Consider the following 72089-nt stretch of genomic DNA (forward strand, 5'->3'; position numbering starts at 1 on the left):
ATCAAGTCCCCTCTCATTCTTCTATGCTCCAAAGAGAAAAGTCCCAGCTCTGCTAACCTTGCTTCATATGACTTGTTCTCCAAACCAGGCAACATCCTGGTAAATCTCCTCTGCACCCTCTCCATAGCTTCCACGTCCTTCCTATAATGAGGTGACCAGAACTGAATACTCTTAAGTGTGGTCTCACCAGAGATTTGTAGAGTTGCAACATGACCTCTCTACTCTTGAACTCAATCCCCCTGTTAATGAAGCCTAGCATCCCATAGATCTTCTTAACTACCCTATCAACCTCTGCAGCGACCTTGAGGGATGTATGGATTTGAACCCCAAGGTACCTTTGTTCATCCACACTCTTAAGTAACTGACCATTAATCCTGTACTCAGCCTTCTGGTTTGTCCTTCCAAAATGCATCACCTCACACTTATCCAGATTGAACTCCATCTGCCATTTTTCTGCCCAACTCTGCAGCCTGTCTATATCCTCTTGTAACCTTCGACAACCTACAGCTCCATCCACAACTCCTCCAATCTTTGTGTCATCTGCAAACTTACTCACCCATCCTTCCGCCTCTACATCCAGGTCATTTATAAAAATCAGAAATAGCAGGGGTCCCAGGACAGATCCCTGCGGCACCCCACTAGTCACCGACCTCCAGGCAGAATACTTTCCTTCCACAACTACCCTGTTTTCTTCCTTTAAGCCAATTTTTTATTCAAACAGCCAAGGTTCCACTTATCCCGTGCCTCATGACTTCTGGATGAGTCTCTCATGAGGGACCTTGTCAAATGCCTTGCTAAAGTCCATGTAGACCACATCCACTGCCCTACCCTCATCAATTTCTTTTGTTACCTCTTCAAAAAGCTCAATCAGGCTCGTGAGGCACGATCTTCCCTTCACAAAGCTATGTTGACTATCAATGAGTAGACCGTACTTCTCCAAATGCTCGTAGACCCTATCCTTAAGAATACTTTCCATTAGTTTGCAGACCACTGATGTAAGACTCACCGGTCTATAGTTCCCAGGTTTCTCCATATTACCTTTTTCAAACAAGGGAACTTTATTTGCCATTCACTAGTCCTCCAGCACTTCCCCTGCAGCCAAAGAGGATTCAAAGATCATAGCTAATGCTCCAGCGATCTCTTCTCTCAATTCCAACAACCTGGAGTGTATCATATCCGGCCCTGGGGATTTATCAATCTTGATGTTTTTCAGAAGATCCAGCACTACTTCTTCCGTAATCTCCACATTGTCCAGCACACAGGCCTGCTCTATTTCGACCTCACCCTGATCAAGATCCTTTTCACTTGTGAATACTAAAGCAAAGCATTCATTTAGGACCTCCCCAACCTCTTCCGCCTCCAGGCACGTTGCCTTCTTTATCCTTTAGTGGTCCCACCTTCGTTCTCGTCATCATGTGCTCCTTCATACCCTTTCTGAAGTCAGCTGTTTTGTCATAGTGACATTGAGTGCAAGATTGCTGCTGTGGCACCATTCCACTAGTTGGCATAACTCACTCCTGTACACCCTCACGTCACCACCTGAGATTCTACCAACAATGGTTGTATCATCAGCAAATTTATAGATGGTATTTGAGCTCTGCCTAGCCACACAGTCATTGGGTAGACAGAGTAGCACAGTGGGCTGAGCACACACCCCTGAGGTGCACCAGTGTTGATCATCAGTGAAGAGGAGATATTATTTGAAGAAATAGCAAGCAGGATAGACAAAGGAGAATCGGTAGATGTTGTGTACTTGGATTTTAAGAAGGCCTTTGACAAAGTGCCACTCGTGAGCCCATGGTATTACAGGAAAGATATTAGCGTGGATAGAGCATTGGCTGCTGATGTCTAGAGGTCTGTGTTGGGACTGTTCTTTTTACATCATATGTCCATGATTTGGATGAAGGAATTGATGGCTTTGTGGCCAGTACGAAGATAGATGGAGGGGCTGATCGTTTTGAGGCTACATGCTTGAGCAATTTTAGGTCATTTACATTTAGCAATGGCTTTGGCCACCGGTCTTCTGTTCCTGGATAATGTATTGTGGATTTAATTTGGATCAATGTATTCCTAAAAGCCATGAATCCTGGTCCACAGACGCTGCTGGCATCTGTGGGATGGATGTGAATCAGAAGGTGTGAAGTTTGTAAGTAGCTTCAAAGGAAAGCATTGTCTATACTTTGTAGATATGGAATTGTCCTTTGTGTTTTGCAAATGACTATCGAGCCCCACATTCGGCCAGGAGACCTTTCCACTGAAAGCTGCTCTGTATTTACTACCAGTAACACTCTGGTGATTTCATTCATGCAACATTTGGTGTCAGAAGTGGGATACCTTCGTGACCCATCGTGTGGCCAGTGATCCGGGAAGTCTAAGTGGGTGGGTATTTTCTAAAATAGCACTTACACTTGTTTCTGCTCAGGTCAGTGGACGGGAACACAAGGTATCACAAATGCAGAGAGCTGAACTGGTAGATATAAAAGTGGTATGCATGTGTGTTTATGCAAGTGAGGAAACTGCATGTTAATTTGCTGGGATGGATTACCGACACTTCGGGACACCAGAGTGGGGGACCGTATATTTGTTCGGGGAGCTGTATATTAGCATATATGTTTTGCAAGTGTGATGCAAAAGAATACAACAGGCATCATGAGTTCAGGTGCTCAAAAGTGGCAGATTGTGGAGTACGTACTTCGTGGTTTTAAGTATGTGTTGTTTAACTGGTACCCGTCTTTTATATTTTGTGTATAACCATATAACAGTTACAGCACAGAAACAGGCCATCTCAGTCCTTCCAATTTTCTATCCATGTCAGTATCCTACCCCCAATACCATGTGCTCTAATTTTGCCCACTAATCTCCTTTGTGGGACCTTATCAAAGGCTTTCTGAAAGTCCAGGTACACTACATCCACTGGCTCTGCCTTGTCCATTTTCATAGTTACATTCTCAAAAAATTCCATAAGATTATTCAAGCATGATTTCTCCTTCGTAAATCCATGCTGACTCGGACCGATCCTGTTACTGCTATCCAAATGTGCCGCTATTTCATCCTTTATAATTGTCTCCAGCATCTTCCCCACCACTGATGTCAGTCTAACTAGTCTATAATTCCCTGTTTTCTCTCTCCCTCCTTTCTTAAAAAGTGGGATAACATTAGCTACCCTCCAATCTGCAGGAACTGATCCTGAATCTATAGAACATTGGAAAATGATTACCAATGTGTCCACAATTTCTAGAGCCACCTCCTTAAGTACCCTGGGATGCAGACCATCAGGCCCTGGGGATTTTTCAGCCTTCAGTCCCATCAGTCTACCCAACACCATTTTCTGCCTAATGTGAATTTCCTTCAGTTCTTCCGTTACCCTAGGTCCTCTGGCCACTATTACATCTGGGAGATTGTCTGTGTCTTCCCTAGTGAAGACAGATCCAAAGTACCTTTTCAACTCATCTGCCATTTCCTTGTTCAACATAATAAATTCACCCGTTTCTGCCTTCAAGGGCCCAACTTTGGTCTTAACTAATTTTTTTCTCTTCACATACCTAAAGACAGAGGCTGACAGATTCTTGACTATTCAGGGCATGAAGAGATTCTGGAAGAAGACAGGAGATTGGGGCTGAGAAGGAAAATGGATCAGCCATGATGAAATGGTGGAGCAGACTCTATGGGCCAAATGCTCCTATATTTTACGGTCTTATAGATTGCTTGGCCCCTGCCGGAGACTGTTACCATGGAGGATATTCAGGAGTTCTTATTTGACACTTGGCGCTGACAATATAAGGCCCGACTAGCCACTGACCGATGAACAGACCTGTCCGGGGTTGTGTGATCTGTCTACACCATCCTTAAAAAGATGGCGAGGGATTCAGAAGTGACACTGTTTCAGGAAGTTCCTGAAAGCCCGGTTAGGGGTGCATAGACACAGGGTAAGGAGGCCTGCTCCCGCTAGCCTGGGTGCTGGCAGGAAGGAGACAGTAGAGAGCCTTACTCCAGGCCCCCTCATCTCTCGGTCCTCAGGGAATGGAGGTATGCAGTGAGGAAACTCACTATTCCAGGAGTCAAATCCACTGAGTTCCTGGATTGGCATGGGAGGGTCTGCATGAGTCACCTCAACTCCAGTTCGAGCGAGGTGGTGGTACCATTGGCTCCATACACCCAGCCGGAGATGCGGAAGGTACACGAGCTCGAGCCAGGACACCTACCTACTGCTCCTCACCGTGTGCTTGGGTGCAGTACCATTACACTTTATTGATGTGTATCCACCAGTTCGGCCCAATGCCAGCATACTTGCTTTGTAAGATAGCTGTGCTGTTGGGCTCTATGACAGAGGTGAGTGGATTGTCCTCAGGAGTTATTTCAATTGTCGCTTGAGAAGAGATCACTCTGGCCCTCAGAGCAGCTGTTTGGATCTTTTGACCCAGGTCACACATCCCCCACGTGCCCGCGGTTCTCTGACCACAGCCTGCTGTGGGTGGAGTTAACCTACTGCCTACGCAGGTGAGGCCCACGTACTGGCATTTCAACAACCAGTTGCTGAAGCATGCCGATTCTGATTCTCGTTGCCAGTAGCAGATGGCTGCCTCTCTGACTGGAGGGAGTGTCGCAGGGATCGGCTGGGTCCGCTTGTCATCTATATCAACGATCTGGTTGATAATGCGTTTAACTGGGTCAGCAAATTTGCGGATGACACCACGAAGACTGGAAGGCTGTCATAGCTTGTATCGGGATCTAGACCCTGGGAAAATGGCAGGTGGAATTTACTGCAGACAATTGTGAGCTGTCGCACTTTGGTAGGACTGGTCAGGGGAAGTCTTACACGGTGAATGGTTGGGCACCGAGGGATCTGGGAATACAGGTCCACAATTCGTTGAGATGGCGGCACAGGTCATAAAGCTTTAGGTCCATTGGGTTTCATAAATCAAAGTATTGAATACAGGAGATGGGATGTAATGTTAAATTGCTATAAGACGTTGGCTAGGCCTAATTTGGAGTACTGTGTGCAGTTGTGGTCACCTACTTACAGACAGACAGACATACTTTATTGATCCCGAGGGAATTTGGATAAATTTGGGTGTCCTGGCTTGAGGAAAGATGAAAAAAAAGGTGGAAGGAGTACAGAGAAAATTTACAAGGATGTTGCTGGGACTGGGAGACCCGAGTTAGAAGGAAAGTTTGAATAGGTTTGGACTTTATTCTTTGGAACGTAGAAGACTGAAAGGAGATCTGTTAGAGGCTTACGAAATTATGAGGGGTATAGGTAGGGTAAATACAAGCAGGCTTTTTCCACTGAGGCTGGATAGAACCAGAGGTCATGGGTAAAGGTGAACGATGGAGAGTTTAACGGGAACAGGAGTGTGGAATGAGCTGCCAGCACAAGTGATCCATGCGAGCTCGATTTCAAAGTAAGTGTGGATAGATACATGGATAGTAGGGGTATGGAGGGCGATGGTCCGGGTGTTGGTGATGGGAGTAGGCAGTTTAAATGGTTTTGGCATGGACTAGATGGACCGATGACTAAAGTGTTTAACAGGGTGAAACATAACAACCTTTTCTCAGGACTCTGCGTGCATTCGGAATTGGATCTCATTTTGTTGCCTGTGTCTATCTGTTGTACACTGCAGCAGAGTGCTTAATAAAGGTTAAATGGATCATTGACGGGGCCCTTTTGTTTCAGGAGGAGCTGCCTGATGTCGGGGCAACTGTACTCTGTCTGCATAGAGCCCTTCCTGTGCTTTCTTCGGAAGCAGATGACAGCACTGGTTTTGCACAAGCCGGAGATGAAAGTAGTCCTTTCGGCTTATGATCACCGACCCCAGTGACCTGCAGAGGACGTGAGACTCTCTGCGGCTCTCCTCTCAACTGGGGAAAGTGCTCTGGTCTTTTAGTGGGTCAGTGGGAGATGGACTCCCTGACGGAAGAGCTAAGGAATGCACCTCCTCTGTCTGGGTGTCGACCTAAGCTCCACTGCGGAGAATTGGCCGACGAACTGGTGGGACTTAGAGACGAAGGCCTTACCCTGGCTGGGACGCTGGTCAGGTCTACTCCGTCCAATCTCCTACCTGGGCAGGGTGTTGGTCAACAACCAACTGTAGCCTCCATTCTTTGCTACCAATTGTCACTTTAGTTCCCCCCATTGTATTTGCCCCTAGGACTAAACGAAGTTGAAGGACTTCTTCTGGGGCAACAGGAGGCATTGGGTCCGATCGCGGCGGGCGGTCAGTGGCTGGTTTGTGTGCATACCAGCTGGCGGCTCTCCGCCTCAGGACCCTTCAGAGATACATATATACGGAACACCGTCAGAGGCGGCATGTACTGACCGCACAATTTCTTCGGCAGGGTTCGCGGCTCCCGGAGGTGAGCATCTGCCGGAGCTGCCAGGTTTTTTACCAGGAGCAACAGCAGGTCTCCTCTGGTCGGGGTGTTCTTGCGCCCGCAGGGAGCAGCAGCGTGTTGTTTCCCATCCCGCCACGGTTGTGGAATAGCTCCGGCTACACCGACCTCTGATCTGCCGGTGACGCTCGTGGAATCCAAACCCCGAGATCTCCTTTGGGAGCCGCCTCGCGAAAATACCCAGTTCAGCTGTTGCGAAGTGAGACAGCCCTGCACCATCTGGGAAACGCAGGCGGCCCGGCCCGGCCCAGGTAACGTCACACAGGAGGGGCATTCATCGGGAAGTGCTCAGCGGACAGGCACAGGCCGCTGGGTCACGGTGAGTGCGACGGTCAGTACCACTGCCCTGGAACGGCCACTCCATGCTCCGAGCGCCACTCTGGGCAGGCAGCCCGGCCCGGGTAACGTCACACAGGAGGGGCATTCATCGGGAAGTGCTCAGCGGACAGGCACAGGCCGCTGGGTCACGGTCAGTACCACTGCCCTGGAACGGCCACTCCATGCTCCGAGCGCCACTCTGGGCAGCGGGTTCCGAGATTCAGCCACGCATGTGAAAAGTTCCACCACACAGCAGTTTTGAATTACCCCACGCCACCCCATCTTGTAACCACGCCCTCTCCTTTCAGCCTCATTACCCCCCCCCCCCAGTCCTTCGTTATCTTCTCTCGATCACAGGGTCACCACTTTCCCAAAATTACAAGACTTGTTTTTGACATCTCGCTTTCCCCTTTGTACTTTCAAACTGTTGAGGAAACCACGTGCAAAAACCATTCGGACGTTCTGAGCCTGACTCCTACTCCACCCCAGCTGGGTGGCCCTTCGTTTGCCAGAAATCCCACTTTAGGCAAAACCACATTGAACATTGCTAATTTTATTCTCCAGGCTGCATGTTAACACCCCCCCCCACCCCCCACCACGAGACCGGGAGCTGTCCCATCTCTCCCACAACCTGCACTCCACAAGGCCGCAGCCCAACTCTCCGTCACCACCTACAGGGAATGGAGATATGGGAGCACTCTCGCTGAACGCTAGTAGGCTAGAGGGACTGAATGGCCTGGCCTGCCACTGAGAGTGCCCTGGTACAGAACCTGAGGCACACAGCTGGCACAGAATGGGGCCTCATCTCTGGCTGTCGGACCTATGAAGGGAGAATATTTCAAAGGGATCACAGTGACTTGCCCACTCCATACCAGGTCGGGACGCTGGGCCATGGACTTAGCAAACCCAACCACCCTGGGGCATTGAGGGGGGTAGATGTCTCCCAAAGGGCCAGCAGTAGCCACTGAGGTCTGGATTCTGTCAATTCCCAGTCACAGTGGGAGCCTGCCACTGGTTATTCCACTCTCCCTCCCAGCACATGCAGATTCTTTCTACCACCGCCCTAACCCCCGCCTCAGTCTGTGTGTACAAAGATTCGGTCCACTGTCTGGTTCACACACTGAACGAGTCTCTCCTGCAGACAGGGCTGGCTCCTTTAATTTATCACTAAGGCTGCCCGTTGTTGGAATTCTGGGAGCCAACAACAGTGGCTGTGAGGGGCAGGGAACCCAGTGAGGAGGGGATGTGTGGACAGCCAGGGGTGTACAGTGTCCAGTGACCCAGGACCTCGCTCATCAGCTCTGGCGGTCTCTGTACACCCGGCTGGCCCACTCCGGGGCCCGGCTGCATTATCGGTTCTTTCGCCTCCCGCTGGAAGCCCGGCTGTCAGCTGCTCTCTGGTCTGGCACTGCTGCCGCGTGCCCGGTTGCTCGCAAGTGCTCGAACAGCTTGTTTCGGGATGAAAACGGGCAGTTACAGATCACACAGTTCAGTGGGTCCTGCAGATACACCAAACACACCAGGGATTAAAAGCTACACCCCACAGAGAGAATTCCCCCTCCTAACCCCCAAAGCCCAGTGAACACACAGGGCTCCACACCTCCCCAACACTCAATGTGACCGTACTCCCAGTTTCCCATCACCCTCAACTGCACCCCCTGCCCGTCTCTTAAATACCCTCCTGGTGACCACAACCCATTGGAGAGAAGTTCCTATATACATCAGTCAGACATGGTAGCCGCCCTTTGTTCTTAGTTTAACACACTCTGGATGCAGACAACCTGCCCATATCCTAAGCAGCTCTGCACCGACCTGCAGTTGGTGCACAGGAACAGAGACCTCTCTCCAATCTCATCCACCTTGAGATTCCTCCTGAGACCTGACCTCACTTCCCCACTCCAAGCTCCACATGCAGGGTTTTCTGTCCCACAAGGTCCTCATCACAACACACCTCCTCCTCCAGGTCACTGGGTCAGAACTCAGGGTCAATAATTGAACTCTGGGGTACTGCAGGAGATGTCTCCTCCCAGATCGAAGCCCTATTATTTTGTGACAATTGATCCTAAGCTCAGTTCCCTGCACATCACACACTGCTATTGGGACCACCTGTCAAATAGAGTTAGAAAACAGCACAGAAAGAGGCCCTTTGGCCAATCTAGCCAATGCCAAACTATTAATCTGCCTAGTCCCATTGACCTGCTCCTGGACCATACCCTCCATAACCTCCTATCCACGGACCTATTTCCATTTCTCTTAAACTTGGAAATTGAACCCACATCCACCACTTCCCATGCCTCGTGCAAATCTAAACACATGACCATCTACTCCGTCAGTGTCGGGGAACTTGCGGCAGAGGATTTACCTTCCAGGTAACTACTTTGATGGTTTGATTGCATTAATCTCTCCCAGTGGTCATTTTGTCCTGGCCTGGGCCGGCAGCAGGACCATTTTGTCCCAGACGTGCTGATCATTTTGTCCCAGACGGGAACGCCAATGGCTTTTAACATCTCACCCTCACAGCCCATGTGTGTCTGTGCTGTGCTATGCTGACGTCTCCCTCCCTTAGACCATAAACCATAGGAGCAGACTAAGGCCATTCGGCCCATCAAGTCTGCTCTGTCATTCCATCATGACTGATCCCAGATCCCAGTCAACCCCATACACCTGCCTTTTGCCGTATCTTTCTGACCCTGACTGATCAGAAAACTATCAACTTCTGCCTTAAATACACCTTAAAAACGGACTTGGCCTCCACCGCAGTCTGAGGCAGAGCATTCCATAGATTTACTACTCTCTGGGTAAAAAGAAATTCCTCCTTACCTCTGTTCTAAAGGGTCACCCCTCAATTTTGAGGCTGTGTCCTCTAGTTCTGGATACCCCCACCATAGGAAACATCCACCCTATCTCGTCCTTTCAACATTCAGTAGGTTTCAATGAGATCCCCCCGCCCCCCCACATAGTTGTAAATTCCAGTGAGTACAGGCTCAAAGCTGCCAAACGCTCCTCATAATTTAACCCTTTTATTCCTGGAATAATTTTCCTCTGGACTCTCTCCAATGACAACATATCCTTCCAGAGATATGGGGCCCAGAACTGTTGACAATACTCCAAGAGTGGCCTGCCTACTGTCTTTAAAACCTCAGCATTATCTCCGTGCTTTTATATTCTATTCCCCTTGAAATAAATATGGCAACACTGCATTTGCCTTCTTTATCACAAACTCGACCTGTAAATCAACCTTCTGGGAGCCTTGCATGAGGACTCCCAAGTCCCTCTGAACCTCTGATGTTTGAACCTTCTCCCCATTTTGATAATAGTCCCCACTAATCAGAATCAGAATCCTTTACTATCGCCGAGTATGAGGACACACACAGGGAATTTGATGCCGGTTTCCCTGAGCTCTCTCTGTACAGAATGAAAAGCAAACAAAAACAATAGTGCAAATAATCATAAACTATATACAATGAGGTCCACCTCATTGAACGTACAGGTGGACTTGATTTATAATAGACTAAAATTCAAGTGTTCATAAGACTGATGGCATACGGAAAGAAACTGTTCTTGTACCTATTTGTCCTGGCATACAGTGATCTAAAGCGCCTACCAGAAGGAAGGAGTTGGAACAGGTGATGTCCAGGGTGTGATGGGTCTACAATAATGCTGCTTGTTCGCTTCCTGACTCTAGATGCATACAAGTCTTGGATCGAGGGCAGCTTCACACCAATAATCCTTGCCGCAGCCCTGACGGTTCTTTGGAGTCTATCCTTTCACAAAAATGCAGTACCATACACTTGCCAACACTGTATTCCATCTGCCACTCTTTTGCCCATTCTTCCAATTTGTCTAAGTCCTGCTGTATTCACATTGTTTCCTCAACATTACCTACCCCTCCACCTATCTTCATATCATCCACAAACTTTGCCACAAAGACATCAATTCCATTATTTAAATCACTGACAAACAATGTGAGAAGTAGTGCTCCCAATACTGATCCACCGTGCTGACTTTGACTCACTTACTCATCAGTCTCCAAGTACCTTGAAACCTCATCCTGAATAATCAACTCCAACACTTTCCCAACCCCTGGGGTTTGGCTAACTGGCCTATCATTTCCTTTCATTTGCCTTTCTCTCTTAAGAGTGCAGTGACATTTGCAATCTTCCACACCCTCTCTCAGGACTCTGGGATGTAGTCCACGTAGCCCAGGTGACTTATCCACCTTAAGACCTTTCAGTTTGCCTAACACCTTTTCCTTTTTTAAATAGCAATGGCACTCACTCCTGCTCCCTGACACTCACAGACCTCTGGCACACTGTTGGTGTCTTCTACAGTGAAGACAGATGCAAAGTATTTAAGTATATCTGCCATTTCTTTGTCCCCCATTACTACCTCACCAGCATCATTGTCCAGTGGTCCAGTATCAACACTCACCTCCCTTTCACTGTGTATACCCTAGGTTCCTTTAAAATCCCCTCTCCCCGATATCCCCCCGCCTCTTAATTTCTTACAGGCCTTTGACCAGCAGTTAATCAACGATTCCTTTCCTGTGGCACAGAGACACCACTTTCCGTTACAGAAACCAGGACAGATGGCACCAAACTCTCTGCACTCAACACTCACACTCTAACATTAGGGGTCTGACCCACATTTCAGCACCATGTTTTCTCCTCCCCCACCCCACTCACCGACTCCTGTCGCCTCCCCGAATGCTTCTGTTGTTTTCCTTTTTTTCCTTTGGTTTTGGGGACCCTGAAAATTGGGAGAGTCACTGACAGCCCATTTATCCCCGGAACCCACCACCACAGCAGCCCGCCCATCCTGGAACCCCCATACACGCCCCAGGATTCCCCTGTGGTCTGCCCATCCTGGAACCCCCACACACGCCCCAGGATTCCCCTTCCCCCAGATTCCCCCGTGGTCTGCCCATCCTGGAACCCCCATACACGCCCCAGGATTCCCCTTCCCCCAGATTCCCCCGTGGTCTGCCCATCCTGGAACCCCCACACACGCCCCAGGATTCCCCTTCCCCCAGATTCCCCCGTGGTCTGCCCATCCTGGAACCCCCACACACGCCCCAGGATTCCCCTTCCCCCAGATTCCCCCGTGGTCTGCCCATCCTGGAACCCCCACACACGCCCCAGGATTCCCCTTCCCCCAGATTCCCCCGTGGTCTGCCCATCCTGGAACCCCCACACACGCCCCAGGATTCCCCTTCCCCCAGATTCCCCCGTGGTCTGCCCATCCTGGAACCCCCACACACGCCCCAGGATTCCCCTTCCCCCAGATTCCCCCGTGGTCTGCCCATCCTGGAACCCCCACACACGCCCCAGGATTCCCCTTCCCCCAGATTCCCCCGTGGTCTGCCCATCCTGGAACCCCCACACACGCCCCAGGATTCCCCTTCCCCCAGATTCCCCCGTGGTCTGCCCATCCTGGAACCCCCACACACGCCCCAGGATTCCCCTTCCCCCAGATTCCCCCGTGGTCTGCCCATCCTGGAACCCCCACACACGCCCCAGGATTCCCCTTCCCCCAGATTCCCCCGTGGTCTGCCCATCCTGGAACCCCCACACACGCCCCAGGATTCCCCTTCCCCCAGATTCCCCCGTGGTCTGCCCATCCTGGAACCCCCACACACGCCCCAGGATTCCCCTTCCCCCAGATTCCCCCGTGGTCTGCCCATCCTGGAACCCCCACACACGCCCCAGGATTCCCCTTCCCCCAGATTCCCCCGTGGTCTGCCCATCCTGGAACCCCCACACACGCCCCAGGATTCCCCTTCCCCCATGGTCTGCCCATCCTGGACCACCACTGCCCTCCAAGAACTGCTTGTCCTGGACCCTCACCTATCTGCCCACCCCAGACCCCCTCCCTCTGCAGACTGCTTGTCCTGGACCCTCACCTACCTATCCATCCCACCGAAAACTGTGCCCCAGCCCAGATCTCCCCATCCCATCATCCCTGAGCCTTCCCCACAACTCCCTTCACCCCTGACTCTCCAGTGAGGCCACTCTCTGAGCCTACTGCCCCTCCTAGCCCAGAACCCCTCCCCCACCACAACTACAGGGGGAGATGTGAGATGTGAGAGCTGAGGTACCTGGGGGCCGGTTCTGGTGCTGCTGGGCTCGGTGTCCGGACCCTCTCTTGCTGACCCGTGTCCTCTGCCTCTTTGGACACCCCACCTTCTGCCCCCTCCCGCTCCGCGGTGTGTGAGATGCCAGCTGTGGGCCAATTATCTTCACCGCTGTCCTGACACCTCTCGTGCTCTCCACCGCTGTTCTGACACCTCTCGTGCTCTTCACCGCTCTCAGCCTCCGACTCAGACCGGCTGCCTGACACACTGGGCGTCCTGAAGTCAGTGGGATCCAACACCTGGAGAGGAGACGATGTCCGCTCACACAACTGTCGATGAACACCTCCCCCGCCCCCTGCCGTCCTGTAAGTAAAGCCTCAACACATTCTGCAGTTGTTATGCTGGTTTTAAGAATTCCCTTGCTAGTCAGTCAGTGAGAGGTGTCCATGGAGAGGCAGCACCTCTAGCGAGTGTCCATACTGGGGCAGCTCACTCACCTTTGGGCTCCACTGGACACTCAGCTCTCTCCTGTGGCCCCAAGTAGCTGTTTGCATCTGACAGCAGCCACAGGCGGGCTAATCCAGGTGAGGGTGGCTGGCAGCCTCCTATCCTGGTGAGATAGGGACATGCCTGCCCTAGTGTGCAAGTCAGCTCTGGTGGACGAGATCCATCGACCAGGAAGGCGGAAGTGCAACGCTCCGGGGAGAGCGAAGGGCACAGAAGATGTCGTGCTCATCGACAGCAACCACAGAGTTGTGGACTCTGTCCTTACATGTTTACTGTCCAGCATGTATGCGAACCCCACCCCATACGTGTACACTGCCCTTGACCCAGCATGTATGCGAACCCCACCCCATATGTGCACTGTCCAGCATGTATGCGAACCCCACCCCATACGTGTACACTGTCCAGCATGTATGCGAACCCCACCCCATACGTGTACACTGCCCTTGACCCAGCATGTATGCGAACCCCACCCCATACGTGTACACTGCCCTTGACCCAGCATGTATGCGAACCCCACCCCATATGTGCACATGGCCCTTGACCCAGCATGTATGCGAACCCCACGCCATATGTGCACACTGTCCAGCATGTACGCGAACCCCACCCCATATGTGCACACTGCCCTTGACCCAGCATGTATGCAAACCCCACCCTGTGCACCGACAGCAACACCTCTCCACGTGCACACAGACACCTCAGCCCAGCCCCAAGCCGCAGACCCTGACGTTCATCCCTCACCTTCTGCTGTTTTTTCCTCTTGTGCTTCTTGGAAGGTCTAAAGAAAATAGCGAGACATGAGGTGAGTGTTGGAGTGGGGGGGCTCAGCCACACCACCTACAGACCTCCCCCGACACTCCCACACACCACAGCAACAGCCCCTTTGCTCTACCAGACTTGTTAAACTTTAACTAATCCATTCTGCCAACAAAGCGCCCATATCCCTTGCACGTTTATAAAGCGTCTACCACCACCCCAGGCCGGGCAGTGCATTCCAGGCACCCATCACTTGTCCCTCACCTCTCCTTTAAAACGACCCCGTCATGCGTCTGGTATGAGACACGTCAACCCTGGGAAACAGAGACTATCATTGCCTCTCATAATCTTCCATGAGATCTCCCTTCAGCCTCCGCCACTCCAGACAAAACAACCCAAGTTTATCCAGCGTCTCATGACAGCACAAGCCCTCTAATCCAGGCAGCATCCTGGTAAAACTCTCTGCCCCCTTTCCAAAGCCACAATACCCTACAGCAGGGTGACCAGAAACTCCAGATGTGGCCAAACCAGAGTTTTATAAAGTTGCAACATTATCTCTCGACTTTTGAGCTCAACGCCTCGACTAATAAAAGTGAGTATTCCATAAGCCTTCTTAACCACCTTATCCACCTGTGCAGCCACTTTCAAGGAGCCAAAAACATGGACCCCAAAATTCCTCTACTCGTCAACACTGTTAGGGATCTTGCATTTAGTGTACTGTCTCCTTGCATTTGCCCTACTGAGGTGCAACACCTCACATTTATCTGGGTTAAACTCCACCTGTCATTTCTCAGCCCATATCCGTAAATAATCTCTATCCCGTTGTATTTTTTGCCAACCTTCTTCACTATCCACAATGCCACTAATCACCTGCAAATTTACAAATCCAAGATCAGAGAGGTGGAGAGGCTCAACAACTGTTATTATTTTGGAGGACCTGTCTAAAGCTTTTGGCAAACTTCTATAGATGTGAGGTGGGGAGTATATTGACGGGCTGCATCACAGCCTGGTGGGGAACAGAAAATCCCACAAAAGGTGAAGACTAATGCTCTGTCCATCACGGTAAAGCCCTCCCCCCCCCATCGAGCACATCTGCACGAAAGCAACGTCCATCATTAGGGATCCCTACTGCCCAGGACATGCTCTCTTCTCATTGCTGCCATCAGGAAGAAGGAACAGGAGCCTCAGGACTAACAGCACCAGGTTCAGGAACAGTTATTACCCCTCAGCCATCAGTCTTTTGAACCAAAGGAGGTAACTTCATTTAATTTCATTTGCCTCATCATTGAAATGTTCCCACAACCTATGAGTCACTTTCAAGGACTCATGTTCTCAATATTTCTTTATTATTATGATTTCTTTCTTTTTGTATTTGCACAGCGGCCGAAAGTCCATTTGGTGCAGTCTTCCATTGATTGTCTTATGGTTATTATTCTATGGGTTTATTAAGTTTGCCTGCAGGGCTGTATATGGTGATGTTATATATATACCGTAGATTCCGGACTACAGAGCGCACCTGATTAAAAGCCGCTGGCTCTAATTTTAGAAATAAAATCAATTTTTTAATTGTAAAGGCCGCACCGGATTTTAGGCCGCACCGCTACTTTTAAATATACATACGTATCGGTAACACAAATTACGTTGCATATACTTTTTTACTGAACAGCACGAACAACATTCCAATATCTCCTAGCGACTGGTAAAAATATATATACTGCAGCCTACCAGGAAAAGTTATTGATCGCCTTTAACTTAAAAGCAGCGTTTTCGCTCGGGTCTGATGAGCTCGCGTAACGCGATCGGGTCTAATCGGGTCTGATGTGCTCGGGTCTGACGCGCTCGGGTCTGACGAGCTCGGGTCTGACGCGCTCGGGTCTGACGCGCTCGGGTCTGATGAGCTCGCGTAACGCGATCGGGTCTAATCGGGTCTGACGCGCTCGCGTAATGCCCCCACCTTCCCGTATATATCCCACAAGACGCGGCGAAACCGGGTGTGACGTCATAGCACCCCGGGATGTAGTACAGAAAACAAATATAGTTAAAACACTTCTAACTTTAACTAAGAAATGAATTACTAAGCGAAAATATTATAAACTAAGTAACTGCCATAAAGGCAGCACAATGCTTTTCTTCGAGTGTTTTCCATGTTGATGAGGGTGAGTACAAATGACTGATTTACAATAATTTAATTGTGAAAGTGCGCTTGATTTATCGTACAATTTCATTGGACCTCTGTGAACTACTCATCAATTTAATTGGTCTACTGTTACGAGGCAAAATGTTTACGAGGCGGCATGAAAAAAAACCATGTATTAGCCGCTCTGGATTAAAGGCCGCAGAGTTCAAAGCTGTTCAAAATGTGGGAAAAAAGTAGCGGCTTATAATCCGGAATCTACGGTATATATATATATATATATAGAGAGAGAGAGAGAGTTATATATAGTTTATTATCTAAGTATATATATATATATATATATATATATATATATATATACATACACACATAGATAATAAACTCACTTTGAACCATGTCTGCATCCAAGTCATTTATATAAATCACAGACAGCCGCAGTCCCAGTACAGATCCCTACGGAACACCACTAATCACAGGCCCCCAGCGAGAACAAGTCTCTTTGACCAAAAACCCAGCTTCTACGGGCAAGCCAGTTCTGAATCCAAATTGGCCATTTCAACATCGATCCCAAATATCTTAATCTTCTGGATGATGTCATCATGAGAGAGCTTGGCAAAGGTTTTCCTAAACTTCATCTAGACATGGTCCACAGCCTGCGTCCGGAGGGTTAGGAGGGTTTGGAGGGTTTGGAGGGTTAGGAGGGTTTGGAGGGTTAGGAGGGTTAGGAGGGATCTACATGCATCTGGAAAGGCAGAGGTTGAGTTGGGGTACTAAGGCCTTTGATAAGTCGGCTGGGAGAGTTAACTGGATACATGGTCGGCTTGATGGTGGCTGACAGTGGAAAGCTGTTTCTCAGACAGGAGTCCTGAGACTCCTGGTGTGCCTTAGATCAGTACTGGCCCAGGGTTGCTTGTCATCTACCGTAGATGTCGGATTATAAGCCGCTACTTTTTTCCCATATCTTTCTGTGTAAATTTCTCATATTACAACGTGGGACACCTGCGGCCGAAAATCTGGTGCAAGTACAAGTACAAAATTGATTTTCTTTCTAAAATTAGAGCCAGCGGCTTTTAATCAGGTGCGCTCTGTAGTGCGAAATCTACGGTACATCAGTGATTTGGACAAGCTGAATGAAGATGCTCATCAAAAATTACAGCAGGATCTTGACCATCTGAGTAAGTGAGTCAAGGAATGGCAACAAAGGTTTAATTCAGACAAGTGAGAGTTACATTTTGGAAAGTCCCATCAAGGTAGGGCTTTCACAGTGAGCAGTCAGGCTCCAGGGAGTGCTGGAGAACAGACGGATTCTGGAGTACGAGTATTTACATGATTTCTTGAAAGTAGAATTACGGGCAGACAGGATAGTGAAGAAGCTGTTTATCACACTAGCCTTCATCAGTCAGGGCACGGAGTATAAAAGTTGGGAGATTACGATGCAGTTGTAGAGTTTTTGTCATTCTGCAAAAGGGAAGATGTTATTAAACTGGAAAGAGCACATTAAAGTTTTACAAGGAGTTCACCAGGACTTGAGGGACGGGGTTTTCACGGAAAGGTTGAACAAGTTAGGGCTTTATTCCTCTGACCACAGGAGACTGAGATCTTATAGAGGTGTTTATAATCATTAGGGGCATGGATAGGATGAGTGTACTCAGTATTTTTCACAAGGTTAAGGAATCAAGAACTGGAGTGCACAGGTTTAAAATGAGAAGAAGATTGAGTGGAACACTTGTGGAATGAACTACCAGAGTAATTGGCCGAGGCAGGTACAACAGCTTTGAAAAGGCACTTGGACAGGAAAGGCTTGGAGGGGTACGGGATATATGTGGACAAATTGGACCAACTTGGACAGCATGAACCAGATTAGCTGAAGGATCTGTATGACTCTGAGACTTGACCTGGCCAACACAAAGCCACGTTGACTCTCCTTAAGGCCATGTTTTTTTCCCCCAAATGTTTGTAAACAACTTGCCCAGCTTAAAGTTAATCTCTCCCACATGATGCATAATGATTTTTATATAGTGGGGGAGTTTAGGACCAGTGGGTACAGCATCAGAATGCAAGAATGCCCCTTTTGTATAGAGCTGAAGGTGAACAACCTTAGCCAGAGGATGGTGAAGCTGTAGAATCCACTGTCACAGGCCTAATCATAGGCTGATAATTCATTAACAAAGTTATCAAAGGTTACGGGGGCAAGACAGGAGAGATGGATTAGAACCATAGAACACTACAGCACAGAAAACAGGCCATTCAGCCCCTCTAGTCTGTGCCAAAACTTTATTCCACGTCCCATTGACCTACACCCAGTCCATAACTCTCCAGATCTCTCCCATCCATGTATCTATCCAATCAATTCTTAAAAAACTTAAGTGAGCCCACATTTACCACATCAGATGGCAGCTCGTTCCACACTCCCACCACTCTGAATGAAGAAGCTCCCCCTAAATCTTTCCCCTTTCACCCTAAAGCCATGTCCTCTCGTATTTATCTCTCCTAGTCTGTGGAAAGAGCCTACTTGCATTTACTATATTCTTCATAATTTTGTAAACCTCTATCAAATCTCCCCTCATTCTTCTACACTCCAAGGAATGAAGTCCTAACCTATTCAATCTTTCCCTGTAATTCAACTCAACTCCTGAAGACCCAGCAACATCCTAGTAAATCTTCTCTGCACTCTTTCAATCTTACTGATATCCTTCCTATAGTTAGGTGACCAGAACTGCACACAATACTCCAAATTTGGCCTCACCAATGTCTTATACAACCTCACCATAACATCCCAACTCCTATACTCAATACTTTGATTTATGAATGCCAGGATGCCAAAAGCCTTCTTTACAACCCTGTCTACCTGTGACGCCACTTTCAGGGAATTATGTACCTGAACTCCCAGATCCCTTTGCTCCTCCGCACTCCTCAGTGCCCTGCCATTTACTGTGAATGTCCTACCTTGATTTATCCTTCCAAAATGCAACACCTCACACTTGTCTGCATTAAATTCCATCTGCCATTTTCTGGTTTTTCCAGTTGGTCCAGATCCCTCTGCAAGCTTTGAAAGCCTTCCTCGCTACCGACAACGCCTCCAATCATAGTGTCATCCGCAAACTTGCTGATCCAATTTACCACATTATCAGCTAGATCATTGATATAGACAACAAACAACAATGGACCCAGCACAGATCCCTGAGGCACACCACTAGTCACAGGTCTGCAGTCTGAGAAGCAATCATCCACTACCACTCTGCCTTCTCCCACACAGCCAATTTCGAATCCAGTTTACAACCTCTCCATGGATACCTAGTGTCTGAGAGGGATAATAAATCAGGCAGGGTGGAATGGCACAGACTTGAAGGGCTGAATGGCCTAACGATCCTTCTATGTCTTATGGTCTTATCTCAAAGTTCAAAGTCCATTTATTACCAAAGTATGTATGCCATATACAGCATTCAGATTTGTCTCCCAAAGACAGCCACAGAACATAACGAGTTGTGGTTGCTGTCCTCTCACTGAAATATCAGTAACCTGGCCAGTCTCTTACATAACACAAGGTTCTGTATAGCTCCTATTATTGTTTGACAAGGATACACCCTATCCTTGTTACATGCGTTTTCACAGTTATGCGAGGAACCTATTTCTACCAACGTCTCCTTATATGCGTCCAAAACTCACTGATATGTGAGGAGCACTGCTTTCCTGCCAATACAAGTCAGGTGCGCGCACCTCAATCTCACTGTAGGGATGAGAAGCACCGTTTTCCCACCAATACAAGTCAGGTGCGCGCACCTCAATCTCACTGTAGGGATGAGAAGCACCGTTTTCCCACCAATACAAGTCAGGTGCACACGCCTCAATCTCACTGTAGGGATGAGAAGCACTGCTTTCCCACCAATACAAGTCAGGTGCGCGCACCTCAATCTCACTGTAGGGATGAGAAGCACCGTTTTCCCACCAATACAAGTCAGGTGCGTGCACCTCAATCTCACTGTAGGGATGAGAAGCACTGCTTTCCCACCAATACAAGTCAGGTGCGCGCGCCTCACCATCCCATTCCCGCCAGTCTCACATTGGTTTTGGCAAGGTGTAGATGTGCGATCTTGCGCTCTTAAACTTTTGTTGGCTTTACCTACGGTGCAGTGATTTTGTGCCTGAAATATTTAACTATGCCTCCTAAACATCTGATGTCATGTCCTGGGCTATCAGCCGAGCGGCAGAGAACTGCTTTAACACTTGAAAAAAAGGTGGAAATTATAAACAGTGTGGCATCAGGTGAAGGTAACACAGCTCTGGGATGCTACTGCTGGGAACAGAATCTTGCCTTTAAAGTTTTTTTGTTGCTTGACAATGCGCCAGCCCATCTAAACATTTGGACAGCATTCATCCTAACATGACAGTACGTTTCCTGTCGCCTAACACAACATCGCTGATTCAACCACTCAACCAAGGTGTGATCCACATTCAAGGCGTTTTTTTTTTAACGGTGAACTATCTCTCAGATGCTGCAAGCAACAGACGATTTTGAAAATCCCGGGAGTTTACCAACGGTGAGGGAATGGTGGAAGTCGGAACACTTGGCACAAATGGCGATGGACACGGACCCAAGTTTAGAACGGAGTCAGCATTTCAGTCGTTCCCTGCCATCAATCCTTCTTCCCTACAAGCAAATTTATGCTGAAAAACAAAATGCTGCCAAGCAAACAACCCTCACCACTTTCTTCAAACCAGTGTCAAATCCTGCTGCCGGCAGTTCTAAGAGTTCTGTGAGTCTTCTTTCACCCCTTGCTGTGCTTGATGTGATCCCGACACCCACTCATCTCCCGGAGCGAACACACCTGCCACTGTTGGTGAGTACTGTACACCCTACTACATTAACATTCTATGATTTATTACATTGAATATTACCTTAAATTGATAAAATATAATATGAATGGTGCCTTGTGGTACTGCTTTTGTGTCGTATTGGTATGAAAATGTGAATAAACTACAGATAAAACATACTTAGGAAGCTCTCTAGAACGCACCCCTATTTTCTCCATTTAAGTAATTATTCACATTATGCGTCGACTATGAGGAATGTATTCCCCGCATATAACAAGGATAGGATGTATTGATTTAAGAAAGCCTCCTGGATGCGTGTAACAAATTCTGTCCCATCTAAATCTCTTGCACCAATTAGATCCTGATCAAAGGTCTCAGCCAGAAATGTTGACCATTTATTCCTAAACACAGAAAAGTACAGCACAGAAGCAGGCCATTCTGCCCATCTAGTCAATGCCAAAACTATTTAAACTGCCTCCTTCGATTGATCTGCACTGGGACCATGGCCCTCCATGCCCCTACTATACATGCACCTATTCAAACTTCTCCTAAACATTGAAATTGACCTCACAAGCACCACTTGTGCTGGCAGCTCGTTCCACACTCTCACAACCCTCTGAGTGAAGAGGTTTTCCCTCATCTTATAGAAACATAGAAAACCTACAGCACAATACAGTCCCTTCGGCCCACAAAGCTGTGCCGAACATGTCCTTACCTTAGAACTACCTAGGTTTTAACCATAGCCCTCTATTTTTCTAAGCTCCATGTAGCCATCCAGGAGTCTCTTAAAAGACCCTATCGTTTCCGCCTCCACCACCGGCAGCCCATTTCATGTACTCACCACTCTCTGTGTAAAAAATTTATCCCTGACATCTCCTCTGTTCTTACTTCCAAGCACCATAAAACTATGCTCTTTTGTGCTAGCCATTTCAGCCCTGGGGAAAAGCCTCTGACTATCCACACAATCAATGCCTGTCATTATCTTGTACACCTCTATCAGGTCACCTCTCATCCTCTGTCACTCCAAGGAGAAAAGGCTGAGTTCACTCAATCTATTCTCATAAGGCATGCTCCCCAATCCAGGCAACATCCTTGTAAATCCCCTCTGCACCCTTTCTATGGTTTCCACATCCTTCCTGTAGTGAGGCAAACAGAATTGAGCACAGTACTTCCAAGTGAGGTCTGACTAGGATCCTATAGAGCTGCTCTCAGCTCTTAAACTCAATCCCACGATTGATGAAGGCCAATACATTGTATGCTTTCTTAACCACAGAGTCAACCTGCGCAGCAGCTTTGAATGTCCTATGGACTCAGACCCCAAGATCCCTCTGATGCTCCACACTGCCAAGAGTCTTACCATTAATACTATATTCTGCCAACATATTTGACCTACCAAAATGAACCACTTCACGCTTATCTGGGTTGAACTCCACCTGCCACTTCTCAGCCCAGTTTTGTATCCTATCAATGTCCCATTGTAACCTCTGACAACCCTCCACACATTCCACAACACCCCCAACCTTTGTGTCATCAACAAATTTTACTAACCCATCCCTCCACTTCCCCATCCAGGTCATTTATAAAAATCACAAAGAGTAGGGGTCCCAGAACAGATCCCTGAGGCACCCCACTGGTCACCGGCCTCCATGCAGAATATGACCCGTCTAGAAACACTCTTTGCCTTCTGTGGGCAAGGCAGTTCTGGATCCACAAAGCAATGTCCCCTTGGATCCCATGCCTCCTTACTTTCTCAATAAGCCTTGCATAGGGTACCTTATCAAATGTCTTGCTGAAATCCATATACACTACATCTACTACTCTTCTTTCATCAATATGTTTAGTCACATTCTCAAAAAATTCAATCAGACTCGTAAGGAACAACCTGCCTTTCACAAAGCCATGCTGAATATTCCTAATCATATTATACCTCTCCAAATGTTCATAAATCCTGCCTCTCAGCATCTTCTCCATCAACTTACCAACCACTGAGGTAAGACTCACTGGTCTATAATTTCCTGTGCTATCTCTACTCCTATTCTTGAATAAGGGAACAACATCTGCAACCCTCCAATCCTCCAGAACCTCTCCCATCCTCATTGATGATGCAAACATCATCACCAGAGGCTCAGCAATCTCCTCCCTCGCCTCCCACAGTAGCCTGGGATACATCCCGTCCGGTCCCGGTGACTTATCCAACTTGTTGCTTTCCAAAAGCTCCAGCACATCCTCTTCATAATGTCTACGTGCTCAAGCTTTTCAGTCCACTGTAAGTCACTCCTACAATCACCAAGATCCTTTTCTGTAGTGAATACTGAAGTAAAGTATTCATTAAGTACCCTATTTCCTATTCTGGAGTATTAACTATTTCCTCCAGTTCCATACACACTTACCCACTGTCACACTTGATAGGTCCTATTCTTTCATGTCTTATCCTCTTGCTCTTCACATACTTGTTGAATGCCTTGGGGTTTTCCTTAATCCTGTCCACCAAGGCCTTCCTATGGCCCCTTTTGGCTCTCCTAATTTCATTCTTAAACTCCTTCCTGCTAGCCTTATAATCTTCTAGATTCTTATCATTACCTAGTTCCCGTTAAACTTTTCACTTTTCACCCTTAACCTAAGACCTTTACTTCTAGTCCCACCCAACCTCAGTGGAAAGAGCCTGCTTGCATTTACCCTATCTGTACCCTCATAATTTTATATACCTCTATCAAATCTCCTCTCAATCTTCTACGTTCTAAAGAATACAATTCCAACCTTTTCAAACTTTCCTTATAACTCAGGTCCTCCAGACCCGGCAAAATCCTACTCTTTCAACCTTGTTTACATCTTTCCTGTAGGTCGGTGACCAAAACTGCACACAATTCTCCTAATTAGGCCTCACCAATGTCTTATACAACTTCAACATAACATCCCATCTCCTATATTCAATACTTTGATTTATGAAGGCCAATATGCCAAAAGCTGTCTTTATGACCCTGCTCTACTTTGAATGAATTCTGGACCTGTATTCCCAGGTCCCTGTGTTCCAGCACACCCCTCAGTGCCCCACCGTTCACTGTGTAAGACCCTACCCTGGCTGCTCCTACCGAAGTGCAACACCTCGCACTTGTCTGCATTGAATTCCAGCTGCCATTTCTCAGCCCATTTTCTGGCAGATGCAGCAAGCCATGACAGCCTTCCTCATTGTCATCTATACCCCTAATCTTAGTGTCCTCTGCAAATCTACATTGTCATCTAGATCATTGATACAGATGACACCTAACGGAGGTCCCAGCATTGAACCCTGTGGCACACCACTAGTCAGTGGCCTCCAGTCAGAGGCAACCATCTACTACCACTCTCTGGCTTCTCCCACGAGGCCAATGTCTAATCCAATTTACTACCTCATCCTGAATGCCAAGCGACCGAACCTTCTTGACCAGCCTCCCATGTGGGACCTTGTCAAATGCCTTCCTAAAGTTCATGTAAAGTTCTGTTCATTCCCCTAACAAATCCCCCATCACCACTGCATGCCTCTTCTTCCCCCTTCCCTTCTGAGTCACAGTGCCAGGGACCCGACCACTGTGACTTTTCTCCATTAGGTCATCCCCAACACTATCCAAAGTGATGTACCTGTTGTTGACGGGCTGGCCACGGGTACTCTGTTCTGGCTCCTTAACCCTTTCCCCTTCCTGACTGTCACCCAGTTTCCTGTGCCCTGCATCTTGGGTGTAACTCCCTCTCTATATGTCCTATCTATCAGCCCTACAGCTTCCCAAATAATCCAGAGTTCATCCATTTCCAGCTCTAACTACTTAATGTGGTTTGTTAGAAGTTGCAGCTGGATGCACTTCTCACAGTTGTAGTCAGTAGGGACACTGGAGGTCTCCCTGCCTCCCCACTTCCTGCAAGAGGAGCATTCAACTACCCTGCTGGCAATCTCTGCTGTCCCAGCTGAGCAGTTATAAAGAAGGAAAAAGAACTTAACCTAGAGCTTGTCTTTGCTTTTTCTGACCGAACACAAGAAACATCTCTTCGCTGAAGCCTCAAGATCACCACTCAGATGATGGCTGCTGCGTTTGTCTTCCTTTAATTTGCTCTTACAAATCAATTCCAAACGCTGGTCTCTGGTCGAACCTCTATTATGCTGCCCCGGCCCATTGCTTCCTTTTTCTACTTGGGTAGTGGGCCCGAGTGAAATCCCCTCCTCTCAAACTTCCGATGTCCGGACTGGTCACTGGCCAGAGCTCAATCTCCTCCAGCATTTTGTACAGGTCAGCACATAGGAGGCGTGAGTCAAAATCGAAGTAGTTGTCACCCAAAACAAGACATTTTGCACCTTTCCCTAACCTGTCTGCATATCTGTCCCTTAGTGTGTTGGTGGCTGCTATGGGTTCTGTGGTATAATTCTGAGAGAATGATTGCATCTTTCATATTTTTGATTCTCTCTGCATAGAATGAGTGAGTGAGCCTCAATTGTGTCCCGAATGCAGGTGTGATATTGACTCTGAGTAGAATAACTCCCCCCACCTTTCATCAAAATGCAAGAACACTAAGCATCCAGCTCCTTTCCCCTTTCTGTACTGGCCACAGCTTCCTCGTTCCATGTTCATTCACCCCCCCCCCCCCCCATAAACTCCCAGTATTAAAATAGACAAGACTGCAACTCCTCATTCCCATCTTGCTCCTGTTTGTCATTCATACAGCCCAGTCCAACCCGTCCACGCAGCAAGCCGGTCCCATCTGCCCGGGGTTGCCGATAGCTCAGTACACCCCTTGGATCCATGAACATCGAGGTGGCTTTACATGTTGCTGATCAGCCCGTCTCACCCACCAACTCTGGCAGCTCATTTCTGTGAAGAAGCGACCCCTCATGTCCCTTTTAAATCTCTTGTCTGAACTTAAACCCAAGCTCTCTTGCTTTTAGTACAACTCTGGGGAAAAAAAGACTACTTTCACCTTGTCCATGTCCCTCGTGAGCTACTCCACCTCCATCAGTCCCAGGACATTAAGTGCTAGCCTAAGACCAAGAGCAGGCTGATCAGGCTCCCATTTCTCTGCAAAATTAGTTTTTGGAGCGGCACCAGCCAATCTCCCGCACAGGATACCATTTCCCCTCGAAGTGCAGCCTCTCCCTCCCACACAGGATACCATTTCCCCTCAAAGTGCAGCCTCTCCCTCCCACACAGGATACCATTTCCCCTCGAAGTGCAGCCTCTCCCTCCCGCACAGGATACCATTTCTCCTCGAAGTACAGCCTCTCCCTCCCGCACAGGATACCAATTTCCCCTCATAGGGCAGCCTCTCCCTCCCGCACAGGAGCCTCCTCCACCCCCCCCACCCCTCCATGCTGCCATGTTCCAGAAGCCGTACCTTGGCTGCTCTGCGGGCGGCTCCTGGCTTTCCTGAGCTGCTCGGAGCCGCAGTTCCTCAGCCTGTAGCTGCTGTCTCAGCAGGGCCACCATCTCCCTGTGCTTCTTGGACTTTTCGTGGTTCCTCATGCTGCAAGATCACAGTCAGCGACTCCCTGATCCAAACCCATCCTCCATTACAGTCCTTTCCGTAGCACCCTCCAACCCCCTCAGCCGGATGCAGTGTACAGCGAGGCCCCGTGTTGGTGAACAGGCAACAGGATGGCTGTATGTTCGACAGGGTTTAGAAATGATTTACCAGGATGCTGGCAGGACTGGGGCTGGCGTTACAAGGAGAGAACGGACAGGCTGGGACTGTTTTCCCTGGGGCGAAGGAGGCTGTGGGGTGACCTTTCAGCGGTTTATAAAATATTGAAGTTAAGGTGGATGGTCATAGAGCTGGAGAGTGTCTAAATTTACTTTATTTTATTTAGATACAGTGCTGAACCAGCTTTCCGGTCAAACAAACACCACCAGCCAGCCAGCCACTGCTCTGACCCCAGTCTAATCACAACGACCCATTAACCCACTAACCCACAGTGAAACCGGAACACCCAGGGAAAACCTATTGCACATGGGAAGGATGCATAAACTGGCATAAGCCGGGATTGAACTACGACGCTACGAGCTGTGATAACACCGCTACGATTCTGTGGCGCCACAAACCTAGTGAACCAGGACTGAACAGGGGCCTGAGCAGTGACCTAATCCAAACAGAGGCTGGAGGGTGAACGCAGTGAACTGCCAGAGGAAGTGGCAGTGGGGGTACAACTGGAACGCTTGAAAGAGGCACGGGGACAGGAGGGGGCCGGGGCGCCTCACAGAGCGACGGGGACAGGAGGGGGGCCGGGGCCCCTGGCAGAGGGACGGGGACAGGAGGGGGGCCGGAGCCCCTGGCAGAGGGACGAGGCTTGGTTGGGTGATGCTGAAGATTGTCTGGCAGGAACACCTGACAACCCTGGGGAACCGGTGTGGGGACCACAGTGGAGAGAGTTGCTCTGGGCTTTGTTCAGACAGGGTGTTAGACAGGCTCCTCTGGCAATGCCAGGAGGCAGTGGAAGAGGACCCTCACTGTTCCCCCGGTACAGGGGCAATTCAGAACAAAGGTGGGGGTGTGACCCTGGCAATTCCTAGTGAAGAGGGGATGGGAGAGGTAAACGATTGCTGGTTGGGAGGAGGGTTCCCTAGCTTATTCCCCCACTATGGGTGAAGACACACTTACGCCTTTGCAGTCTGGAAGGTTCGTTCACAAGCCGGGCAGAATAGACCCTCGTCCTCAGCATCGTCCGTCCCTGGCCCTCCATCACCGTCTGTAACAAGCCACAGTGTAGAGATCAGGCAGAGGGGTAGGGAGATCGGGGGGTTGGGTAGACACAGCGACCGTACACAGTCAGTGCAATCAGGGTGGGCAGAGCAGTTCTTGATGTTGCAGGTGAGGACCCCGGTCCTCTGCGATGAGCAATTCGGTCCATCGTCACCACGTTCACCCACACACGAGCAGGTTCGGAGCCCAGTCCTCCTCCTCCAGGGCCACAGGCGGAGCATGGTGAGAGGTATAACTAGCCGCTCTTTCCCCCCAGGGTGGGAGAGAACTGACCCGTCCTCAGCACAAGGGGTCGGGGAAGGGAGAGACCTGGATGGGGCAGCAGCGATGGCCGAACAGCTCCCTACCTTCCTCAGGGCCCTCCTGCTCGTCGTCAGATCTGTCACCGAACTCCTTCTGGTACTGCTCCTCCATCTGTTGCAGCTCTCTCTCCAGATCCGACAGCGTCACCCAGTGCTGCTCCTCGTACTGCTCAGCCAGTCTGCAGACACACAGTGTCAGGGCGGGGGGTCCACTCTCACACACAAGACACTCAGACCACAGATGACCCCAGGCACCCCCCGTTCAGTAAAGCCCCCTCAGGAGGTTAGATCTCACAGACCGGGTGATATACTGACACAGACCGAATGTGGTACTGGATAGAAAGCAAAGGCTGGACTCCAGACCCAAGTTCATCGATATTCAACTGTACAGACATACCACCAAACAAAATGTCGTTCCTCTGGACCAAGGTGCACAACACTGTACATCATACGTACACACACACACACAAATAAAATATATTGTAGGACACTGACATTTAGCTTAAGGTCCACATACAAGTTAAAATATAAACAGAATAACATGACTGACATGATGAGACCTGGGTGGTGTCAGGGAGTTCAGTAACCTTACGACTTGGGGGAAGAAGCTTTCTCTGGCTAACAGCCCTTGTTCTAACACTACACACAGTCCGAAGGGTCCGAGCACCTTCAGCCATGCCGACGGAAACAGGGCAGGTGGGAGAGAACGCAGTGGGAGTGATAGGATACAGGAAAGTGCAAGGTCGTTGCTTGGCACACAGCAGTGCTGGAAAGTTTCTGAACCCTGGAGAATTTCCTCTATTTCTGCACAAGTATGACCTAAATGTTTTTAGGTACTTCTCTGTTCATCTGCGAAGAAAAAGCATTTCAGGATGTATCTTCTATACATTTCTCTGACATTAAATGTACCTACTGAAACGTGGTCAGATCTACACACAAGTCTTAAAACTAAATAAAGAGAACCCAATTAAATAATAACACAAACATTATACTTGTTCCTTTACTTATTGAGAAAATGATCCAATATTACGTGTATTTGTTGGAAAAGGTATGTGAACCTCTGGAGTAATGCCTTCTACAAAAGCTATTTAAGAGTCAGTGCTCCAATCAATGAGATGATGAGATTGGAGGTGTGTGGGTTGTGGAGGTGTGTGGGTTGGTTGTGGAGGTGTGTGGGTTGGTTGTGGAGGTGTGTGGGTTGGTTGTGGAGGTGCGTGGGTTGTGGAGGTGCGTGGGTTGTGGAGGTGCGTGGGTTGTGGAGGTGCGTGGGTTGTGGAGGTGTGTGGGTTGTGGAGGTGTGTGGGTTGTGGAGGTGTGTGGGTTGTGGAGGTGCCCTGCCCTATATAAAAAAAAAACAGTCAGGTTACTGACAGAGCTTGCCCTTCTCAAGAAAGATCTGCTTACATGCACCATGCCTTGATCAAAAACCTTAGGACCTTAGAAGGGGGTAGAAGGGTGGTTTGGCAAGTTTGCAGATGACACACAGGTTGGTGGTGTTGCTGATAGTGTACAGGATTGTCGAAGATTGCAGAGAGACATTGATAGAATGCAGAAGTGGGCTGAGAAGTGGCAAATGGAGTTCAACCCGGAGAAGTGTGAGGTGGTACACTTTGGAAGGACAAACTCCAAGGCAGAGTACAAAGTAAATGGCAGGATACTTGGTAGTGTAGAGGAGCAGAGGGATCTGGAGGTACATGTCCACAAATCCCTGAAAGTTGCCTCACAGGTAGATAGGGTAGTTAAGAAAGCTTATGGGGTGTTAGCTTTCATAAGTCGAGGGTAGAGGTTAAGAGACGCAATGCAATGATGCAGCTCTATAAAACTCTAGTTAGGCCACACTTGGGAGTACTGTGTCCAGTTCTGGTTGCCTCACTATAGGAAGGATGTGGAAGCATTGAAAAGGGTACAGAGGAGATTTACCAGGATGCTGCCTGGTTTAGAGAGTATGGATTATGATCAGAGATTAAGGGAGCTAGGGCTTTACTCTTTGGAGAGAAGGAGGATGAGAGGACTCTCCTACTGGCCTGCTAAGGACGGGGGGAGAATGGGGTGATTGGGACAGAGGGACGGGGCCTCTCCTACCTGGCCTGCTGAGGGGGGGGAATGGGGTGATTGGGACAGAGGGACGGGGCCTCTCCTACCTGGCCTGCTGAGGGGGGTGGGGGGAATGAGGTGATTGGGACAGAGGGACGGGGCCTCTCCTACCTGGCCTGCTGAGGGGGGGTGGGGGGAATGGGGTGATTGGGACAGAGGGACGGGGCCTCTCCTACCTGGCCCGCTGAGGAGGGTGGGGGGAATGGGGTGATTGGGACAGAGGGACGGGGCCTCTCCTACCTGGCCTGCTGAGGGGGGGTGGGGGGAATGGGGTGATTGGGACAGAGGGACGGGGCCTCTCCTACCTGGCCTGCTGAGGGGGGGGAATGGGGTGATTGGGACAGAGGGACGGGGCCTCTCCTACCTGGCCTGCTGAGGGGGTGGGGGGGAATGGGGTGATTGGGACAGAGGGACGGGGCCTCTCCTACCTGGCCTGATGAGGGGGGGAAATGGGGTGATTGGGACAGAGGGACGGGGCCTCTCCTACCTGGCCTGCTGAGGGGGGTGGGGGGAATGGGGTGATTGGGACAGTGGGACGGGGCCTCTCCTACCTGGCCTGCTGAGGGGGGGGGGAATGGGGTGATTGGGACAGAGGGACGGGGCCTCTCCTACCTGGCCTGCTGAGGGGGGTGGGGGGAATGGGGTGATTGGGACAGAGGGACGGGGCCTCTCCTACCTGGCCTGCTGAGGGGGGTGGGGGGAATGGGGTGATTGGGACAGAGGGACAGGGCCTCTCCTACCTGGCCTGCTGAGGGGGGGGGAATGGGGTGATTGGGACAGAGGGACGGGGCCTCTCCTACCTGGCCTGCTGAGGGGGAGGGGGGAATGGGGTGATTGGGACAGTGGGACGGGGCCTCTCCTACCTGGCCTGCTGAGGAGGGTGGGGGGAATGGGGTGATTGGGACAGTGGGACGGGGCCTCTCCTACCTGGCCTGCTGAGGGGGGGTGGGGGGAATGGGGTGATTGGGACAGAGGGACGGGGCCTCTCCTACCTGGCCTGCTGAGGGGGGTGGGGGGAATGGGGTGATTGGGACAGAGGGACGGGGCCTCTCCTACCTGGCCTGCTGAGGGGGGGGGAATGGGGTGATTGGGACAGAGGGACGGGGCCTCTCCTACCTGGCCTGCTGAGGGGGGTGGGGGGAATGGGGTGATTGGGACAGAGGGACGGGGCCTCTCCTACCTGGCCTGCTGAGGGGGGTGGGGGGAATGGGGTGATTGGGACAGTGGGACGGGGCCTCTCCTACCTGGCCTGCTGAGGGGGGGGAATGGGGTGATTGGGACAGAGGGACGGGGCCTCTCCTACCTGGCCTGCTGAGGGGGGTGGGGGGAATGGGGTGATTGGGACAGAGGGACGGGGCCTCTCCTACCTGGCCTGCTGAGGGGGGTGGGGGGAATGGGGTGATTGGGACAGTGGGACGGGGCCTCTCCTACCTGGCCTGCTGAGGGGGGTGGGGGGAATGGGGTGATTGGGACAGAGGGACGGGGCCTCTCCTACCTGGCCTGCTGAGGGGGGTGGGGGGAATGGGGTGATTGGGACAGAGGGACGGGGCCTCTCCTACCTGGCCTGCTGTAACACCTGCTCCCGTTGCAGTTCCTGCGCCCGTCGCTCCCTCTGTGCATTCAGCTCCTGCAGCCGCTGCCGGTGGGCCTGGACCCGGGGGTCACGCCGCCGGACGAAGGCCACGAGTTGCCGGACCACCTGGCTAAGCTCCTTGCGTGCCTTGTCCCGCAGCCGCCGGTTCTCCCGCTCCATGGCTCGCTTCTCGCCCCGGTTCACAGCCTGCCGCGTGTCGTAGCGCTCCCGCCAGGCCATCGTCCGCTGTGTACAGAAACTCTGCCAGTGCGCGTAGAACGGGTGGACCACCTGGGGGCGAGGGGGTAAGGGTGAGGGAGACACCACACAGGTAAACAGGGAACATCACCCCACACCGGGACACATCGCAGGTCAGCCTGTCCCAGCACCATCCTTGCCCTCCCCACCCTAATCTCCATTGCCCCTACACCCTCTCCCTGAGTCAGCCATGGCCCTCACCGTCTGATAGTCACTCTGGGAGTGTCCAAATGATGGGAACAAGAGCCCCTGTGGGTTTGGGGCTCCCTCCACCTCCTCCTCGGCGATGGTGTCAAACACATGACGATAGACCGCGTAGAAACCCTGCAAACCAGGCACAGAGTCAAACACAAATCCCACACCCACATCACAAACCCCACACCGCCATTCCACAAACCCCACACACACACACCGCCATTCCACAAACCCCACACACACACACCGCCATTCCACAAACCCCACACACACACACCGCCATTCCACAAACCCCACACACACACACCACCATTCCACAATCCACACACACACACACACACAACCATTCCACAAACACCACACACACACACACCGCCATTCCACAAACCCCACACACACACACACCGCCATTCCACAAACCCCCCCCACACACACCGCCATTCCACAAACCCCACACACACCGCCATTCCACAAACCCCACACACACACACAGCGCCATTCCACAAACAACCCCCACACACACCGCCATTCCACAAACCCCACACACACCGCCATTCCACAAACCCCACACACACACACACCGCCATTCCACAAACCCCCCCCCACACACACCGCCATTCCACAAACCCCCCCCCACACACACCGCCATTCCACAAACCCCACACACACACACACACCACCATTCCACAAACCCCACACACACCGCCATTCCACAAACCCCCCCCACACACACACACACCGCCATTCCACAAACCCCACACACACACACACACCGCCATTCCACAAACCCCACACACACACCACCATTCCACAAACCCCCCCCACACACACACACACACACACCGCCATTCCACAAACCCCACACACACACCGCCATTCCACAAACCCCCCCCACACACACACACCGCCATTCCACAAACCCCACACACACACACACACCACCATTCCACAAACCCCACACACACACACCGCCATTCCACAAACCCCACACACACACACCGCCATTCCACAAACCCCCCCCACACACACACCGCCATTCCACAAACCCCCCCCACACACACACACCGCCATTCCACAAACCCCACACACACACACACACCGCCATTCCACAAACCCCACACACACACACCGCCATTCCACAAACCCCCCCCACACACACACACCGCCATTCCACAAACCCCCCCACACACACACACACACCGCCATTCCACAAACCCCCCCCACACACACACACACACCGCCATTCCACAAACCCCCCCCACACACACACACACACCGCCATTCCACAAACCCCCCCACACACACCGCCATTCCACAAACCCCACACACACACACCGCCATTCCACAAACCCCACACACACACACACCGCCATTCCACAAACCCCCCACACACACACACACACACCGCCATTCCACAAACCCCACACACACACACACCGCCATTCCACAAACCCCCCCACACACACACACACACCGCCATTCCACAAACCCCACACACACACACACCGCCATTCCACAAACCCCCCCACACACACCGCCATTCCACAAACCCCACACACACACACCGCCATTCCACAAACCCCCCACACACACACACACACACCGCCATTCCACAAACCCCACACACACACACACCGCCATTCCACAAACCCCACACACACACACACCACCATTCCACAAACCCCCCCACACACACCGCCATTCCACAAACCCCACACACACACACCGCCATTCCACAAACCCCCCACACACACACACACACACCGCCATTCCACAAACCCCACACACACACACACCGCGATTCCACAAACCCCCCCACACACACACACACACCGCCATTCCACAAACCCCACACACACACACACCGCCATTCCACAAACCCCCCCCCACACACACACACACCACCATTCCACAAACCCCACACACACACACCGCCATTCCACAAACCCCCCCACACACACACACACCGCCATTCCACAAACCCCACACACACACACACACACACACCGCCATTCCACAAACCCCCCACACACACACACAGCCATTCCACAAACCCCCCCCACACACACACACACACACCACCATTCCACAAACCCCACACACACACCGCCATTCCACAAACCCCACACACACACACACCGCCATTCCACAAACCCCCCACACACACACACACACACCGCCATTCCACAAACCCCACACACACACACCGCCATTCCACAAACCCCCCCCACACACACACACACACACACCGCCATTCCACAAACCCCACACACACACACACACCGCCATTCCACAAACCCCCCCCCACACACACACACACACACCACCATTCCACAAACCCCACACACACCGCCATTCCACAAACCCCCCCCACACACACACACACACACCGCCATTCCACAAACCCCACACACACACACCGCCATTCCACAAACCCCCCCCCACACACACACACACACACACCGCCATTCCACAAACCCCACACACACACACACACCGCCATTCCACAAACCCCCCCCACACACACACAGCCATTCCACAAACCCCACACACACACACACACACCGCCATTCCACAAACCTCACACACACACCGCCATTCCACAATCCCCACACACACACCACCATTCCACAAACCCCACACACACACCGCCATTCCACAAACACCCCCCCACACACACACACACACCACCATTCCACAATCCACACACACACACAACCATTCCACAAACACCACACACACACACCGCCATTCCACAAACCCCACACACACACACCGCCATTCCACAAACCCCACACACACACACTACCATTCCACAAACCCCACACACACACACACCACCATTCCACAAACCCCACACACACACACCGCCATTCCACAAACCCCCCCCACACACACACACACACCACCATTCCACAATCCACACACACACACAACCATTCCACAAACACCACACACACACACCGCCATTCCACAAACCCCACACACACACACCGCCATTCCACAAACCCCACACACACACACACCGCCATTCCACAAACCCCACACACACACACACCGCCATTCCACAAACCCCACACACACACACACACCACCATTCCACAAACCCCACACACACACACCGCCATTCCACAAACCCCCCCACACACACACACACCGCCATTCCACAAACCCCCCCACACACACACACCGCCATTCCACAAACCCCACACACACACACACCGCCATTCCACAAACCCCCCCACACACACACACCGCCATTCCACAAACCCCCCCACACACACACACACCGCCATTCCACAAACCCCACACACACACACCGCCATTCCACAAACCCCCCACACACACACACACACACCGCCATTCCACAAACCCCACACACACACACCGCCATTCCACAAACCCCCCCCACACACACACACACACACCGCCATTCCACAAACCCCACACACACACACACCGCCATTCCACAAACCCCCCCACACACACACAGCCATTCCACAAACCCCACACACACACACACACACCGCCATTCCACAAACCTCACACACACACCGCCATTCCACAATCCCCACACACACACCACCATTCCACAAACCCCACACACACACACCGCCATTCCACAAACACCCCCCCACACACACACACACACACCACCATTCCACAATCCCCACACACACACCACCATTCCACAATCCCCACACACACACCACCATTCCACAAACCCCACACACACACCACCATTCCACAAACCCCACACACACACACACACCGCCATTCCACAAACCCCACACACACACACCGCCATTCCACAAACACGACACACACCCACACACCACCATTCCACAAACACCACACACACACACACACCGCCATTCCACAAACCCCACACACACACACCGCCATTCCACAAACCCCCCCCACACACACACACACACCGCCATTCCACAAACCCCACACACACACACCGCCATTCCACAATCCCCACACACTCCACCATTCCACAAACCCCACACACACACCACCATTCCACAAACCCCACACACACACCACCATTCCACAAACCCCACACACACACCGCCATTCCACAAACACCACACACACACACACACCACCATTCCACAATCCCCACACACACACCACCATTCCAGCCACACCCTCAAACCATCATTCCACCCTCCCATCACCATTCTGCATTCCCCCCACCCCTGTGTCTGCAGTGAGTGTGGGTCTTTTCCACCTCCTACCCCCTGGTCGTCAGTGTAACCCGAGTAACAGGCACTGGTGAAGAACTGCAGCAGGTCCAAGCTGTCGTCCTCGAACTCGCCATCCAGCCCACCCTTCAGGATAGCCTCGCGATGGTTGTCGTACCTACAACAGGACACAGAATTAGTGACCCCCTCCGTTGGTCCGGCCAGGAGTGATAGGGTTACAGGGTACAGAAACAAACCCAATTCCCCTTACTCAACCCCACCCACACTGACCAGCTTACAGCATCATTCTGCACATCCGACCCACACTGTCCAGGTTACAGGAATCTCTGCCAGTCCCACCCACACTGACCGGGTTACAGGAATCTCTGCCAGTCCGACCCACACTGACCGGGTTACAGGAATCTCTGCCAGTCTGACCCACACTGACCGGGTTACAGGAATCTCTGCCAGTCCGACCCACACTGACCGGGTTACAGGAATCTCTGCCAGTCTGACCCACACTGACCGGGTTACAGGAATCTCTGCCAGTCCGACCCACACTGACCGGGTTACAGGAATCTCTGCCAGTCTGACCCACACTGACCGGGTTACAGGAATCTCTGCCAGTCCCACCCACGCTGTCCAGGTTACAGGAATCTCTGCCAGTCCGACCCACACTGACCGGGTTACAGGAATCTCTGCCAGTCCGACCCACACTGACCGGGTTACAGGAATCTCTGCCAGTCCCACCCACGCTGTCCAGGTTACAGGAATCTCTGCCAGTCCGACCCACACTGACCGGGTTACAGGAATCTCTGCCAGTCCGACCCACACTGACCGGGTTACAGGAATCTCTGCCAGTCCCACCCACGCTGTCCAGGTTACAGGAATCTCTGCCAGTCCGACCCACACTGACCGGGTTACAGGAATCTCTGCCAGTCCGACCCACACTGACCGGGTTACAGGAATCTCTGCCAGTCCGACCCACACTGACCGGGTTACAGGAATCTCTGCCAGTCCGACCCACACTGACCGGGTTACAGGAATCTCTGCCAGTCCGACCCACACTGACCGGGTTACAGGAATCTCTGCCAGTCCGACCAACACTGACCGGGTTACAGGAATCTCTGCCAGTCCGACCCACACTGACCGGGTTACAGGAATCTCTGCCAGTCCGACCCACACTGACCGGGTTACAGGAATCTCGACCAGTCCGACCCACACTGACCGGGTTACAGGAATCTCTGCCAGTCCGACCCACACTGACCGGGTTACAGGAATCTCTGCCAGTCCGACCCACACTGACCGGGTTACAGGAATCTCTGCCAGTCCGACCCACACTGACCGGGTTACAGGAATCTCTGCCAGTCCGACCCACACTGACCGGGTTACAGGAATCTCTGCCAGTCCGACCCACACTGACCGGGTTACAGGAATCTCTGCCAGTCCGACCCACACTGACCGGGTTACAGGAATCTCTGCCAGTCCGACCCACACTGACCGGGTTACAGGAATCACTGCCAGTCTGACTCACACTGACCGGGTTACAGGAATCACTGCCAGTCTGACTCACACTGACCGGGTTACAGGAATCACTGCCAGTCCGACCCACACTGACCGGGTTACAGGAATCTCTGCCAGTCTGACCCACACTGACCGGGTTACAGGAACCTCTGCCAGTCTGACCCACACTGACCGTGTTACAGGAATCTCTGCCAGTCCGACCCACACTGACCGTGTTACAGGAATCTCTGCCAGTCCGACCCACACTGACCGTATTACAGGGGCCCGTTTAACAGATGGAATTCAATCCATCTGTGTGGGGGGGGTGGGGGATGTGTCAGAGATTATTGGACAGATGGCGGGGGATCACTGACAATGCTAGGGGCCTTGCGTACAGTATTCCTGTTAACCCTTCTCACTGTCCAACAACATAAACACAAGAGATTGTGTAGAAGCTGGATTTCTAAACATGCTGCCTGACCTGCTGAGTTCCTCTGCCACTTCATGTGCGTGGCACCAGCATCTGCGTTATGGGTAAACTCACTCATTGTTTCTCCTGCATCGACACCCAACTGGCAAATACACGCCAGAAACGCAGGTCCCAGCAGACACACTCCCATGGTGAACATTCACCCACACTAGCCTCTGAGCAATGTGTATCCAGCCCATTCCCAAAGTGAAAAACCCACCACCCTCTGTCTTCCGTGGGAAAGCCAATTCCACATCCAAGTCACCACAGATCTCAAACATCTGGATGAACCACGGCAGTTATCATGATGCTATTCACTGTGGAAGACACTAGCAGTGTGCCAGAGGTCAGTGAGTGTCAGGGAGCAGGAGTGAGTACCATTGCTATTACAAAGGAAAATGTGCCAGGCAACTGTGGCAGTTAAGGTGGATAAATCACCTGGGCCAGATGGACTACATCCCAGAGTCCTGAGAGAGGTTGCTGAAGAGATAACAGATGCATTGGTTGTGATTGTTCAAGAATCACTTGATTCTGGCATGGTCCCGGAGGACTGGAAAATTGCAAATGTCACTCCACTCTTTAAGAAGGGAGGAAGGCAAAAGAAAGGAAATTTTGGCCAGTTAATCTAACCTCAGGGGTTGGAAAAGTGTTGGAGTCTATTAATCAGGATGAGGTTTCGAGGTACTTGGAGACTAATGATAAAATAAATCAAAGTCAGTATGGTTTCTGTAATTGTAAGTCTTGCTTGACAAGTCTAGAAAGCCTACAGCACAATACAGGCCCTTCAGCCCACAAAGCTGTCCCAAACGTGTCCTTACTATTGAAATTACCTAGGGTTACCTATAGCCCTTTATTTTTCTAAGTTTCATATACCTATCCAGGAGTCTCTTAAAAGACCCTATCGTATCAGCCTCCGCCACCATTGCCGGCAGCCCATTCCACACACTCACCACTCTCTGAGTAAAAACTTACTCCTGACATCTCCTTCGTACCTACTTCCAAGCACCTTAAAACTGTGCCCTCATGCTAGCCATTTCAGCCCTGGGAAAAAGCCTCTGACGATCCACACGATCAATGCCTCTCATCCGTTAAGAGTTCTTCGACAAAGTAACAAGAAGGGTGGACAAAGGAGAGGCAGTGGATGTCATTTACTTGGATAAGGTGCCACACATGAGGCTGCTTAACAAGATAAAATCCTATGGCATAATTGAAAGATACTGACATGGATAGCAGAATGGCTGACAGGCAGGAGGCAGCGAGTGAGTTGGATAATGGAATTGATGGCTTTGTGGCAAAGTTTGTGGATGATATGAAAATAGGTGGAGGGGTAGGAAGTGCTAAGGAAGCAATGCGAATGCAGCAGGACTTGGACAATTTGGAAGAATGGGCAAAAAAGTGGCAGATGGAATACAGTGTTGGGAAATGTATGATAATGCACTTTGGTAAAAGGAACAATAGTGTAGACTATTATCTAAATAGGGAGAAGGTTCAAACATTGAAACTCAGGTGCAGAGGGACTTGGGAGTCCTCATGCAAGACTCCCAGAAGGTTAATTTACAGGTTGAGTCTGTGTCAAAGGCAGCAAATGCAATGATGGCACGTATTTCAAGGGGAATAGAATATAAAAGCAAGGAGATAATGCTGAGGCTTTATAAGACACTAGTCAAGCCACACTTGGAGCATTGTCAACAGTTTTGGGCCCCATTTCTCAGGATGACATTGGAGAGGGTCCAGAAGAAGAGGCTCCTGAGGATGATTCTGGAAATGAAGGGGTTAACATGTGAGGAGCATTTGGCAGCTTTATGCCTGTACTCACTGGAATTTACAAGAATACTGGGGGATCTCATTGAAACCTACCGAATGCCGAAAGGATGAAATAGGGTGGACATGGAGAGGATGTTTCCTCTGATGGGGGTATCCAGAACTAGAGGGCACAGCCTCAAAACTGAGGGGTGACCTTTGAGAACAGAGGTAAGGAGGAACTTTTTTAGCCAGAGAGTAGTAAATCTGTGGAATGCTCTGCCACAGACTGCGGTGGAGGCCAAGTCTGTGGGTATACTTAAGGCAGAAGTTGATCGTCTCCTGATCAGTCAGGGCATCAAATGATATGGTGAGAGGGGGCAGGTGTATGGGGTTGAGTGGGATCTGGGAACATCCATGATAGAATGGCAGTGTAGACTCAATGGGCTGAATGGCCTAATTCTGCTTTTATGTCTTTTAGTCTTAACAGGTCAGAGCTTCAGAATTCAATCCTGGCATCCTCTGTAAGGAGTCTGAATGTCCTCCTCCTGGAACGAGTGGGTTTTCCCCAGTACTCCAGTTTACTTGCACAGTCAGAACCAGTATCAGGTTATTATCACCGGCATGTGTCGTGAAATTTAACTTAGCAGCAGCAGTTCAATGCAAATCATAATATAGGAGAAAAAAAATCAATTAAAGTATATGTATATTGAATAGATTAAAATTTGTGCAAAAACAGAAATACTGTATATTTAAAAAGTGAAGTAGTGTCCAAAGATTCAATGTCTGTTTAGGAATCAGATAGCAGAGGGGAAGAAGCTGTTCCTGAATCACTGAGTGTGTGCCTTCAGGCTTCTGTATCTCCGACCTGATGGTAACAGTGAGAAAAGGGCATGCCCTGGGTGCTGGGGGTCCTTAATAATGGACGCTGCCTTTCTGAGACACCGCTCCTTGAAGCTGGCCTGGGTACTTTGTAGGCTGGTACCCAAGATGGAGCCGACTAAATTTACAACCTTCTTTCAGTCCTGTGCAGTAGCCCCTCCATACCAGACAGTGATGCAGCCTGTCAGAATGCTCTCCACGGTACATCTATAGAAGTTTTTGAGTGTATTTGTTGACACACCAAATCTCTTCAAACTGCTAATAAAGTATAGCCGCTGTCTTGCTTTCTTCATAACTGCATCGATAATGCTGGGACCAGGTTAGGTCCTCAGAGATCTCGACACCCAGGAACTTGAAACTGTCACTCTCTCCACTTCTGATCCCTCTATGAGGATTTGTACGTGTTCCTTCGTCTTACCCTTCCTGAAGTCCACAATCAGCTCTTTCGTCTTACTGACGTTGAGTGCCTGGTTGTTGCTGTGGCACCATTCCACTAGTTGGCATATCTCATTCCTGTGTGCCCTCTTGTCACCACCTGAGATTCTACCAACAATGGTTGTATCATCAGCAAATTTATAGATGGTATTTGAGCTATGCCTAGCCACACAGTCATGGGTATAGAGAGAGTAGAGCAGTGGGATAAGCACACACCCAAGGTGCACCAGTGTTGATCATCAGCGAGGAGGATACGTTACCAATCCGCACAGGAGTTACTAGCATGGGTGGAGCATTGGCTGGTCGGCAGAAAACAGAGAGTGGGAATAAAGGGATCCTATTCTGGCTGGCTGCCAGTTACCAGTGGAGTTCCACAGGGGTCGATGTTGGGACAACTGCTTTTTATGAAGTATGCCAATGACTTGGACTATGGGATTAATGGATTTGTGGCTAAATTTGCCGATGATACAAAGATAGGGAGAGGAGCAGCTAGTGTCGAGGAAACAGAGAGCCTGCAGAGCAGTGGCAAAAAATACAATGTTGGAAAGTGTGCGGTCATGCACTTTGGTGGAAGAAATAAACTGGCAGACTATTATTTAGATGAGGATTTCTAGAGGTATAGAATATAGAGTGAGTGCACTGGATAGAGGAGAATAGGTGGATGTTGTATAATTGGATTTCCAGAAGGTGTTTGATAAGGTGCCACACAAGAGACTTATAAATAAGATATGGATGCATGGAGTCAGAGGAAGTGTATTGGCATGGATAGTGGATTGGTTAACCAATAGAAGGCAGAGAGTTGGCATAAATGAGTGTTTCTCCGGTTGGCAGTCAGTGGTGAGTGGGGTGCCGCAGGGGTAGGTGCTGGGCCAGCAGCTGTTTACTATTTACATTGATGATTTGGAAGAGGGGACTGAGTGTAGCATAGCAAAATTTGCTGATGACACTCAACTGAGTGGTAAGCAAATTGTACAGAGGATATGGACAGTCTGCAGAGGGATATAAATAGATTAAGTGAGTGGGCCAAGATCTGGCAGATTGAATACAATGTTGGTAAATGCGAGATCATCCATTTTGGAAGGAATAATAGAAGAGCAGGTTATTATTTAAATGGTGAAAGATTGCAGCATGCTGTTGTGCAGAGGGACTTGGGAGTGTTTGTTCATGAATCGCAAAAGGTTGACTTGCAGGTACAACAGGTTATTAAGAAGGCAAATGGAATGTTGGCCTTCATTGCTAGAGGGATTGAATTGAAGAGCAGGGAGGTCATGCTGCAACTATACAGGGTACTGGTGAGGCCGCACCTGGAGTACTGCGTGCAGTTTTGGTCTCCATACTTGAGGAAGGATATACTGGCTTTGGAGGCAGTGCAGAGGAAGTTCACCAGGTTGATTCCAGGGATGAAGGGGTTAACCTATGAGAGATTGAGTTGCCTGGGACTAGACGGTCTGGAATTCAGAAGAATGAGAGGGGATCTTATAGAAACATACAGAATTTTGAAAGGGATAGATAAGATAGAAGTAGGAAAGTTGTTTCCATTGGTAGGTGAGACTGGAACTACGGGACATTGCCTCAAGATTCAGGGGAGAAGATTTAGGACAGAGATGAGGAGAAACTGGTTTTCCCAGAGAGTGGTGAATCTGTGGAATTCTCTGCCCAGGGAAACAGTTGAAGCTTCTTCACTAAATATATTTAAGAAACAGTTAGATAGGTTTTTACATAGTAGGGGAATTAAGGGTTATGGGGAGAAGGCAGGTAGATGGAGCTGAGTTTACGGCCTGATCAGCCATGATCTTATTGAATGGTGGGACAGGCTCGATGGGCCGGATGGCCGACTCCTGCTCCTATTTCTTATGTTCTTATAAGAGCAGGGATGTGATGTTGAGGCTCTATAAGGCACTCGTGAGACCACACTTGGCGTATTGTGTGCAATTTTGGGCTCCTTAATTTAGAAAGGATATACTGACAATGGAGAGGGCTCAGAGAAGATTCACAAGAATGATCCCAGGAATGAAAGGGTTACCGTATGAGGAACATCTGGCTCTTGGCCTGTTTTCCCTGGAGTTCAGGAGAATGAGGGGGGGGAATCTCATAGAAACATTCTGAATGTTAAAAGGCTTGAACAGATTAGATATGGCAAAGTTATTTCCCATGGTAGGGGAGTCCAGGACAAGAGGGCACAACTTCAGGATTGAAGGACGTCCATTGAGAACAGAGATGTGGAGAAATTACTTTAGTCAGAGGGTGGTAAATCTGTGGAATTTGTTGCCACGAGTGGCTGTGGAGACCAAGTCATTGGGTCCATTTAAGGCAGAGATAGATAGATTCTTAATTAGCCAGGGCATCAAAGGGTATGGGGAGAAGGCAGGGGAGTGGGGATGACTGGAAGAATTGGATCAGCCCATGACTAAATGGCGGAGCAGACTCTGGGCCGAATGGCCTACTTCTGCTCCTATATCTTATGGTCTGCCAGTTAGGAAGTCGAGGATCCAGTTGCAGAGTGAGGTACAGAGGTCTAGGTTCTGTAACTTATCAATGGGGATTATGGGAATAATGGTGTTGAATGCTGAGCTATAGTCCATAAACAACATCCTGACATAGGTGTTTGTATTGTCCAGGAGGTCTAAGGCCGTGCAGCGATAGGCAAATTGCAGTGGGTCCAGTTCCCTGCTGAGGCACGAGTTCAGTCTAGTAATGACCTAACTCTCAAAGCATTTCATCACTGTAGACTCATCATCACTGTAAGACTCTTGGCAATGCGGAGGATCAGAGGGATCTTGGGGTCAGAGTACATAGGACACTTAAAGCTGCTGCGCAGGTTGACTCTGTGGTTAAGAAGGCATACGGTGCATAGGCCTTCATCAACCATGAGATTAAGAGTCGAGAGGTAACGTTACAGCTCTATAGGACCCTGGTCAGACCCCACTTGGAGTACTGTGCTCAGTTCTGGTCGCCTCACTACAAGAAGGATATGGAAGCCATAGAAAGGATGCAGAGGAGATTTACAAGGATGTTGCCTGGATTGGGGAGCATGCCTTATGAAAACAGGTTGAGTGAACTCGGCCTTTTCTCCTTGGAGTGGTGGAGGATGAGAGGTGACCTGATAGAGGTGTATAAGATGTTAAGAAGCATTGATCGTGTGGACAGTCAGAGGCTTTTTCCCAGGGCTGCAGGGCTGAAATAACTAGCACAAGAGGGCACAGTTTTAAGATGCTTGGAAGTAGGTACAGAGGAGCTGTCAGGGGTACATTTGTTTGTTTTTTTTCCCCCCCACAGAGTGGTGAGTGTGTGGAATGGGCTGCCAGCAACGATGGGGGAGGTGGATACGATAGGGTCTTTTAAGAGACTCCTGGATACAGGCCCTTCAGCCCACAATGCCGTGCCAAACATGTACTTACTTTAGAAATTACCTCGGGAGCTTAGAAAAATAGAGGGCTATGGGTAACCCTGGGTAATTTCTAAAGTACGTACATGTTTGGCACGGCATTGTGCTCCAGGTTTTCTATGTGAGTGCTACTGGACAATAGTCAAAGGTGTACTAAGTAGGTTAATTGGTTATTGTAAGTTAGGAGCACTGCGGCATCTAGCGGCAACACCTTTACTTGCATCTTCGGAAACAGCTCTATTTCTGCCTTTGAGATCTCTGTTTCCCCCTTTTCAAGGCTCTTTTGAAGATCCCGATTTGGAGTTACACGCTGACTTTGGTTCTTTGTGGAAATGGGACCCGCTGTCACGGCCTCACAACCGGCTGCTTTTCAAAATGCAAAGCACGCGGCCTGAAAGACCAGCGAGCCTCCAGGGTGCCGGATATTCGTGGCTCTGGGTGGGGGCGGACTCAAGGCTGGTGCCTTTGCCTGTTGTGTCGTGGGAGACGGAAGATCGAAATCAGCCAGCTGGCTGTGTGCCCAGAGACCCTGTGCTTTGGGTACGGAGCTTGGAAACATGCAACGCAACAGACTTTTAACATTGTAAATCCGTGAGTTGTTTGTTATGTCTCCCGTCGCTGTGAAATGGAGACACCTTATTTTCCCCTTTTTAGGGAGAGCGCGCCTGTGGTATGTCGAATTACCAGGTGAGCGAGCGGTCTCTGGGGTACTGAAAGTCTGTGTCTTTATTGATGCTTTGCTGCATGCGTGAGTGCTGGGGGGGGGGCTGCCGATGCCTTTTCACTGTTGGGGGGGGGATCGTTGTTTTGCTGCTGCTTGTGCGTGGGAGGGGAGTTGGGGGTTTGGGGTTCTAACATTTAACTGACTGTTTTTGTGCATGTTTGTAAAGAAAAAGAATTTCAGAATGTATATTATATACATTTTTCTGACGTTATTGAAGTTGTCTTGTGATTAGGTTAGGGTTGATATTGAGGTTACTGGAGCAGTGTAACTCAAGCGGACAACTCTCGTGTATAGCTAAATATCAGTAAACCTAGGTTCTTGTCGAGCGCCTACTGACACCCACAGCTCTTCCTTCAGTCACCCTCGCCATCTCTCCAAAAACTATTTGAGTTACTAAATCATTTGCCTCAAACCCTTACTGACTCTCCCTAATTAGGCCACAACTTTCCAAATGCTCATAAATCCCTAAGAATCCCTTCCAATTGCTTCCCTACCACTGACACGAGACCCATCAGTCAAAAGTTTCCAAGACTGTCCCAGTTTTTCACTGAAACAACAGCAGCATTTTTGTCTTTATTTAATTTAGGAGGTGGAGAGGGGGAGCGGTGAGGCAGGGACGTGCCTGGGCACAGTGCACTTCACCCATACTTACCATGGAGGTGGCGAGGGGGGAGCGGTGAGGCAGGGACGTGCCTGGGCACAGTGCACTTCACCCATACTTACCATGGAGGTGGCGAGGGGGAGCGGTGAGGCAGGGACGTGCCTGGGCACAGTGCACTTCACCCATACTGACCACGGAGGTGGAGAGGGGGAGCGGTGAGGCAGGGACGTGCCTGGGCACAGTGCACTTCACCCATACTGACCATGGAGGTGGCGAGGGGGAGCGGTGAGGCAGGGACGTGCCTGGGCACAGTGCACTTCACCCATATTGACCACGGAGGTGGAGAGGGGGAGCGGTGAGGCAGGGACGTGCCTGGGCACAGTGCACTTCACCCATACTGACCACGGAGGTGGAGAGGGGGAGCGGTGAGGCAGGGACGTGCCTGGGCACAGTGCACTTCACCCATACTGACCATGGAGGTGGAGAGGGGGAGCGGTGAGGCAGGGACGTGCCTGGGCACAGTGCACTTCACCCATACTGACCATGGAGGTGGAGAGGGGGAGCGGTGAGGCAGGGACGTGCCTGGGCACAGTGCACTTCACCCATACTGACCACGGAGGTGGAGAGGGGGAGCGGTGAGGCAGGGACGTGCCTGGGCACAGTGCACTTCACCCATACTGACCATGGAGGTGGCGAGGGGGAGCGGTGAGGCAGGGACGTGCCTGGGCACAGTGCACTTCACCCATATTGACCACGGAGGTGGAGAGGGGGAGCGGTGAGGCAGGGACGTGCCTGGGCACAGTGCACTTCACCCATACTGACCACGGAGGTGGAGAGGGGGAGCGGTGAGGCAGGGACGTGCCTGGGCACAGTGCACTTCACCCATACTGACCATGGAGGTGGAGAGGGGGAGCGGTGAGGCAGGGACGTGCCTGGGCACAGTGCACTTCACCCATACTGACCATGGAGGTGGAGAGGGGGAGCGGTGAGGCAGGGACGTGCCTGGGCACAGTGCACTTCACCCATACTGACCATGGAGGTGGCGAGGGGGAGCGGTGAGGCAGGGACGTGCCTGGGCACAGTGCACTTCACCCATACTGACCATGGAGGTGGAGAGGGGGAGCGGTGAGGCAGGGACGTGCCTGGGCACAGTGCACTTCACCCATATTGACCACGGAGGTGGAGAGGGGGAGCGGTGAGGCAGGGACGTGCCTGGGCACAGTGCACTTCACCCATACTGACCATGGAGGTGGAGAGGGGGAGCGGTGAGGCAGGGACGTGCCTGGGCACAGTGCACTTCACTCATACTGACCATGGAGGTGGAGAGGGGGAGCGGTGAGGCAGGGACGTGCCTGGGCACAGTGCACTTCACCCATACTGACCATGGAGGTGGAGAGGGGGAGCGGTGAGGCAGGGACGTGCCTGGGCACAGTGCACTTCACCCATACTGACCATGGAGGTGGAGAGGGGGAGCGGTGAGGCAGGGACGTGCCTGGGCACAGTGCACTTCACCCATACTGACCATGGAGGTGGCGAGGGGGAGCGGTGAGGCAGGGACGTGCCTGGGCACAGTGCACTTCACCCATACTGACCATGGAGGTGGAGAGGGGGAGGGGTGAGGCAGGGACGTGCCTGGGCACAGTGCACTTCACCCATACTGACCACGGAGGTGGCGAGGGGGAGCGGTGAGGCAGGGACGTGCCTGGGCACAGTGCACTTCACCCATACTGACCATGGAGGTGGAGAGGGGGAGCGGTGAGGCAGGGACGTGCCTGGGCACAGTGCACTTCACCCATACTGACCATGGAGGTGGCGAGGGGGAGCGGTGAGGCAGGGACGTGCCTGGGCACAGTGCACTTCACCCATACTGACCATGGAGGTGGAGGCCGGCTGAGACATTCTTGGTGGTCAGAGTGCAGATGCCAGCATGGAGGCCAGCAGTGACAAGTGAACCACAGCCCTTCCTCCTGTTGTGGACTATCGTGTACCCCTACGGAAAGGAGAGGAAGTTCACGAGAATGATTTCAGGAATGAAACAGTTCAAGTAGGAACTTGGTGGTTCTGACCTTCACTTGCTGGAGATTTGAAGAATGACAGGGATCTCATTGAAAGGACAAGATAGAGCAGGTGAATCCTTTAGAGAAATCTAGGACCAGAGGGCACAACATCAGAATAGACGGACGCGCATTTAAAGCGAAGATGAGGAGGAATTTCTGCAGCCAGGGGGTGGTGAATCCGTGGAATTCATCACCACAGGCAGCTGTGGAGGCCAAGACATCGGTTATATTAGGTTCTTGATTAATCAGAACTTCAAATATTACAGGGAAAAGGCAGGAGAATGGGGTTGAGAGTGATGGACCAAATGGCCGAATTCTGCTCCCACACGTTACGATCGAGTGAGTGGTGTGCCACCTGTGACCGGGTCCATTGGCAGCTCCTCTCAGACCACGGGGACAGCCCGGGAGGTGTGAATGCAGTCACGGGGTGCTGCTGCTGACCGCGAGGGACACAGGGTACACTCACCACGCTCTCTCCTGGGGATCGCTCAGTACATCGTACGCCGCCTGGATCAGCTTGAACTGTTCAGCTGCTTCCTCGGGGTTTTCCAAGTTCTTATCTGTGCACAGGAAGATCCCAGGAGTGAATGGCGCAGCTGGTCAACCCCCATCCGAGCTGCTCCCACTGCCCACTGCATCCCTAACCCCAGCGCCGGGTCGGGACCCTGAGGAACGATGTCGGGGAAGTGGATGAGGGGCACAATGCAGAGAAAAATAAAAGGCTGTTTTTAAAGGATTTAGAGAAAGTGAGGTCCTGCTTCAGCTGAAAGTTAATAAATCTCCAGGGCCAGACAACACATGTCTGAGGGTACTTAAAAGAGGTCAGTGATTACATATACAAACCCATAACATGTATTTTTCAAAAGTCATTGAAGTCTGGTGAAATCTCCGAGGACTGGAAACTGGCTAACGTTGTCCCAGTATATTAGAAGGGAGACTGCACTGACCCTGGTAACTATAGACCAGTGAGATTAACCTGCATCACAGGCCAGATACTGGAAACAGTAATAAAGAATGAGATGGAAAAGCAGAGGATAAGAACAGGTATGTTAGCAGAAAGCCAGTGTGGGTTCAGAAAGAGGAAATTATGTTTTACTAATGTTGGTGTTCTATGAAGAGGCAAGAAAAATTTAAGATAACAGTAGAGCAGTCGATATCATATACATAGATTTTCAGAAAGCTTTTGACAAGGTACCCCACGAGAGGTTAATAATCAAATTACAGGAGGCAGGGATTCGGGGTATGGTGTAGGAATGGGCACAGAATTGGCTCAAAAACACAAAACAATGAGTTATGGTGAGAGGATCATGTTCACACCTAGGAGATGTTAAAAGTGGGGATCCTCAGGGATCAATTTTGGGGACACTGCTGTTTTTAATTTAATGATTCGATAAGCACAACAAATAAACTGGTAAAGTTTGCCGATGACACGAGATTAAGGGGCCGGGCTGATAACATTCAGGCAGCAGAAACAATACAGTTAGATCTAAACAAAATCCAGATGTGGCAGATGAAGTTTGGTGTAAGTGAATGTAAAGTACTACGTATAGGGAATAGAAATTTTAGATATAAATATACAGTGGGGGGTTTGAGTTCGAAAGTGCACCGAATGAGAAGGATTTGGGCATCCTGGTAGACTCATCACTATCAACGTCTATAGACAATAGGTGCAGGAGTAGGCCATTCGGCCCTTTGAGCCAGCACCACCATTCAATCTGATTATGGCTGATCATCCACGATCAGTACCCCGTTCCCGCCTTCTCCCCATATCCCTTGACTCCGTTATCTTTAAGAGCTCTATCTAACTCTTTCTTGAAAGCATCCAGAGAATTAGCTTCCACTGCCTTCTGAGGCAGAGCATTCCATAGATCCACAACTCTCTGGGTGAAAAAGTTTTTCCTCAACTCCATTCTAAATGGCCTACCCCTTATTCTTAAACTGTGGCCTCTGGTTCTGGACTCCCCCAACATCGGGAACATGTTTCCTGCCTCTAGCGTGTCCAATCCATTAATAATCTTATATGTTTCAATCAGATCCCCTCTCATCCTTCTAAATTCCAGTGTATACAAGCCCAGTCGCTCCAATCTTTCAACATATGATAGTCCCGCCATTCCGGGAATTAACCTACGCTGCACTCCCTCAATAGCAAGAATGTCCTTCCTCAAATTTGGAGACCAAAACTGAACACAATACTTCAGGTGTGGTCTCACCAGGGCCCTGTACAACTGCAGAAGGACCTCTTTGCTCCTAAACTCAATTCCTCTTGTTATAAAGGCCAGCATGCCATTAGCTTTCTTCACTGCCTGCTGTACCTGCATGCTTGCTTTCATTGACTGATGTACAAGAACACCTAGATCTTGTTGTACTTCCCCTTTTCCTAACTTGACTCCATTTAGATAGTAATCTGCCTTCCTGTTCTTGCCACCAAAGTGGATAACCTCACATTTATCCACATTAAACACATCCACTCACTCAACCTGTCCAAGTCACCCTGCATTCTCCTAACATCCTCCTCATATTTCACATTATCACCCAGCTTTGTGCCATCTGCAAATTTGCTAAACTTACTTTTAATCCCTTCATCTAAATCATTAATGTATATTGTAAATAGCTGCGGTCCCAGCACTGAGCCTTGCGGTACCCCACTAGTCACTGCCTGCCATTCTGAAAAGATAGATAGATAGATACTTTATTCATCCCCATGGGGAAATTCAACTTTTTTTCCAATGTCCCATACACTTGCTGTAGCAAAACTAATTACATACAATACTTAACTCAGTAAAAAAAAATATGATATGCATCTAAATCACCGTCTCAAAAAGCATTAATAGCTTTTAAAAAGTTCTTAAGTCCTGGAGGTAGAATTGTACAGCCTAATGGCATTGGGGAGTATTGACCTCTTCATCCTGTCTGAGGAGCATTGCATTGATAGTAACCTGTCGCTGAAACTGCTTCTCTGTCTCTGGATGGTGCTATGTAGAGGATGTTCAGAGTTATCCATAATTGACCGTAGCCTACTCAGCGCCCTTCGCTCAGCTACCGATGTTAAACTCTCCAGTCCTTTGTCCACGACAGAGCCCGCCTTCCTTACCAGCTTATTAAGACGTGAGGCGTCCCTCTTCTTAATGCTTCCTCCCCAACACGCCACCACAAAGAAGAGGGCGCTCTCCACAACTGACCTATAGAACATCTTCAGCATCTCACTGCAGACATTGAATGACGCCAACCTTCTTAGGAAGTACATTCGACTCTGTGCCTTCCTGCACAAGGCATCTGTGTTGGCAGTCCAGTCAAGCTTCTCGTCTAACTGTACTCCCAGATACTTGTAGGTCTTAACCTGCTCCACACGTTCTCCATTAAAGGACCCATTAATCCCTACTCTTTGTTTCCTGCCTGCCAACCAATTTTCTATCCATGTTAGTACCCTACCCCCAATACCATGTGCTCTAATTTTGCCCACTAATCTCCTTTGTGGGACCTTATCAAAGGCTTTCTGAAAGTCCAGGTACACTACATCCACTGGCTCTCCCTTGTCCATTTTCATAGTTACATTCTCAAGAAATTCCAGAAGATTAGTCAAGCATGATTTCCCCTTCGTAAATCCATGCTGACTCGGACCGATCCTGTTACTGCTATCCAAATGTGCCACTATTTCATCTTTTATAATTGACTCCAGCATCTTCCCCACCACTGATGTCAGGCTAACTGGTCTATAATTCCCTGTTTTCTCTCTCCCTCCTTTCTTAAAAGTGGGACATTAGCTACCCTCCAATCCTCAGGAACTGATCCTCAATCTATAGAACATTGAAAAATGATTACCAATGCGTCCACGATTTCTAGAGCCACCTCCTTAAGTACCCTGGGATGCAGACCATCAGGTCCTGGGTATTTATCAGCCTTCAGTCCCATCAGTCTACCCAACACCATTTTCTGCCTAATGTGAATTTCCTTCAGTTCCTCCGTTACCCTAGGTCCTCTGGCCACCATTACATCCGGGAGATTGTCCAGACCTAGACAATGCACAGAAGCGATTAGGAAGGCTAAGAGAATGTTGGTCTGTATAATACGCTTAGTGGAGTTCAAATCTAGAGACATTCTCCTTGAGCTGTATACTGAGCTGTGAGGCCACACCTTAAATACTGTGTACAATTCTGGTCTCCATATTGGGTGAGGGATATGAAGGCACTGGAGAGTCCAGAGGGGGGGGACGAGAGTCGTTCCAGGTCTGCAGGGTATGAGCTATGAAGAAAGATTGCAAGAATTAAAACTTTTTAGCCTAAGTAGACAGAGAATGAGAGATGATAGAAACGCTCAAAATCATTAAGGGTATAAGTAAGGTGGATACCAGCTGCTACTTCAAAATTAATCCGTCATCAAGGACACGGGGCCATAGGTGGAGACTAACGCCAGGAAGCACAGCGAGCTGCGGACTACCTAGTGGTGTAGGCGGGTGGAGAGAGGGACGGAGATGTTGACAGCCGGGGTTCGCTCAGAACCATCTCTCTCACAAACGCCGTTAGTGAGCCCGACCACACCGAGTCCGGCGCCGGTACAGCCCCCACCCCCTCACATCATCTGCGGGACCACCGTCAGTCCCGGTTCCTCTCACTGACCCGGGTGCCACCGCAGCGCCAGACGCCGGTACGCCTTCCGCAGCTCCTCGTCACCGGCATCCCGGGGCAGACCCAACACCTCGTAGTGGCAACGCATGGCGCCGCGCCGCGTCGCGTCGCGCCGGTACCCCACTTCCGGCAGGCCGCTGACGTCCCCCGGGGCGGGTCTCCGGAACCTTGTCCAATAACGTACAAGCGGGCGTGACTTACTCGACCCCCCCACACCCGGGGCGTGGCTCCCCAGTCCCGCCCGCAGACGTCACGAAGAGGGCGTGGTTTCTCCGATCAGCGCTGCCAATAGCCTTACACTTAAGGCAGATTTATGCTTCTGCGTAGCAGCCTACGCCGTGCGTCGGTGTGTCTACGTCGCTCTGCAATTCGCCGCCAAACGCTAGTTGGCGCTGCGGTTTCTAATGGCGACATCGGAGGAGATGGTGTGTACGACCATCGAACGGATTGAGGCAGAACGGATTGCATTTTCTGTGCTTGTCCGGCCACTGAGCGACATGGAGGGGGAAATGCATTTCAAGTATTTTCGGATGTCGGCAGGTAGATTTGACGACATGGTTCATCGTCTCCAACCGTTTATTTCGCATCAGCGTACGCACAGAATGCCTGCCTGCAGACAGGAGGAAATGCGATGCTACCGCGCGGTTGTTGCGGTCTGCGTCACGCTACGGCGTAGGGCACGGCGTAGGACACGCGGCTACGCCGTACATACGGTGTACATTTGACGTGCCGGAGGAAATAACTGAGGTTAGTGTTGGTGTCACCTGGAGGATGATGGTGGGAAATAGAGTACACTCTAAATTATTTTGGATCAATTTTCACAACAGGCAACAGTGAAAGCATCCCAATAAATGAGGTAATCGAGGTGTCGGAGGAGGGTGGAATTTAAACAGTCTCTATCATTTCAATAAATGTACTGGGAAAATTCCTGCACCTAACGGCAGCGTATCATATTCTTCCACTCCTTCCCCCACTTTCTTACTCCGATGTCTAATCTCTTGTTCCCAGTGCTGATGAACGGCCTGGGCCTGATTACTCTTGCATTACCTGACCATCTTAAAACTTTGTCCTCTAGTACTCACCATTTAAAATATACCCAGGAGACAAGACAATCACTGGTGAATACTGAAGCAAAATATTCATGAAGGACCTTCCCTACCTCCTCCAATTCCAGTCACGTCTTCTTTTGCTGTGTACAGTTGTACCCTTTGCTCAGGCTATTCCTGTATATCACGTGGAATGCTTGAAATTTTCCTTAATCCTACTCCCCAAGACCTTCTCATGCCCAGTTCTAGCTCTTCTAAGTCAGCTTCAGCTCCTTCCTAACAACTTTGTAACTCAGTACAGCAAAGTCTGATGCTTGCCTCCTAAACCTTCAGTAAGCTTCTTTATGTCCACATCATCCCTATTCCGAATGTCCATAGCACCACAATTCCCAATGTCCACATCACCTCCATTCCCAATGCCAACATCACCCCTGTTCCCAGTGTCAATATCATCTCCATTCCCAATGCGCACATTCCCCATTACCAATGTCCATATCACCCTCATTCCAAATGTCCACATCCCCCATTCACAATGTCCACATCATCCCCATTCCCAATGTCCACATCACCACCATTCAGAATTTGTTCATCACACCCATCCCCAATGATGAAAATCATCCCAATTCCCAACATCCACATCACCACAATTCATAATGTCCAAATCACCTCCATTGAGTGTCAACATCAACCTCTTTCCGTGTGTCAGCATCACCCCCAAAACATATGTCTACGTTATCCCCATTACCAAAGTCCACATCACCTCCATTTCCAATGTCCACATCACCCCCAATCCCAATGTCAACATCATACCCATTCCCAATATCCACATCGCCCCATTCCCAACTCCACATCATCCCTATTACCAATGTCAATATCAACCCATTCCCAATGTCCACATCAACGCCACTCACAATGTGCACATCACCCCCATACCCAATATCCACATCATCCCCATACCCAATGTCCACATGACCGCCATTCAGAATTTGTTCATCACACCCATCCCCAATGACCAAATCATCCCAATTCCCAATGTCCACATCACCACCATTCACTATGTCCACATCACCTCGACTTCCAATATCACATCACCCCATTCCCAATGTCTACATCATTCCTATTCCCAGTATCAACATTATCCACATTGCCAATGTGCACATCACTTCCCATCCCCAAATACCACATCTCCGACCTCCCAATGTCATATCCCCTTTTCCAATGTCCACATCACCCCCATTCCCAATGTCAACATCATCCCCATTCCCAAAGTCAACATAATCCACATTCCCAATGCCAACATTACCACAATTCACAATGTCCACATCATATCCATTCCCAATATCCACATCACCCCAATCCGCAATGTCCACATCATCCACAATCCCAATGTCCCATTACCACTATTCAGAATTTGCTCATCACCCCCATTCCCAATTTCCACATCATTTCCATTCCCAATGTAAACATCATCCCCATTCCCAAAGTCAACATAATCCACATTCCCAATGCCAGCATCACCCCTATTCCCAGTATCAACATCATCTCTATTGCTAACGTGCAAATTACAACGTATTCGCAAATACTACATCCCCAATTTTCAATGTCACCCCCCCATTCCCGGTGTCAATATCATCCCTATTCCCAATGTCCACAACACTCCCATTCGCAATGTTCTCATCACCCCCTTTCCCAATATCAACATCATCCACATTCCCAATGTCCACATCATCTCAATTCACAATTTCTGTATCGCTCCCATTCCCAATTTCCATATCATCCTCATTCACAATTGCAACATCACCCACATTGACAATGTCAACATCACCCCCATTCTCGTTGTCCACATCACCCCATTCCCAATGTCCATATCAGCCCCATTCCCAATGTAAATATTCCCCATTCCCAATGTCTACATCACCCCTATTCCAAATGTCCAGATTCCCCACTCATGATGTCCACATCATACCCATTCCCAATGTCCATATCACCCCATTCAAAATGACATCATCCCAATTTCTAAAGTACACATTACCCCCATTCCCAATGTTAAGATCATCCCCATTCACCAAGTCAACATAATCCATATTCCCAATACCAACTTCACCCATATTCCCAGTATCAACATCTCTATTACCAACGTGCAAATTACACCCCCTTCGGAAGTACCACATCCCTCAATTCTCAATGTCCACATTGCCCATTCCCAATGTCCACATAACCCCCATTCCCAATGTCAACATCAGCCCCATTCCCAAAGTCAACATAATCCACATTCCCAATGCCAACTTCACCCATATTCCCAGTATCAACATCATCCCTATTGCCAATGTGCAAATTACACCCCATTCGCAAATACCACATACCTCAATTCCCAATTTCACCCCCATTCCCAGTGTCAATATCATTCCTATTCCCAATGTCCACATCACTCTCATTCGCAATGTCTACATGATCCCGATTCCCAATGTCCACATCATCCCAATTCACAGTGTCCACAGCACACCCATTCCTAAATTCCACATCATCCCCATTATCAATGTCAATATCAACCCATTTCCAATGTCCACATCACCCCCATTCTTGTTCTCAACATCACCCCATTCCCAATGTCCTCATTCCCAAATCCTGATGTCCACATCACCCCCTGTTCCCAATGACATCACCCCATTCCCAAAGTCAACATAACCCCTATTCCCAGTGTCAACATCATCTCCATTCCCAATGTGCATATTCCCCATTCCCAATGTCCACATCACCCCCATTATGAATTGCCAAATCACCCCCTTTCCTAATGTCCAGGTTATCTCCATAACCAATGTCCGCATCATCCCCATTCCTAATGTCCACATGATCATCATTCAGAATTTGTTCATCACACCCATCCCCAATAGCCAAATCATCCCAATTCACAATGTCCACATCATACCCCTTCCCAAAGTTCACATCACCACCACTCACTATGTCCTCATCACCCCAATTTCCAATGCCACATCTACCTCATTCCCAATTTCCACTTCAACCCCATTCCCAATGTCTACATTATCCCTATTCCTGACGTGCACATTACACCCCATTCCCAAATACCACATCTCGGACCTCGCACTGTCATGCCCCCATTTCCTACTTCCAGATCAGCTCAGATTCAGATACAGATTCTGATTCAGTTTATTGTAATTTAGAAACCACAAATGCAATGCAGTTAAAACATGAGACAACGTTCCTCCAGAATGATATCACAAAAGCACATGACAAAACAGACTACACCAGAAAATCCACATAACGTTTGGCAATCCCCAATCCAGAGTCTGGAGAGGCTGCTGCGTATTAATATCACGCTACCATCTTAGCGTGTTCCCCGGAAAGGAGCTCCAAATCCACCAGACAAAACAAGACCAAAAACTAAAGCTACAAGACCTGCACAAAACCACATAGTTACAACATATAGTTACAACAGTGCAAACAATAGCATAATTGATAAAAAAACAGACCATGGGCACAGTAAAAATAGTCCAAAGATGTTAAAAGACTATAAGTTCAAAAGAAACCACCACACAGTTTCCACAAGTCCTCAGGGTCCCGATAGACTCGTCATCCCACGCAGGCGACAGAAGGGAATACCCCCGCTATAGATTTCCATGGTGCTGGACTCAGCCTCACAGACACAGCACACACCGAAAGCGACCTGACCAAGCCGACGCCGAGTCCGTCGAACCTCCGAGCCTCCGACCATCCCCTCCAGCACAGCCTCTCCGAGCACCATCCCCTGCGAAGACTACGAAGACCCCGCCAACATCCACCGGCAACGCGACCCCAAGGACTGGGGGCCTGTTCTTTCCAGCAGAGACCCGGATCTCACAGCAGCAGCAGCAACGAAGAAGGCCTTCCTGGAGATTTCCAGATGTTCCTCCGTACTCCCAAGTCCATTTTTCATCAGATTAGGATTGCACACGGCACCCCGCTTAACAAATAAAACAAATAATATATCAGCTCCAGAGTGGCCGATGCAAACTGCATCGCGCCGCCATCTTTATTCTTGAAGCTCCATTCCCAATGTCAACATCACCCTATTCCCAATATGCACACCACTCCCATTCCCAATGTCCACATAACCCCCACTCCCTATTTCAACATCATCCCCATTTCCAAAGTCAACATAACCCACATTACCAATGCCAACATCACCCGTGTTCCCAGTGTCAACATCAGCTCCAATCCCAATGTGAACATTCCCCATTACCAATGTCAACATCACCACCATTCCCAAAGTCAATGTAATCCATATTCCCAATGCCAACATCACCCCTATTCCCAGTGGCAACATCACCCTATTCTCAATGGCAACATTCCCCATTCCCAATATCCGTCACACCCCTTTTCGAAATGTCCACATCATCCCCATTCACTATGTCCACATCACACCCATTCCTAAAGTCCACATCATTCCCATACCAAATGATCAAATCATCCCAATTCCCAACGTCCACATCACCACAGTTCACTATCTCCACATCACACCCATTCTCAATGTCAACATCAACCCCATTCCCAATGTCAACATCATCTGCATTTCAAAAGTCAACATAACCCACATTCCCAATGCCAACATCACCCCTATTCCCAGTGGCAACATCACCCTATTCTCAATGGCAACATTCCCCATTCCCAATATCCGTCACACCCCTTTTCGAAATGTCCACATCATCCCCATTCACTATGTCCACATCACACCCATTCCTAAAGTCCACATCATTCCCATACCAAATGATCAAATCATCCCAATTCCCAACGTCCACATCACCACAGTTCACTATCTCCACATCACACCCATTCTCAATGTCAACATCAACCCCATTCCCAATGTCAACATCATCTGCATTTCAAAAGTCAACATAACCCACATTACCAATGCCAACATCACCCATATTCCCAGTCTCAACATCAGCTCCAATCCCACTGTGAACATTCCCCATTCCCAATGTCCAACATCACCCCATTTCCCAATGCCAACGTCACCACCATTCTGAATGTCCACATCATCCCCATTCTCAATGTCCACATCACCCCCTTTTCCAATGTCTACATCATCCCAATTCACAATGTCTGCATCACCCCAATTCCCAAATTCCACATCATCCTCATTCAAAATGTCAACATCACCCCATTCCCATCCACATCACCCCATTCCTGATGTCCACATCACCCCTATTTCCAATGTCAACATCACTGCTATTCCCAGTGTCAACATCATCTCCATTCCCAATGTGCATATTCCCCATTCCCAATATCCACATCACACACATTCCATAAGCCCACGTTCCCCACTCACAACGTCCACATCTCTTCCTTCTCAATGTCCACATCACACCCATTCCTAATGTCAACATCATCCCCATACCAAATGACCAAATCATCCCAATTCCCAACGTCCACATCACCACAATTCACTATCTCCACATCACACCCATTCTCAATGTCAACATCAAGCCCATTCTCAATGTCAACATCACCCTATTAACAATGTCTGAATCACCCCATTCCCAAAGTCAACCTAATCCACATTACCAATGCCAACATCACCCCTATTCCCATTGTCAACATCAGCTCCAATCACAATGTGCACATTCACCTTTATCAATGTCCACATTCCCCCATTCCCAATGTCAACATCATCCAATTTCCCAAAGTCAACTTAACCCAATGACCAATTCCAACATCATCCCTATTCCCAGTGTCAACTTCAGCTCCAATCCTAATGTGCATATTCACCATTCCCAATGTCAACATCACCCCATTCTCATTGTCCACATCACCTCCATTCCCAATGACCACATCATCTCAATTTCAAATTCCACATCACCGCCATTCGCAATGTCCGCATCACTCCCTGTACTAATGTCCGCATCACCCCCTTTCCAGATGTCTACATCATCCACATTCCCAATGTCCACATCACCACAATTCACAATGTCCACATCACCCTCATTCGCAATGTCCACATCACCCCGATTCCCAAGGCCACATCTTCCCCACTCACAATGTCCACATAAATCCCATTCTCAATGTCCAAAGCACACCCTTTCCCAATGTCCACATCACCCCCGTTCGCAATGTCCACATCACCACCATTCATTATGTCCTCATCACCACCATTCATTATGTCCTCATCACCCCGATTCCCAAGGCCACATCTTCCCCACTCACAATGTCCACATAAATCCCATTCTCAATGTCCAAAGCACACCCTTTCCCAATGTCCACATCACCCCCATTCGCAATGTCCACATCACCCCCTTTCCAGGTGTCTACATCATCCACATTCCCAATGTCCAGATCACCACAATTCACAATGTCTACATCACCCTTGTTCCCAATTTTCACATCATCGCCATTCCCAAAGTCAACATAATCCACATTCCCAATGCCAACTTCACCCGTATTCCCAGTATCAACATCATCCCTATTGCCAATGTGCAAATTACACCCCATTCACAAATACCACATCACCCAATTCCCAATGTCACCCCCATTCCCAGTGTCAATATCATCCTATTCCCTATGTCCACATCACTCCCATTTGCAATATTCTCATCACTCACTTTCCCAATGTCTAGATCATCCCAATTCACAATGTCCGGATCACCCCCATTCCAAAATTCCACATCATCCTCATTCCCAATGTCAACATCACCCCTTTCCTAATGTCCACATTCTCCACTCACAATGTCCACATCACCCCCATTCTCAATGTTCACATGACCACCATTCAGAATTTGTTCATCACACCCATCCCCAATGACCAAATCTTCCCAATTCTCAATGCCAACATCACCACATTACCAATGTTAACATCACCCCCATTCTCATTCTCAACATCTTTAAAAGGGATGGGGGGGGAGGGGAGGAGGGGTGGCATTACTGGTCAGGGATACTATTACAACTACAGAAAGGGTGGGTAATGTAGCAGAATCCTCTTTTGAGTCAGTATGGGTGGAAGTCAGGAACAGAAAGGGAGCAGTTACTTTACTGGGGGTATTCTATAGGCTCCCTGGTAGCAGCAGAGATACCGAGGAGCAGATTGGGAGGCAGATTTTGGAAAGGTGCAAAAATTACAGGGTTGTTATCATGGGTGACTTTAACTTCCCTAATATTGATTGGCACTTGATTCGTTCCAAGGGTTTAGATGGGGCAGAGTTTGTTAAGTGTGTCCAGGATGGATTCCTGTCACAGTATGTTGACAGGCCGACTGGGGGAATGCCATACTAGATCTAGTATTAGGTAACGAACTGGGTCAGGTCACAGATCTGTTAGTGGGTGAGCATCTGGGGGACAGTGACCACCGCTCCCTGACCTTTAGCATTATCATGGAAAAGCATAGAATCAGAGAGGACAGGAAAATTTTTAATTGGGGAAGGGCAAATTATGAGGCTATAAGGCTAGAACTTGCGGGTGTGAACTGGGATGATGTTTTTGCGGAGAAATGTACTATGGACATGTGGTCGATGTTTAAGGATCTCTTGCAGGATGTTAGGGATAAATTTGTCCCGGTGAGGAAGATAAAGAATGGTAGGGTGAAGGAGCCTTGGGTGACAAGTGAAGTGGAAAATCTAGTCAGGTGGAAGAAGGCAGCATACATGAGGTTTAGGAAGCAAGGATCAGATGGGTCTATTGAGGAATATAGGGTAGCAAGAAAGGAGCTTAAGAAGGGGCTGAGAAGAGCAAGAAGGGGGCATGAGAAGGCCTTGGCGAGTAGGGTAAAGGAAAACCCCTAGGCATTCTTCAATTATGTGAAGAACAAAAGGATGACAGGAGTGAAGGTAGGACTGATTAGAGATAAAAGTGGGAAGATGTGCCTGGAGGCTGTGGAAGTGAGCGAGGTCCTCAATGAATACTTCTTTTCGGTATTCACCAATGAGAGGGAACTTGATGATGGTGAGGACAATATGAGTGAGGTTGATGTTCTGGAACATGTTGATATTAAGGGCGAGGAGGTGTTGGAGTTGTTAAAATACATTAGGAGGGATAAGTCCCCTGGGCCTGATGGAATATTCCCCAGGCTGCTCCACGAGGCGAGGGAAGAGATTGCTGAGCCTCTGGCTAGGATCTTTATGTCCTCATTGTCCACAGGAATGGTACCAGAGGATTGGAGGGAGGCGAATGTTGTCCCCTTGTTCAAAAAAGGTAGTAGGGATAGTCCAGGTAATTATAGACCAGTGAGCCTTACGTCTGTGGTGGGAAAGCTGTTAGAAAAGATAGGATCTATGGGCATTTAGAGAATCATGGTCTGATCAGGGACAGTCAGCATGACTTTGAGAAGGGCAGATCGTGCCTAACAAGCCTGATAGAGTTATTTGAGGTGGTGACCAGGCATATAGATGAGGGTAGTGTAGTGGATGTGATCTACATGGATTTTAGTAAGGCATTTGACAAGGTTCCACACGGTAGGCTTATTCAGAAAGTCATAAGGCATGGGATCCAGGGAAGTTTGGCCAGGTGGATTCAGAATTGGCTTGCCTGCAGAAGGCAGAGGGTCGTGGTGGAGGGAGTACATTCAGATTGGAGGGTTGTGACTAGTGGTGTCCCACAAGGATCTGCTCTGGGACCTCTACTTTTTGTGATTTTTATTAACGATCTGGATGTGGGTGTATAAGGGTGGGTTGGCAAGTTTGCAGACAACACAAAGGTTGGTGGTGTTGTAGATAGTGTAGAGGATTGTCGAAGATTGCAGAGAGACATTGATAGGATGCAGAAGTGAGCTGAGCAGTGGCAGATGGAGTTCAACCCGGAGAAGTGTGAGGTGGTACACTTTGGAAGGACAAACTCCAAGGCAGAGTACAAAGTAAATGGCAAGATACTTGGTAGTGTGGAGGAGCAGAGGGATCTGGGGGTACGTGTCCACAGATCCCTGAAAGTTGCCTCACAGGTAGATAGGGTAGTTAAGAAAGCTTCTGGGGTGTTAGCTTTCATAAGTCGAGGGATAGAGTTTAAGAGTCGCGAGGTAATGCTGCAGCTCTATAAAACTCTAGTTAGGTCACACTTGGAGTACTGTGTCCAGTTCTGGTTGCCTCACTATAGGAAGGATGTGGAAGCATTGGAAAGGGTACAGAGGAGATTTATCAGGATGCTGCCTGGTTTAGAGAGTATGGGTTATGATCAGAGATTAAGGGAGTTAGGGCTTTACTCTTTGGAGAGAAGGAGGATGAGAGGAGACATGATAGAGGTGTACAAGATATTAAGAGGAATAGACAGAGTGGACAGCCAGCGCCTCTTTCCCAGGGCACCACTGCTCAGTATAAGAGGACATGGCTTTAAGTTAAGGGGAGGGAAGTTCAAGGGGGATATTAGAGGAAGGGTTTTCACTCAGAGAATGGTTGGTGCGTGGAATGCACTGCCTGAGTCAGTGGTGGAGGCAGATACACTAGTGAAGTTTAAGAGACTACTAGACAAGTATATGGAGGAATTTAAGGTGGGGGTTATATGTGAGGCAGGGTTTGAGGGTCAGCACAAAATTGTGGGCCAAAGGGCCTGTAATGTGCTGTACTATTCTATGTTCTATGTTCTATCACCCCATTCCCAACGTCCTCATTCCCCAATCCCGATGTCCACATCACCCCTATTCCCAGGGTCAACATCATCTCCATTCCCAATGTGCATATTCCCAATGTCCACATCACTCCCATTTGCAATGTTCTCATCCCTCCCTTTCCCAATGTCTACATCATCCCGATTCCCTATGTCTACATCATCCCAAATCACAATGTCCGCATCACCCCCATTCCCAAATTCCACCTCATCCTCATTCCCAATGTCAACATCACCCCCATTTCCAATGTCCACATTCCCCATTCCCAATGTCCACATAACCCCCATTCCCAATTTCAACATCATCCACATTCTCGTTGTCCACATCACCCCATTCCCAATGTCCACATCACCACCATTCCCAAAATCAATGTAATCCACATTCCAAATGCCAACATCACCCCTATTCCCAGTGTCAACATCACCCTATTCTCAGTGCACATTCCCCATTCCAAACACCCCATTCCAAATGTCCACATCATCCCCATTCTCAATGTCCACATCATACCATTCCCAATGTCCACTTACCCCATTCCCAATGACAACATCATCCCCATTCCCAATGTCCACATCATACCATTCCCAATGTCCACTTACCCCATTCCCAATGACATCATCCCCATTTCCAATGTCCACATTCCCCATTCCCAATGTCCACTTACCCCATTCCCAATGACAACATCATCCCCATTCGCAAAGTCAACGTTACCCACATTACCAATGCCAACATCACCTGTGTTCCCAGTGTCAACATCAGCTCCAATCCCACTGTGAACATTCCCCATTCCCAATGTCCAACACCACCACATTTCCCAATGTTAACATCACCCACATTCCCGTTGTCCACATCACCCCATTCCCAATGTCCACATTCCCCATTCCCAATTTCCATATCAACCCATTCCCAATGTCAACATCATCCCCATTCATAATGTCCACATGACCCCCATTCTCAATGTCCACATCACACCCATTCCCAATGTCCACATACCAAATGACCAAATCATCACAATTTCTGATGTCTACGTCACCTCAATTCACTATGTCCACATCATTCCCATTCCCATTGTCCACATCACCCCCATTCCAGATGACCACTTCATCCAAATTTCCATTCATTTATTCATTTTGAATCTTTTTATTGATTTTCAGTAAAAGAAATATACAAATCAGAGGAGAAGTTTAGCAAACAGATAATACAAAAGATGTATAAACAGCAAAAAAACTATATATTGTCAAAATCAGATAGGTATAATGTTACGCTGTTATAATCACAACCACAAACCACAACTAAAAACCACAACTCCTCTTAACAAATCTTAAAGAAAAGATTGGAAAATTTTAATTAATAAAAGGAAAAGAAAACCCCACTAAACTAAATTGAAACAAAAAAAAAGAAAATAAAAGAAAGGAAAGATAGGGCAGTCCATTTGAGGTTAAAATTAGAAGAAAAAGAAAGAGTGAAAACATCCTTCCAGTCACCTCCAATTCTTCGCAGGTAAGGATTTTCCCTAAAGAGAAGAAAGAAAAATCAATAAATAAAAATAAATTAAATCATATGAAAATATTGAATAAAAGGTCACCAGACTTGCTCAAAATTAAAAGATGTATCAAACGAATGGCTTCTAATTTTCTCCAAGTTTAGACATGCCATAATTGACGAGAGCCAATAAAAAACAGTAGGCAGATTAGAATCTTTCCTGTATAACAAGATAGCTCTCCGTTGAACATCCACATCTATAACTTTAGATAGTATTCTAAACACATCCCTCCAAAAATTATTTAAGCTTACACAGGACCAAAACATATGAGATAGAGTAGCCACCTCTGCATTATATCTGTCACAAATAGGGCTTATATTAGGAAAAATATGCACCAATTTATCTTTGGACATATGGGCCCTATGTACTATCTTAAACTGAATTAAGGAATGGCGTGCACAGATAGATGAATTAGTAACTAGATAATAAATTTTACTCCAATGATCATCTGAAAGTGAATGTTGAAGTTCTATTTCCCAAGTGCGTTGAACCCTATCATTAGGCGACATACGAGTATTCATTAACTGTTTATAAATGATAGCTATTAATCATTTTTGAAATGGTTTAAGCTGAAAAATAGCATAAGCCAAATTTGAAGAGTAGACCAAGGGATTATTCAGTAGAAAATCACGTAAAAAATTCCTAACCTGTAAATATCTAAAAAAAATATATTAGAGATGTCACATTTATCCATTAACTGCGAAAAAGACATTAAACAATCCTGTAAGAACAAATCTAAAAAAGTTTTTATTCCCTTAGTTTTCCATATTAAAAAAGCCTTATCCAGAGTTGATAGTTTAAAAAAATAGAATAAGTATTTCCAGAGAGTAAAATAAAATATTTAATTCAAAAAATCTACTAAACTGAAACCAGATTTTTAAAGTATGTTTAACAATAGGGTTGAGAGCTTGTCTACCTATTCTGGAGAACGAAAAAGGAAGGGGAGCTCCTAATAAAGAAGTTAACCAAATTTTCCTCCAACTGTAACCATGAAGGGCGATCCTGGTCGTCTATATCATAAATCCAAAAAGTAATATAACAAATATTAATTGCCTAATAATAAAATCTAAAGTTTGGTAAGACCAGTCCTCCATCTTTTTTTGATTTTTGCAATAAAAGTTTATTCACTCTAGAGCTTTTATTATTCCAAACATAAGACAAAATCATAGAATCTATTTTATCAAAAAATGTTTTTGGAACAAAAGAGGGAACTGCTTGAAATATATATAAAAATTTTGGTAAAATAACCATTTTTATAGCATTAATTTGACATATCAATGACATCGACATAGGCGACCATTTAGAAAGCGCTTGTTGAGTATATTCAATTAGAGGGGAGAAATTATACTTATGTAGCTCTTTTACATTTTTAGTAATTTTGATACCAAGGTAAGTGAAATGGTTTTTAGCAATATTAAAAGGTAGTTGATCATAATAATCAGAATAATTATTAACAGGAAATAATTCACTTTTATGTAAATTAAGTTTATATCCAGAGAAAATACTAAATTCCATAAATATAGATAGCATAAAAGGAATAGATTTCCTAGGGTTTGAAGTGTAAGCTAATAAGTCATCCACATATAATGAAACCTTATGTAATTTATCCACTCTCTTAATACCCTGCACAGAATTAGAATCCCTAAGGGCAATAGCAAGTGGTTCTAAAACCAAATTAAATAATAACCGACAAAGAGGACAACCCTGACGGGTTCCTCTATATAATCTAAAATAAGGAGATTTTTGATTATTTGTTATAACCGCAGCTACCGGGGCGTGGTAAAATCAATTTAATCCAGGAAATAAATCCTGGGCCCAAATTAAACCTCTTCAAAACCTGAAATAAGTAAGGCCATTCCACCCTATCAAAGGCTTTCTCTGCATCCAGAGATACAATACATTCAGATCCTTTGACTGAGGGGGAATAAATGATTTTTAACATTCTTCAAATATTAAAATGTGAGTACCTATTTTTAATAAATCCTGTTTGATAATTTGAGATAACATTAGGCAAAATATTCTCAAGTCTATTAGCTAGAATCTTAGAGAGAATTTTAAAATCTACATTCAATAAAGAAATAGGTCTATAGGATACACATTAAAGTGGGTTTTTTCCTTTTTTAGGAATCAATGAAGTTAATGCCTCATAAAAAGTTTTTGGAAGGTTCCCAGAGGATATAGAATCAGGAAATGTTTGATGAAGATGTGATATAAGCATTTCATGAAAAGTCTTGTAAAATTCTACTGTATAACCATCAGGTCCCGGAGCTTTCCCTAATTGCATAGAGGAGATAGCTTTGGCTATTTCCTCTTGTTTAATAGGTGCATCTAATATATCAATATCTTGAGTCAAAATTTGAGTTATATTTAACCTTTGCAAAAATCTATTCATAGTAATAGTTGCTATGAGTGCTGAACAGACCTGTTGGAAATGGGGTGCAGAGTTAACCATTCCCCCCCCTTTGAGAATTATGAACTATTGTTATTGCTATGCTGCTAATGAGAGAGAGAGATGAAGCACAGAGGCAGAAACATCTGCTACAGATAAGAGAGAGAGAGACACATTTGATTTATGTATTATGGCTTCTTCACTGATTGTTTATCTTTTGCTACAAGGACGTTACTTTGCTCGTTAACGTTCCTGAGGAGACAGCAGAAGTGGCCTAGTTTGATGGACATGGTCATTTTGAGTTGATGGATGGCTGATATCCCGTCAATGGGATAAAAGACAGGTGTGGGGAGACACCCCTCAGACACACCAGTGGACACTGACCGAGTGTTGTGCACCCACAGGAAGGTGGGGGCTTCGAGGACCGAATCAGGAGATCGGTCAACAAAGATCGAAACCAACCGAGAGTGAGCTTCAGTTACAGATGGAAAAATTAAGGTTGGCTGAGGAGAAAGAGAAAAGGGAGCATGAACTCCGGATAAGATAGCTGGAGGCAGAGAGAGAAAGGGAGAAGGAAGAAGCTGAAAGGCAGAGAGAGGAAAGGGCAGAGGAAAAGAAGAGGGAGCATGAGCTTCGAGTAAGGAGGCTGCAGCTGGAGGCCGAGAAGGAACGGGAAGAGAGGCAGTTTGAGCTGGAAAAGCTTAAGGCATTGCAGGAAGGGGGCCAGGCAGCCGACCCAAACAAGGGGTTCAGGATTGGTCAGGAGATTAAGTTGGTACCCCCATTCGAGGAGATGGATGTCGATAGGTACTTCCTCCATTTTGAGAAAGTGGCTTTGAATCAGAACTGGCCTAAGGAGAAATGGTTGTTCTGTTAGGGGGAAGGCTCAGCAAGCGTATTCGGCATTGTCTATGGATGAGTCTAAGGATTATGATGAAGTAAAAAGGGCTATACTAAGGAGTTACGAATTGGTTCCAGAGGCATTCCGGCAGAAGTTCCGGAACTTGAGAAAGCCATGGGACCGCACGTATTTAGGGTTTGCTCGTGAGATGCAAATGTATTGTGAGCATTGGTGCGCCTCAAAAGGGGTCATTGGAGATTATGACAAACTGCTACAGCTAATGCTGATTGAGCAGTTCAAAGGTTGTATCCCTGAAGGTATGAAGATGTACTTGGACGAGAAGGAGACAGAGACTTTGTCTGCGACTGCCAAGTTAGCAGACGAGTACGCCTTAACCCACAAGACAAAATTTCCCCCAAATAAGAGCTACCACAGGAATAGTAGGGACGGTAGAGAAAGCCCACCGGCTAAGGCAGAGAATAAGCCAGGAACTAGCAGAAAAGGCAAGGAGGAGGAAAAACAGGTTGGAAAGAAGGTTCCCAGCTTTACGTGTTATAATTGTGGGAAAGCTGGCCACATAGCATCTAAGTGCTTTGCTCTGAAGAAGGAGACAGGAAAGGGAAAGATGACAACTCCGACTGGTTGCATTGAGCCGGTCAGCAGACCGATGAGGAAGGCGAGGTTAGATAGAGCCCAAGAGGGGCGTGAGAGGTTTATTTAGGAAGGGATGTTATCTGTGAAGGAAGGAGAAACCCCAGTTCCAGTGCGGATCTGGAGAGATACTGGGGATGTGTATTCAGCAGTGAAGCTGACAAACAAGCCTGGAAGTGCTGAGGATCTGCCCATAGATCCCAAGATTTATCCCGCCTGCGCAATCACTCACAGCTTGTCTGGAAAGGAGGCTGAGACAGGAACCAGTTTAAATGAGTCCAGTGTTGATTTAGTAGAGACGTTTTTACCAACCTTGTTTCAGAAGGGTTACCGGATGAGGAGAAAAAGGATAGTGGGGCTAAGGAGAGTAAGGGAGACAAAGCAGATTTAGTGGTGTCAAGGAACGAAATTTTGAACCTTGCCCATAAGATACCCCTAGGTGGACATTTTGGAGTAAGGAAGGAATTTATGGAGGCACAGAGCCAAGATGAGAAACAAATGTGGCAGTTAGAAGGTCTAGGGTTGGACACTGGTGATTTATGTAGCTTGAAGGAGCTGGTTGTTGTTGAAGAATTTAAGTGTGTTCCCAATGATATAAGGGCAGTCCTAGATGAAAAGGATGCTGCTACCTTGAGGGAGTCTGCTGGGTTAGCGGACGAGGTTGTCTTAACCCGCAAGGTTGAGTTTACTCCAGATCCCAGAGAGTTGCCCAGAGAGTAACTGGGAGGATCAGGGGAACTTAGAATTTGAAAGGGGGACTGGTATTGAAAACCTAGGAGAGGCAGATGTCCCGTTTGCCTGTGTTCAGGTTGTGAAGGTACCTGTGGATGCACAGGGTACTGAACCTTGTGTGGAGACTCAGGAAAAGTCTGAGGGGTCTGACTTGGTTAAAGAGGAATGCAATCCTCTTGGGTCAGATAGACTTGGTTCAGTGAAGAAAGGGTTAACCTTGGCACCAGTGGAAAGTGAGAATTCTCAGTCACTTGTATTAAAAGTTAGTGATGAGATGGATATTATTGAAGATATTGAGGGGAAAAGTGTTACTAAACTTTTGAATAAAGTAAATTTAAAGTTGGGTTTGGTTTCAGAACTGTTGATCAAAGGGAAGGGACTGGTAACTAAACAATGGTTTGTTAACAAGGTGCCTGCGAATCAATTACAGTTTGTTTTGGAATTTAAGGATAAACAACTTGGTGATGTTATTCAAGTATGTGATTTGGAGAGGCAGAACTTGAAGTGACCAAGAGGGATCACCTGCAGATATTAAACTGGAAACTAATAGAATTAAAGATCCTGAAGATAAAATTAATGACCTGTTTAAAATTAATGAGTGGTGTGGAAGTTCAACAAATGGGCTTAGTCTGGAAAGCATTAGTGATAAGCTAGTCTCTGAGCAGGGAGTCTTTGAAGGCCTATTCCAAGCTGGTAAGCATGCTGATCATGTGAGGGTTAAGTGGAAAAGAGGCAAGGGTTGACCAAATGCCACTTTGAATAACAGGATCTGGTCTTGCAGGAATTTGACTTTTTTTTTGACGAAGATAAAGACAATATCATAGTAGATTGACTAAATGTTAAGTTTTAAAAGTAAAATAGAGATTAGTATTCGCACGAACTTCTGTAATGTACTACATTATAATCACACATGTATTGGTTCACACTTTGTAATATACACCTAAACTAAGAAATTACTCCACTGTGGAGAAAGAATTACTGGCACTTATCCTGGTGATACAGCATTTTGAGGTCTACATTTGTTCAGCACAGAGACCATTAATCGTTTATACTGATCACAACCCCTTGGTATTTTTGGCTAACGTGAAGAATAAAGATAGACAGTTATTAAGTTGGAGTCTGTTGTTACAAGAATTCAATATTAAAATACAACATGTAAAAGGGAGTGACAATGTAATTGCTGATTGTTTATCCAGGTGTTAATTTGAAAGTATATTTGTATTATTCTTATAGTTAAAGACCACTTCTGTATTATATTAGACTCTGTAGTGTGCTTTACTAGTTAATTTTCACCCTGGTGAAAATTCCTTGATGGATGGGGGTGTTATGAGTGCTGAGCAGACCTGATGGAAATGGGGTGCAGAGTTAACCATTCCCCCCCCCCGCCCCGAGAACTATGAACTATTGCTATTGCTATGCTGCTAATGAGAGGGAGAGAGATGAAGCACGGAGGCAGGGACATCTGCTATAGGTAAGGGAGGGAGAGACACACTTGATTTATGTATTATGGCTTCTTCACTGGATTGTTTACCTTTCATTGCAAGGACATTACTTTGCTCGTTAACATTCCTGAGGAGACAGCAGGAGTGGCCTGATTTGATGGACATGGTCATTGTGAGTTGATGGATGGGTGATACTCCATCAGTGGGGATAAAAGGCAGGTGTGGGGAGACACCCTCAGACACACCAGTGGACACTGATTGAGTGTTGGGAACCCACAGAAAGGTGGGGGCTTCAAATACCGAACCAGGAGATCGGTCAGTAAAGCTCACAGTGTTACAGCAGGGCCGGTGGGGGCTTGTGTGTGTGTCCACTCATGTCAGAGTGACGAGTCCACCACAGAAGAACGGTCTAGCCGAGAACGGAGGGGTCATAACCGAATCACCACAACGGTACGGCGGGATCAGAATACAACAGAAGGATCTCTATCTCTATCTCCATCTCCATCTCCATCTCCATCTCCATCTCCATCTCCATCTCCATCTCCATCTCCATCTCCATCTCCATCTCCATCTCCATCTCCATCTCCATCTCCATCTCCATCTCCATCTCCATCTCCATCTCCAGAACTGCCTCAGCACACATGAACTGAACTGAACTCTATATGCTCTTATGACAATTCATTTACCCCTAGATATTGATAGAGCTTCTTTATTATTGTTGATTATTATTCCTACACTTCTAGGTTTATTGTTGCTAACCTGTTTTATATGTATATTTGCATTTTTCATACAGTATTGTGTAGTTTACTAATAAACACCTTTAGTTTTCGGTACCACCAGGCTCCAATGGATTCTTCTATTTCTGCTGGTCTGTAAACCCAGTTATGGGGTACGTAACATAGAATTATCAGAGAATTCAGATTTATAAAGATTAGAATAGAAATCCATAAATATCTAATTAATTTCATAAGGATCTAAAGTTTCAATTCTATCTGGTCTACAAATTTTTAAAATCTGTCTTCTGACCATCCCAGCCTTTAACTGACCCGCCAAAAGCTTAGCAGACTTATCCCCATGTATATAAAATAAACTTATGGATTTAAAAATTTGCTGTTCAATGGGAAAGGTCAG

The 72089-nt window shown here is 48.5% G+C and overlaps 1 protein-coding gene and 1 long non-coding RNA gene across 2 annotated transcripts; one reads left to right on the forward strand and one right to left on the reverse strand.

Moving 5' to 3' along the window:
• Positions 1–7295: 7295 nt before the first annotated feature.
• dnajc21 (DnaJ heat shock protein family (Hsp40) member C21) lies at positions 7296–52874 on the reverse strand. Its single transcript, XM_073047839.1, has 12 exons — positions 52729–52874; positions 48582–48675; positions 36374–36497; positions 32133–32255; positions 31660–31964; positions 28052–28185; positions 27603–27690; positions 26343–26471; positions 14027–14063; positions 12806–13080; positions 11394–11457; positions 7296–8207 (listed from the first exon to the last, which is right to left on the reverse strand). Exons 1-12 carry the CDS (start codon positions 52823–52825, stop codon positions 8058–8060), a joined length of 1620 nt encoding a protein of 539 aa, XP_072903940.1. The 5' UTR covers positions 52826–52874; the 3' UTR covers positions 7296–8057.
• On the forward strand, positions 19285–28990 carry LOC140728843 (uncharacterized). Its single transcript, XR_012099192.1, has 2 exons — positions 19285–21013; positions 26815–28990. It is a non-coding gene; the product is annotated as an uncharacterized lncRNA (long non-coding RNA).
• Positions 52875–72089: the final 19215 nt, after the last annotated feature.

Source organism: Hemitrygon akajei, chromosome 6 (assembly GCF_048418815.1).
Source record: "Hemitrygon akajei chromosome 6, sHemAka1.3, whole genome shotgun sequence".
NCBI lineage: Eukaryota > Metazoa > Chordata > Chondrichthyes > Myliobatiformes > Dasyatidae > Hemitrygon > Hemitrygon akajei.

What these genes read in the sequence shown, in the direction of transcription:
- dnajc21 (XM_073047839.1), bottom strand. Translation starts at nt 52,825, where the DNA reads ATGCGTTGCCACTACGAGGTGTTGGGTCTGCCCCGGGATGCCGGTGAC. An exon ending in GCAGGAGGGCCCTGAGGAAG is followed by an intron (nt 27,691 to 28,051) that starts GTAGGGAGCTGT and finishes GGCTTGTTACAG; the next exon opens with ACGGTGATGGAGGGCCAGGG. An exon ending in AGAGGAAAAAACAGCAGAAG is followed by an intron (nt 13,081 to 14,026) that starts GTGAGGGATGAA and finishes TCTCCTCTCCAG; the next exon opens with GTGTTGGATCCCACTGACTT.